The sequence below is a fragment of the Panicum virgatum genome, chromosome 7K (assembly GCF_016808335.1).
Source record: "Panicum virgatum strain AP13 chromosome 7K, P.virgatum_v5, whole genome shotgun sequence".
Classification (NCBI taxonomy): domain Eukaryota; kingdom Viridiplantae; phylum Streptophyta; class Magnoliopsida; order Poales; family Poaceae; genus Panicum; species Panicum virgatum.
This window is the reverse complement of record NC_053142.1, coordinates 20,850,054-20,921,085: the sequence shown is the minus strand read 5'-3', so window position 1 is coordinate 20,921,085 and position 71,032 is coordinate 20,850,054. Positions and strand designations below refer to the sequence as shown.

General features: G+C 46.5%; 3 protein-coding genes and 1 long non-coding RNA gene across 10 annotated transcripts; 3 read left to right on the top strand and 1 right to left on the bottom strand.

Annotated features, from left to right (window-relative positions):
• Nucleotides 1-14,847: 14,847 nt before the first annotated feature.
• LOC120640500 lies at nt 14,848-28,942 on the top strand. 5 transcript variants are annotated; one of them, XR_005661841.1, is made up of 11 exons: nt 14,848-15,114; nt 22,858-22,958; nt 23,049-23,190; nt 23,344-23,505; nt 23,591-23,657; nt 24,712-25,442; nt 25,552-25,660; nt 27,609-27,668; nt 27,809-27,915; nt 27,993-28,080; nt 28,375-28,942. XR_005661841.1 is itself a non-coding variant. In XM_039916363.1 (11 exons), exons 1-11 carry the CDS (start codon nt 14,923-14,925, stop codon nt 28,567-28,569), a joined length of 1,935 nt encoding a protein of 644 aa, XP_039772297.1. In that variant the 5' UTR covers nt 14,849-14,922; the 3' UTR covers nt 28,570-28,942. The 5 variants fall into 5 exon arrangements, 4 of the variants coding, with proteins under 4 accessions (XP_039772297.1, XP_039772294.1, XP_039772296.1 ...); XM_039916363.1 differs by having other exon boundaries at nt 14,849-15,114; nt 24,727-25,442; nt 27,609-27,664; XM_039916360.1 differs by having other exon boundaries at nt 14,849-15,114; nt 27,609-27,664.
• Nucleotides 28,943-29,313: 371 nt separating this feature from the next.
• On the top strand, nt 29,314-34,945 carry LOC120640499. Of its 3 annotated transcripts, XR_005661840.1 has the most exons (4): nt 29,314-30,148; nt 30,243-30,383; nt 30,770-34,065; nt 34,206-34,945. It is a non-coding gene; the product is annotated as an uncharacterized LOC120640499 (long non-coding RNA). The 3 variants fall into 3 exon arrangements; XR_005661839.1 differs by having other exon boundaries at nt 29,314-30,061; nt 30,189-34,065; XR_005661838.1 differs by having other exon boundaries at nt 30,243-34,065.
• Nucleotides 34,946-39,377: 4,432 nt separating this feature from the next.
• LOC120640498 (preprotein translocase subunit SECE1-like) lies at nt 39,378-40,259 on the top strand. Its single transcript, XM_039916359.1, has one exon. The coding sequence runs from the start codon at nt 39,449-39,451 to the stop codon at nt 40,004-40,006; it is 558 nt and encodes a 185-aa protein (XP_039772293.1). The 5' UTR covers nt 39,378-39,448; the 3' UTR covers nt 40,007-40,259.
• A 2,514-nt stretch (nt 40,260-42,773) lies between these two features.
• Nucleotides 42,774-43,883, bottom strand: LOC120640496 (probable ribose-5-phosphate isomerase 2). The gene has a single exon (XM_039916358.1). It carries the CDS (start codon nt 43,800-43,802, stop codon nt 43,020-43,022), a length of 783 nt encoding a protein of 260 aa, XP_039772292.1. The 5' UTR covers nt 43,803-43,883; the 3' UTR covers nt 42,774-43,019.
• Between the last annotated feature and the right edge of the window lie 27,149 nt (nt 43,884-71,032).

The window sequence follows — 71,032 nt, the reverse complement described above, 5'->3', positions numbered from 1 at the left end:
ATATGGACGATTTCTAAATTATGCTCATCATTAATATGATGCTCAACAATGAAATCCGCTATAATTTGGCCTCTCATAGATTTCAAAGGTTCACAAGCCAAATCATACTCTATCAAAACATATGCCAACTTGCCGATTCTACCACTCAAAATCGGTTTTTGTAACATATGTTTTATCGTATCGGTTTGACATACTACTATGCAAGTACTAGATAGTAAATAGTGTCATAATTTAGTACAAGCATGATATAAAGACAAGCACAACTTCTCAATAAAAGTATACCTTGTTTCTGCATCAATAAGTTATCGGCATATGTAGGTAACAACATAATCCTTCCCATCGGTCTCTTGGGTCAAAAGAGCACCAATAACTTTATCTTCGGCCGCTATATAAAGTTTAAAAGGAACACCTCTCCTAGGTGCTTTAAGAACCGGCGACGAAGACAAGTAATATTTAATTTTCTCAAATGCCTCTTGCTGTTTTGGCCCCCAAGTAAATTCGGCTTCATTCTTTAACCGAAGAATAGGAGTAAAAGCAACAATCTTTCCGGACAAGTTAGAAATAAATCTTCTCAAGTAATTTAGCTTGCCTAGAAATTTTTGCAAATTCTTTTTGCAAGTAGGAGCCCCAACTCTCTTTATGGCTTCAATTCTCTTAGGGTCAATCTCTATGCCCTTCTCATGAATAATGAAACCAAGGAACTTTCCAGCTGATACTCCAAAAGCAAGATTTGAGTGAAATCATCTTTAAACCATACCGACGCATCCTTTCAAGAGCAAGCCTCAAATCAGCTAAATGATGATCTAGACCGGCCGATTTAATAACAATATCATCAATATACACTTCCAATATGACACCAAGCAAATCATTGAAGATTAAATTCATAGCCCTTTGATAAGTTGCATCGGCATTCTTCAAACCAAAAGTCATAACCACCCACTCAAACAAACCAACAAATCCGGGACATACAAAAGCCGTTTTAGACGTATCTTCTTCGGCCATGAATATTTGATTGTAACCCGCATTACCATCAAGAAAACTAATAACACGATGTCCCGATGCTTCATTAATTAACATATCGGCTACAGGCTTAGGATATTCATCCTTGGGAGTAGCTTTATTGAGATCTCTAAAAGCAATGCAAACACGAATGTTGCCCGAATCTTTCTTTTCAATGGGCACAATATTAGAGATCCAATCCGCATAACGACACGACTGAATAAAACCAGCATCTAATAATCGATTAATCTCCACTTTAATTCGGTCATAAATGCTAGGATTGAAATGCCTAGCTGGTTGCTTATAAGGTTTGAAACCGGCTTTAATTGGTAAACGATGTTCAACAAGATCACGACTTAACCCTGGCATTTCAGAATACTCCCAAGCAAAACAATCGATATATTCTTTCAACCGATAAATTCTTGTTTACAAAAGTCGGCCTAGGAATAGTATCATCACCTAAATCTACCTTTTCTAAAGGATCAGCCGACGTAAATCCCTGGCCTAGCTTGTCCATGTCTTCTGACTCTTTAATAGTCTCACACATATCGTTCGTACGCGTCCGATAGTGTTCAATGCGCTGCTGGAGCCACTCTGCGTTGGACTGGTCTGACCGGTCAGACCCACTAGTCTGACCGGTCAGCTCTGGTAGCCGATTCGAAGAAGACTGGTTGGACCGGTCGCGGGACCTGGTCTGACCGGTTGCACCTGAGTCGCCTGCTTGACTCATTTTGATCACATCATATGATTTAGCTGATTTTCCATCGGTTTTAGAGTAGCAAGGATGAAGCCTTCTTTGATGCAACTGATAAGCTCATAATCGGACAGATCCAAGCCTGATAAGCACTTGATATTGTCATTGGCACCAATGGAGTTGGAATCGGGTAGCAATGAAGGAAGAAGTGTTGCCATGCACTATCTCAACTTTGTCGCCGATCCACTGAATAAGAAACTGATGCAAAGTAGATGGAACACATTGATTGACATGAATCCAATCATGCCCAAGTATTAAACTAAAGTTACCTTGCACCTCCGAGACGAAGAAGGCTATAGCAAGCGTCTTGCTCCCAACGGTCAACTCCATGGACGCAACCCCCTTTGCACCAATGGGATCACCTCCACCCACACCGCTAACCGTCATGTTGGTCTTGATCAATTCTTCGTCCTTGCAGCCATGCTTCTTGTATAATGAGTAGGGCATAAGATTTATAATGGCCCCACCATCTACGAGCATACGAGAAATCGGTTTTCCATTAACTTGCCCTCTTATGTAGAGAGCCTTCAAATGGTTATCCGATTCTTGGGGCTTCTGGAACACAGCATCATGAGGCCCAAACTGAAGATGAGCCACCTCCTCTTCGGGAATTATGATATAATCCGAAGACATATGCACAACATTAATTTCCAAATTGTTGCGCTCCGGAGACGCCTCATAATCCACCAGTTCTTCATCTTCCTTTGCTGGAGCTGGTTCCACCTCATCAACACAAGAAACCGAAACAGACACTGCTGATTCGGCTGTGCTCTCTGCACTGGGCTCGACTGGTCTGACCAGTGGCTCAGGGCGGTCTGACCGGTCCTTCTGCTGGCTGGTCAACTATCTTGACCTGCCACACTTTGCCTTAAGGGATCATGGGTCTGTACTTGTTGAAGTATTCATCCCTCGCCTTCTCTGCCTCCTGCTCCCTCTTCTCCTTGTTGCGAAGGCGTACCAACGGGGTTGATGGTACTTGTCTGCCACTTTACTGCCACTAGCCTCATGATTGTTGGCAGTAAAAGGCTTCTGGATAGGAGGAACAGAAGACTCAGCCGATTTGTCAATTACCATCGGCTCTTTACCCTTGTCTTGTACAACCACCTTAATCTCGCCGATCTGAACAACAGTATCGGCATTAGTCTTCTCTAACATGGCTTCTGGTTGCATCTCTGACTTCCTCTCCTTCACGCGGTATTCCACCGCAGAGGAGCAAATTGTGCCGGCCTCTGCTGAGACCAGTCTGACCGGTCATAGGGAACCGGTCTGACCGGTTGGGGCTGTGGCGCCGAACCAGATTGGTGTGGCCCCAATCGGTCGTGTACTGGCGTCCTAGGACATTCCTCCCTCTGATACGGCGGTGGATACGGCATCGGAAAGCACTGTAGCCAGATTCCCTCATGTTCCCACACCAGATTAACTGCATTAGACGCCGGAGGAGACCAAGACATAGTAGCATATACCTTGTGTGGAGGAAACTGGGGATAATCACCTGAAAGCGATCTTGGCCCCTAAGTGGGTTTTGGTGAATAATGACAAAATACATGTGTATTTAATCGGGTAATTGAGCATGTGTGCAGGTGATAAGTTTGAACAGGTGAATCAAGTAACAATGTACGACCTCAAAAAGAAAATGAAAAAGCGGAGTTCAAGCGTACTCAAGAAATTTGTTTTTATATTTGAAATTTGAGTATAGGAACGACATACTATCAAGAGGGACTTGGTTCAAGGGTTTTGATTTGAAACTAATGCTCAAGAGAACATAGACAAGCATTTGTGAGCCACAAATACAATAAAAAAGGAGCCATATATGTGTTTCACTCCTGCCATATCCGGATACTCTGGGTATAGGGCCGGATTCTCCAGACCCTGTTGCCCGGAGTGTCCGGGCACTAAATGAGAGCGTCAAACCCCTGCTGGCCCGGAGTCTTCGGGCTTATACCCGGAGTCTCCGGGTAACCCTTGCCCCAACGGCTATATTCTGGGCTGAGGGGTATAAATACACCTCATACCCTTTCAGCCCACTCTCTCTTGCCCATTTGACGAGCTGAACACTCTCATAAGCCAAAAAAGAGCTCTCTCACTCCCCTCTCTCCATTCTTGAGTGATTCCCTTGAGGGATTTGAGTGAGAAACAAGCAAGAGCAAGGATTCATGCTAGTGAGTTTCATTCCAACCTCTTAAGCATTTGGTTTTGGTCAAGCCCGTGGATTCAAGTTTGTTACTCTTGGAGCCTTGTGCTCCTAGACGGCTAGGCGTGCTTGTGATTGCTCGACCACGATTGTGAGCTACACAAGAAGTTTGTAAGCTTCATTCCTCGCTGAGGAATCCATAGTAAGTGACCTTGGGCTTGAGAGGTGATCTCGCCCTTGGGAGAGGAACATAGGGGTTCTTGAGCACCGTCTCTTGAATCCTTCCTCAACAGAGACGTAGCACCTTCGGGTGTGAACTTCGGGAAACAAATCTTTGTCTCTCTTGTGTTGTTTTACTTGAATTCATTGCTATTTGCTTGTGAGACCTTCTTTCTTGGATTTGAGCTCGATCTACTCGTACATAAGTTTCTAGTGCGAACTAACCTATGGAACTTCACCTCTAGGAACCCCTAGTACTTGTATTTTAGCTCGATCTAATTTTAGTGCTCAGATACTTGCAGTTTCATTTTCGTAATTTCATACCCGGAGTCTCTGGAAAAGAGCTCCGGATACTCCGGACCAAAAAACTCGGAGTTTCCGGTCTTATACCCGGAGTCTCCGGGCTGAGTCTGTGACTGACAGGATTTTTAAGTGTTTTTGAGTTGCAGATTGCATATTCAACCCCCCTCTAGGCATCTTAAGGTCCTTTCATCACCTCTGTGCCTAATGAATTCTCTCCTTGGAGGTGAAGCTTTGCCCCGACGCGGTGGTGAGCGAGGTCTCTTTTTTAATGGCCGATCTTGTTGAACGGCCTTTGTGTACTTGTTCAACAACTGTCCAAAGGTAGGTCCCTGACTTGCAGATCTTCCCCGCACCTTTGGCTTGTTAGTTTTCCAAGTACCCACTTTCGGACATTTTGGCTTGAATGTCTGGGGCTGCTCCCTGGGCCGGTCTGATCGGTCGTTGGACCCGGTCTGACCAGTCGGACCGGTCGATGACACCGGTTTGACCGGTCGCGCCTAGACAGCAGGCTGACTAGATGAACTTGCTTGCCCCCCGGGCTTAGGAGCATTCACAAAGATCCTCAAAGTCGGCTTTCCATCAGGAGTCTTCTGTGAAACAACCTCTTTAGCCAGAATCTTGTCATTTGCATTCATCGGTCTTGGATCTCCAATCACAACATTTTTCCCTTGAGCCCCTTCGGCTTGTTCCGGCCGAAGGAGGACCTTTGGATTGTTTAGCTCCAAAATATGGACAGGAAAGGGAGTCTTGTCCATTTGCATCTCAGAAAGTACCAATCGTCTTTCCTCTACAGCCGATTGGATCTGTCGACGGAAAACATTACAATCATTAGTTGCATGCAAGAAAGAATTATGCTACTTACAATATGCATGCCTCTTTAATTCCTCCGGCGATGGTATAGCATGAAATAAACGAATGTTTCTATGTCTAAGTAATTCATCAAAAATTCTATCGCACTTGGAAACAACAAAAGTAAATTTCATCTCATTCTGCCGATTCTTTTGAATCGGCTTAAGCGAAGGACATGTAGAAGGTTTGTCCTTTGATGGCCAAACAAACTCGGCGGCGTAAACACCCTTCTCCTCATCGTCCGAACAATCTGAATCATTTTCAACAACATGTGTGTTGGACCGATGAGGCTTAAAAGAGACTTTAGAATTTTTATATTTAAATTCAACACCAATAGCTCGAATTTGCAAATGATTAACCGTAATGAAATGAAAACCTTCAAGTTTTTCTTTCAAATAAGAATGCAAGCCATTAAATACCAAATCCGCCAAATCCTTTTCAGAAAGAGATGAATTGAAGCATCGGTTTTTCAAAGCTTTAAATCTTTGGAAGTAATCTAAAACCGATTCATCTCAGTTTTGCTTAACCGATGTCAAATCTTGCAATCTAACTTCGGTTTCCCCGCTAAAGAAGTGATCATGAAATTTGCGCTCTAATTGATTCCAATTTAAAATTGAACCCAGCGCAAGCGAGGAAAACCAAGAGAAAGCGGTTCCGGTCAAAGACAAAGAAAATAAGCGAACCCGCAAAGCATCATTAAGACCCGCTTCTCCTAATTGCAAGACATATTGGCTAACATGCTCCCAAGTTGTGTGAGAATCATCACCATTAAATTTAACAAACTCGGGAATACGCCAACCAGCAGGATATGAAACAAAATCAAACTCAGGAGGATACGGCTTTTGATATAAATGTGAACCACCCATATCAATCCCAAGTTTAGATTTAAGCACACCGGCCAAATCTTCTTTGAACCTAGTGAAATCGGCCTGATAAGTACTGCTAGCCGATGCATGCAAAGAAGATGAAACGTGTTGTGTGCTAGGACTGGTGTAAGCCATGTTAGTGTTAGGAATCGGTCCTCTGTGAGGTCCAGATCCCTGCTGTGACGTAGCATGAGGTCCTGTATGCATCACTATCTCACCAGTTCGGCTAGAGGCGGCCGAACTAGGGATAGAAACGTGTGGCGCGGGGGGCGATGAATACTGCCCTGTCAGACCGGTCTGACCGGTTGACTGGACCGGTTGGACCAATGGCGCATGAATTGTGGATGGCGGCGGTGTTTGCCCTGGGAACGAGTTCAGCGGCATCCCATAGAATTGATCTTGGGTAGCAGATGCACCAGCCGAATTCGCTTCTAGAAAATAAGTGCCACCCTCGACACTTTTACCCTTTTTAGCGCCGCAATCTCATCGTTGAGCCCAGCAAAAGTCTCTCCAGCGGCTACTTGTGCAGCAGATATTTTTTATTCTACCATAAGAGATAATTGCTTGACTAATTGAGAAGGATCATTAGGAAGTACCTCGACCTTGTCTTTGTTCAGCTTGAAGGACGGCATCACGAACTCCCCGACCCTCTTGAATAGGCCTCCACGCTCCTTCTTGAATCCTTGAAGGAATTGCTTCTTCAAGTGCTCTACAGCGATGAGGTACGCCTGGAGCTCGTCGTCTGCGAGCTCCTCCATGGTTGCCTTGATGACGTTGGCTTCACTGACTTCAGCTTTCTCGGAGGAGACCATCTTGTTGGAGATTTAGATTAGATCGATTTTAAAACCAGATTAATCTGTTCCCCAGCGGAGTCGCCAAAAAGTATGTTAACACAGAATCGTGCCAACACACTCGAATGCGCTAGCACGCACGAACAATCGTCAAAACGATCAACACCCACGAAACCCTGGGCAGGCCGGTCTGACCGGTGCCGCCGACCGGTCTGACTGGTGCAGGCAGGGGTTCACTGGAAGCCTAAAACAGCGAGCTCGGGAGGGACCCCGTCAGAGCTCGTTAATGTAGGGTTGCTCTGAGGTCGGCAGGCCACTCAGAACGTCTTCGAACATCGTAGAGACGAAGGAAGAAAGCAATCTAGGGTTGGAAGAGACTAGAGTTTGAGAGACAAAAAGTAATGCGATATTTTGATTGATTTGATTGGGAATAACCTCAATCGGTCTTAGCCTTTATATTTATAAGCCAGGAAAGACGTACCCCTTCACGAGTAGGATTACAAAAGGACTCTTTACAAAAACTCTAATTCTACTCGGACTGTACAGACCAGACCGGTCTGACCGGTCGGCCTCGGCAGGTGCCAAATTTGGCTGTCAACAATTTCCACAGAGAAGGTGGCGAATGAAGGTACATAGGCTAGTTAATGAACTGATCTAGATTGGATATTGAAATACATAAATAGGGGTAAGATAAATAATTGGATAAGAGGTAGTGTGACACACACACAAACTACCCTCAATCGTAAATCTAATTCTATAGGCAGGGAGAAAGGAAGAAGTTAGAGCTCGAGTCAAAAGTGCTAGACTAGGTATATCTATGCTACCTTATGGTTAGATCAATAGAAGATTAAACTGGTATAATAGGGAGACCGCTCCTATAGCTGACGGGAGAAGTCCGACCAACTATGCGGCTTTATGCACCAATGCGCGGGGAATCACGACTAGGAAGTACCCGTATCAACGTGGATATATTTGCTAGTATGATAAATATAAAAATAAAATCTATCTATACTATAAAGATTGAAAATAATTGAAAATTTTTCTCACCTAAATTGGACTCACCGTACCCCTCACGCCAGACCCACCTGTCAGGGCCGAGGGAAGTGGGAGAGGGTGGAGACTCGTAAAAACTGCAAGTTGGAGAATGTTTCTGCCCAAAATGAATTTTTTTATCACCACTCGGTTGCTTACCAGCCCGCCATACCCGCTCGCCGTCGCCCTCCACTTATCTGGCTCCCGGGCCGCCTACCTACGCAACGCTTTGTGCTTGCTCGCTGGTACGCAGCAGACCCGATACCCCCTCTTCGACCGCGCCGTTCTGCTTCGTGTGTGCTCGCCGGCTCGGCGATGCAGCGGAGGTCCTCGGCAAGGTTTTAAATCTCCCACTATAGCTTCCGCTATAGCCCGCTATAGCTATATGATGCATGGTACTGCTATCTGAACTCATGTGTAATTTAGCCGCTATAGCCCACTATAACTTCATTTAGCCCGCTATCAGCTGTTTGTTTTAGTCCAGCCGCTAAATCCCTTGCCCGCTATTTAAAACCATGGTGCTTGGCCGCATTGCCGAGGTCGGACCACTGCCTCGCCGCGCTCCGCTGAAACTTGGGCCGCGTCCAAGCGGAGCCGCTCTCTTTCAATTCTCGGCTTGCTCCCGATGGCGCCGCGGCGTAGGGTCCAGCAGACGCCCTTCCGTCCGCAGCTTCCGACGGAGACCGCATCAACCTCTTTTCGGGGAGCTCCAGCGCTGCCGTCGACTTTGTTGTGCTTGCCACAGCCACCGGCGGGAGGTGCGTTGCGCGTGAGCGAACCCTAACCAGAAGAACCAGAGGAAGGAGGAGGAGGTCCGGGAAGTAGGGCCCAACAAAGAAAAGTACAGGCTGGGCTATGGCCTCACTGGCAAGGGCGTCGCGGTGCCTGGTACATGTCGAACAGGGCGGCTGCAGTAGCCATAGAGGGCAGGGCTAGATATGCAAGGGAAGGGAGCGAGGGGAAGAGGAGTGGAGGGAAGAAGAGCATTGAGAATAGGGATGCAAGCGGGCGCGGGCTTTGCCGCAAGCCCGCTGGGCAAGCCCGCGCCGCGAGCCCGTTTAATGCCGCAATTGGGCTCGCATAGTTGAAGCGGCGTTATGTGGCGGCCCAACGGGGCCCAGCGGCGCCGCAAAGCCCACAAGAAACGGAGTCACGGAGAGGAGTAGGGATCAGGGATCCCTGGAAGAGGTGCCGCCGCCGCCATCCAGTCACTGGCTCGCTGCTCGACCCGCCCGTCCTGGCCGCCTCCCCGTGCGCCTCTTCCTCCCGGCGGCGGCGCCATCCGGTCCTGCTCGACCTCGCGAACTTCCGCCATGAGCGCCGCCGAAGCTGCCCCAGCCGCGGTGGACAGCTGCAAGGAGCCCGTCCACCCGCACTCCGACGTCGTGCTCACGCCCGACCAAGGAGACCCTGCCCCTGTCTCCTTGGACAGCGGCAAGGTCAAGATCTTCATTCCATACTTCCATGCTCCTTGTGTCGCCCTTTCCCCCATTTGTTCCTCTTGCTCTTTCGATCCGGCTGATCCAATCTGGGGTGCTCGCGTATGATTCTAGACGGCGGGGCTCTACAGCGCTAACGTGCACGACGGGGCGTTCGTACACCCTGGCTCGGGCCTCGGCGCCGACGACGCCGACCACACCACGCGAAGGTGAGGCGGGTTTTTCTTGTTGTTCTTGTTCTAGCCTTGTTACTACCTTGCTTTGCATCCGATTTGTGGATCCATTATGAAAACAGAGCGCTGATTTGTTGCTGTAATCAATGTATACTGAATTTGGGTTGCAGGGGGCGCAAGATCAAGGAGAACATGCTCCTCCACAAGAAACAAAAGGACAGATCTGAGTTTGGCAAGAGGGTGAAGGTGCTACGACCTGCACACCAAGGCTCCTCCACAGCTGCCACTACTGCCACTGCTGGACATCAGGGAAGCCCCTCCGTGGTAATTTCTAAAACGCTCTTGGCACATCTTCTATTTTTTCACATTGTAAAATATGTATCACTTGTGGGGAACTATAGTTTGCTGCTTAAAACATAATTAAATGTATTAATGCTCTATTTTCTTTGGTTATATGTGCAGGTCAAAATGGACACACAGGAGAAGGTGCCAAGCTCAACATGATTAAGATCACCAATGGTATCAATGACCGTAAAATCAACAGGAGTGAGAATCCTATTGTCACCAAGGACTAATTCCCCTTCCCCATCCGTGTTTTTTCCAAGTAAGTGACTATACAACTGTTAGATTGACTACTTTTACATAGTAGATTCTGTCCTGAACTATCAATCATGACCATGATTAGGAAAATATCGTAAAAGACGTAAGCTTACATCAGAAATATGGAAAGATTTTGATGCTATATATGATGGTGACTCAATTGCTGAAGCTCAGTGCATGCATTGCCAAAAAATAATCAAAGTCGCACATGAAGTTGGCACAAGCACTTGCCTTAGGCATTTGCGTACTTGTGAGGCAAAAGCAAGGGTGGATCAAATGCTCAATCAAATGAACTCTGATGATCTGTCCTCACTCAGTGCATCATTAAAAGACTGGAAATTTGATCAGGAAAAATCTCGGCAAGAATTAGCTTATCTAATTGTTGTCCATTCACTACCTCTTAGCCTTGTTGAGTATCCAAGGTTCAGGAGTTTTGTGAACAGTCTTCATCCATGCTTCGAACATATTTCAAGAACCACAATCAAGTCATATTGCAAGGGTACATATGAGAAAGGGAAGTCTGAATTACTCGAGGTGTTGAAAAGTTCAACTTCTAGAGTATCACTCACTGCAGATTTATGGACGTCCAAGCAAACCTTAGGCTACTTGTGTGTTACCTGTCATTTTATAAGAAATTGGAAACTTCATAAAATGGTTATAAAGTTTGGTACTGTAGAAACACCTCATGATGGCAGAAATTTGTTTAATGCAATGCTGAAGTGCTTGAATGAGTGGAGCATCAAAGATAAGGTCTTTTCAATCACCCTAGATAATGCTTCTGTAAACAACAACTTTGTGAGCACTTTGAGAGAAAACCTAGTAGCCAAGTGTTTGCTGCCAAGTAAAGGCACAATGTTTCATTGCCGATGTACCGCCCACATCTTAAATCTGATAGTTCAAGAAGGTTTGCTAGCCATGAGCAATGCTGTCACAAGTATTAGAGACAGTGTAAAGTATGTGAAGAGCTCACAAGGACGGAAGCAAAGGTTTGAGAAGATGATTAAAGAAGTAGGGATATCTTGTGATAAACGACCGCCACTTGATGTTCCGACACGGTGGAATTCCACTTATCACATGCTCAAGTGTGCTTTGGAGTATGAGAGAGCATTTGAAGCTCTAACCCGTGAGGACAGTCAGTATGTGCATGAGCCTTTAGTTGAGGAATGGAAGATGGCCAAAAAGCTTTGTGACATCTTGAAGACATTTTGTGATGCTACTGAAGTACTCTCGGGTTCCAACTATCCTACTACAAGCTGTATTTTTGATCAGTTTTGGGAGGTCAAGCTGTTGTTGGAAAAGGAGTCCTCAAATACAGATGTTATGATTGCAGCCATGATACATAAGATGAAAGAAAAACTTTAGAAATACTGGGATATATGCTTCTTGCAAATATGTGTTCCAGTCATCTTGGACCCTAGATTTAAGTTGGGATTTCTTAAGTTTCGTCTAAGCAAATGTTTTGGTGAAACATCACAATACTTCCCTATAGTTGAGAGGACATTTCGAGATCTCTTTGATGAATATAACTCACAATCAAGTGATTGTACTCAAGATCATGCAAATTCAGTTGGTAGTGTTGAAACCAATGTTGATAGAAGCAACCCTTGGGCAGATTGGAGCTTACACCAGAACTTGAGACAAATGAGAAGGGTGAGTGAACTCGACAAGTATTTGGAAGCAGAAACAATCCCTACAAATGCTCCTTTTGACATTCTGCAATATTGGAAGACTTCTTGCACTACATATCCCATACTTGCACGTATGGCACGAGATATGCTAGCTGTTCCAGCATCAACGGTAGCATCGGAATCGGCATTTTCTAGTGGAGAGAAAGTTATCAGTGCCTACAGAAGTAGGTTGACCAGCAAGACAGTGGAAGCATTGATTTGTCTCCAGGATTGGATCAGGGGGAAGGGTATGTTTGGTCTACTATATGTATTGTGATGTCTTCCGTGTGTGCTAATATGTTTACTCCTTGCCTAATCCATTTCAATTATTTCAGACTGTAATATCACCCATGATGAAATAACTGGATACTTAATTGGAGATGAAAAGGATGACGAGGATGATTTAGGAGTCGTAGACCCATGAGCATTGATCTGCAATATTTGTACTCTGATCTTACTACAAGGTACTGGTGTTTATAATATATGTCTACATAATCTCTGAATATACTGGTGTTCAGTCTTTTGTGTTCAGTCTGTCTGTATTCTAGTGGTAGCTAGCAAAATATTGAGTTACAAATCATTAGGCTCTCAGCTTAATTAGACCCATATATACTGAACAGCAAACTGAAATTCAAATGAAACAGCTCTCAGCTTTTGTACACTGACCCAATTAGATGTTTCATTAGGCTATTGATTAAGTCAACTTTGCTTATGCATTAAGATTTCAGTTTGTTTTAGAACAATCCTACTACATGAATTAGAGGATAACCAGTTTTGCTAACCACCAAAAGAACTTTATAAGCATAGAAAGACAAAAAAAGTCTTCAGACTTGTGAATCAGTCCAACCATATTGTATAACCATTGGTGTTATATAAGTACAAATCCAGTGTCCATGGTCAAAATTGGCTGACTGGCTTATGTTTATGTAATATGCCAGTTTTGTTTTGATTAAAGATGTAGAGCTACTTTCTGAATGTGTTTGGTTTTTTTTCATACTGCAGCTTATCATCACTTTGGTGGCCGTAAGAGAGAAAGAGTGCTTGATGTCACTTAGGAGAGGCTGAGGAGCTTATCATCACTTTGGTGGCCAGTTGCTTACGAGTTGATTGCAGTGTGAAAATCATCCATAGCTGTCTCCAACCTAGCTTTTAGCTGAAAATGTCAAGAAAATCATCCATAGTTCTCCCACTTTCTATAGAATGCTGCATTAGCACATCCTGTAGTGAGGTGTTGATTCAGAGGTTCATTCGCAGATGCTTTCTGTTTAGTTGTACCTATATATTTTTGCTGTTTTTTTACCACTTTATCTACCTAGAACTTGTTATACAATTCATTTTGATTTGTTGTCACTGATACATGAAAGTTGAAGCGGCATTAATTGGCTTGCCTCCACTTTCGACAATGTTCCTGTTTGCTTCCTTTTTACTAGTTGCTTCCTCTGGTAAAACAATGAACATGCAGCGAGGACTGCCGCCTCGCTGTGCGACATTCACGTGGCGGGGAGGCACGCGGGCTGCCGCAATGCACCGCAAAAATTATGCGGCGGCATGCGGGCTGCCGCGTTGCTCCGCAAAATCAATTGCGGCGGGTGTGGACGCGGGGCGGGCAGCCGCAACCCGCCCCGCATGCATCCCTAATTGAGAAACTGAGGGAGGAGAGAAGGAAGAGGGAGGCCAAGGAGAAGGAGCGCGAACGTGCAGTGCTGGATGCTGCGGGGAGGAAGGCGAGGCAGGCTGATGGGGGTTGGGGGCGCCAATCGAGGTAGCATCATGGTGGAAGATTTGTTCTGGTAATTTTATTTAGAATTTCGGGCTTGTTTGATGTATGCGTATATGATGATTACCTTTTTGTGTTCCTTCAATGCAAATTAGCTCGGTGATGTGAGGATGGCAGAGAATGCTTGTTGAAGGTAAAAGTATTGCAGTGCCTGATAGTTTTGACCTATTGTGCAATGCCAAATGCTGTTAAAATTTGAATAACATAGATGGCCAATTGGTCACGACTGTCAACATGTTCTTGGTTCTACTGATTCAATAATGAGTATATAAGGATAAATTTGCCGGATGTGTACTTTGGATTGCTTATTCCACATCCGGTGATGAGCAAGCCGATCAAGATACAGATATGCTTCTTTGTTGGGAAGCAACATATAGTAATCTGTTTACATGTGCAGCTAGGTAATTTGTTGAGTGATTTTTGTAAATTGTGAGGCCTGATCAATCGTTCGTTCATTCATTCGTTGTTGTAGTTTTGTGTGTGAGTGGCATTAACGTAACCTATTGGATTGTTTGGTAGAGAAAGATTGGCTGATGTGATGTATGAGATACTACTTGATGATTGACAGACAAAATAGGGAGAAACAATGAAGGGCCATGCATGTAATTGGTTTGTTTGTAGCTGAAACAGAAGTTGTATGCTGAAGACTTTGCTTCAGACAATTTTTGAAAGATTCTTTTTTCTTTGCTTTTTCTTCAGACATGGAAATGAATGATCAGAGTTATGCCTGGAAATGAATCTTGATTATTTTGGGTTGGATGATGTTCCTGAAAAATTGTGCTTTCTATTTGATTCCTTGTTTTATATACTCCATCCTTCCAAATTATATAGAGTTGATGAGATCATGAGAATCTTGCCTACAACATTAGTGTAGACGTTTTACTTGTGCATCAATATGAATTTTCTTTCTTTTATAACTCTAGCCATTGCTCTCTTTTCTTTGATTATTATGATATGAGCATGTGGTAGGAATCCTTCTATAATGCTTTGCAAATTGCGATATATGATGATGACGGAGAATGAGAAAGTTACTATTTTCTTTTCTTTTCTCTCGAACATGTCATGAACGGGAATGAGTAGTCTGATAATGAATTTGATGATTAATGATTTTTAAATACATGCGTGCATTTAAATGATTATGTTTTTACTAGTAAAAATAAAAGATTATGTTTTTGGCGTTTGCTAATTTAAATGCACAAGACCTAATTGACAACCTACGCCGCTATACGCGAAAAGCCGAGGGGCCTCTCACCAAAAACACAGGGCGGACGAGCAGTAGCCACTGGAAGATTCTCGCGGCCCCAACGCTCCCCGAACCGGCGATGGGGCGGGAGGCGACGAAGCTCGACGCCGAGCAGCAGCAGCTCCTGCTGCGCCGCTGCCGCCGGCTCTTCACCGCCGAAGAGCGCTCGTTCCACATGGATCGGCGCTCGCAGGCCGCCTCCGCCCTCCGCGCTGCCGTCGCCGACGTGCTCTCCCGCTTCCTCGGCACCTACACGGACGAAACCCTTGCGGTACGCGCACCACCCCAATCCCTCCTCCCTCCTCTCCTCCCGCGCGCGAGACGTAGGGCCTGCTGCCGCTGTGCAGCGCGATGGGGTGAGCGAAGGCCGAAGGCCGAAGGGGTCCGATGTTGATGCGCGAAATTGGTTTCGGTGGGCGCTTCTAGCATAGTAGGGGGATTTGGGTGGGTTTGGGTAGACGATGAGCGCGTGGTTGATTTGTTTGGTGCTCTATTTCTGCCGAGTGAAAGGAGCCAATTCCAAATTGAAGCTGGGGAGTAGATAGTAGACGTGTCAGGTAAAGGTCTCTGCTGAATGAGAAATGGAAAGCGAGAAAGGAATACTTTAGAGCCAACCTGTGCTATGACAAGGGGTTGAGATTTTGTTCTTTAGTCCATTTTTGTGGCCTACCCTGCTCTAATACCAAATAGCACAATATCCACATAGAACTCTGATATGCTAATAACAGTACAATGTCCTGTGTTCCCACTATTCAATATTGTAGTATAGGATTATGAATATATATGGGCACCTGTATTTTTGATGTGCAATGCTTGGAGCTAAATATTGTCCTGACCAGCTTGGACACTAAAATATTTTTTTTGTTAAAATGATACTGTCTTTCAGATTTAGTGTCCTTGTTCTATAGAGACGACAGAACCATGTTACATATCTTGTAAGCAGTTCTAGATATATATAAAGGACTTGAAAACATTATATTTGTTTTCATATGTATGCCCAAAAGAAGTTACAAGCTGATTCTTCATGCATACAGTGGGGTTTTTATAGTAACGTGATAACATTTTTTTTATCTAGTCGTATCTGAATCATACCCAATTGCCACCACTTCCATATCTCAATTTCACCTTGTTCACATACTGGGTTATTATATAATTTTTTTAGTATTTCTGCACATTTTCGCTCACAATTTGAGGATTGCAGTATTAGACATACATGCAATTTACCACTGCCCAACAATGTATGAGCCAATTAGTTATGGAAAAAACATGTATGTGATGTTTGATCCAGATTGCCCGAAGAACCGGCTAGTCGCCCTCCCTCGGGAGACTCTGAATGCTTTTAGGGTTCTTGCTTGTTTAATCCAGATGGTGCGCCAGCCATTAAATAGCTAGATCCTAACATTCAATCCTAACAAACAGCCTAACAACCCCTAACAACCTTATGTCTAATGACTTGCTAATTGCCTGTCCTGCTAACAAACCTGATTAGTAACAAATAACTACTGATAAACACTGCCGAACTAGTAGAAGTCCTAGGCTAGGCCAGCCCACTAGCCACGACAGTATGTATGTGGTTGGATTTGGTGGATTCATCCGAGTCAAATCCTACTTGAATGCAGCTGGGTTTATTTCAGCAGTAAGGTGTTTAGTGCTGCTTCGTTGACATCGGCAATTATATAGAACCGGTAGGTAGGATAATTACTGGTTCACAATGGTTGCAATTGAGTGTCAGTGTTTCCATATTGATTGGAGTTAAGTGAATATCTGTCTACATTAAGTTTATTTTGTTAGAAGCTCAATTCTAACTCTCATTGAGCTGAGGGGATGACAATGAACTTGGGGCAATTTTCTGGGTTTTTCTTCATTCACAAACTCAAAGCCATGCCTTCCAACAGGAGGGGTGGCCACGCTTTTATACAAGGGCTGCAGGGTAGCCAAAACACACACCAAGGACTAGTCTAAGATGCTGTCCTCTAGGTCCTAACTGTTGTCCTCTAGATGCTGTCCTCTAGATGCTGTCCACCACGCAGCAAGGACCATGCAAGGTCTGAGATGCTGGTCAAAAGAAAAACTGAAACCTGTCCTAGGTGGAGACCCACAAAGACCGAGATGACATAGACTTATTCCTTCATTCTCCTCCTAAGTCTTGTCCGTCGTCTTGTGGGAGGGTTGAACCATTCCGGTCCTGGAGCAAAGCTCAAGGAATTTGATCCTCCCAAGGGGCTTGGTGAGCAGGTCCGCAAGTTGATCCTTGGTGTTGATGTAGCTCGCCTTGATGCTTCCTTCCTCCAAGCAGCCTCGGATGAAGTGATACCTTACCCGGATGTGCTTGCTCCGTTCGTGGAAAACGGGGTTCTTCGCCAGGGCCAGAGCGGACTTGCTGTCCACCCTGAGCTCCACCGCTCCAGTGTCTCTGCCGAGGAGATCACCAAGCAGTCGAGCGAGCCAGAGCGCCTGAGTCGACGCGGTGGAGGCCGCTATGTACTCGGCCTCGCAGCTGGACAAGGCCACCACCTGCTGCTTGACCGACTGCTAGCTAACGAGGCACTCGCCGAGGAAGAAGAGGATCCCGTTCGTACTCTTGCTGGTGTCGATGTCGCCAGCGTGGTCGCTATCGCTGTACCCGACGAAGTGTGCCGCCCCAGGGCACCTTGGGTAGTGGAGACCGTGGTCGAGAGTCCCCGCAACATAGCGGATGATCCTCTTCACGGCCTGCTGGTGCTCCGTCGTCGGTCGCTGCATGAACCGACTGACGTAGCCGACGGAGAACGCCAAGTCCGGCCGTGTGTGGGCGAGGTAGCGGAGGCTCCCCACAAGACGCCGGTACTGAGTAGCGTCCACCTCCTCCGCCGTGCTGTCATGGCTCAGCTTCAGCCTCTCCTCTATCGGAGTGAGAGCTGGGTTGCAGTCGGTAAGCCCAGCGAGCTCGACGACGCGCTTGGCGTAGGCGGTCTGTCGAAGTGTGATCCCGGAGTCGTCCTGGTGCACCTCGATCCCCAGGTAGAAGGAGAGAGGCCCCAGGTCGCTCATCTGGAAGGTGGCCTTCATCTCCTCCTTGAACACCGCCACCTCCGCATCCTTGGTGCCGGTGATCACCAAGTCGTTGGCGTAGACACCCACTAGCAGGGCATTGCCTCCTTTGCCCCGCCGGTAGATGGCCGCCTCGTGCGGGCTTTGCTCGAAGCCCATCCCCTTGAGCGTGGACTCCAGCTTGGCGTTCCACGCCCTCGGGGCCTGCCGCAAGCCATAGAGGGCCTTGCGCAGACGTAGCACCTTACCCTCCTTGCCGGGGATCGCAAACCCAGGCGGCTGGTGCACGTAGACCTCCTCCTTCAAGTCGCCGTTGAGAAACGCCGACTTGACGTCCATGTGATGGACACGCTAGCCCTCCTGGGCAGCTAGCGCAAGGAGGAGTCGCACGGACTCCATTCGTGCCACGGGAGCGAAGGCATCGTCGAAGTCAACTCCCTCCTGGTGCACGAAACCTCGTGCCACCAGGTGAGCCTTGTGCTTGACGACGGTGCCGGCCTCATCCCTCTTCATCTTGAACACCCACTTAAGGGTGATCGCGCGGTGACCGCGAGGGAGATCAGCAAGTTCCCAAGTGCGGTTCTTCTCAACCGCGTCCATCTCCGACTGCATCGCGGCACGCCATGCCATGCCGCCTGTCCCTTGGCCTCTGCAAAAGACCGAGGCTCGCCGTCGTCGCATGCGAGGTGCAACTGCGCCTCCAGGTCGTGAGGCACCAGTCCCGGCACCGGCTGATCGCCGAGAAGGTCCTCCATCGTACGGTACCGCAGCGGCTCACCGTCGTGGTACGCGTCGATGCGCTCCTCGTCGTGAGAGAGCGGAGTAGCGAACTCCACCGGGCTGTGAGCAGGTGCTGGAGTAGGCGTGCCCGGAGGAGTGGCTGTCGGTGCTGGAGTGCGCGGCGTCGCCGGCTGTGGTGGTGCAGCCGAGGAACTCGGCGTAGCCAGAGTCGCAGCTGAAGAGCGTGGTGCCGCCGGTGTGTCGGGCGCCAGAGTCGGTGGAGGCTCGGGGACCGGGGTAGGCACGCTTGGCGAAGAAGAGCTGCCTACTCCCTTAGCTCCCTTGAAGTGGATATACTCGACAGTGAAGTCGTCGTACGTCGGAGCCGAGCCGTCGTCCACCGCTTTGTCCCACGTCCATCCTCGCCCTTCTACGAACACAACGTCGCGCGCCGTGCGCACACGCTGTGTCTCCGGGTCGAGAATGCGGTAGGCCTTCGAACCCTCCGCGTAGCCAATGAACACTCCCGAGTGCTCCTGTCGTCGAGCTTGCCGATGTGGCCAAGATCCTTGGCGAACGCGAGGCAGTCGAAGACCCGCAGGTGGGAGACCGCCGGCTTACGCCCATGCCAAGCCTCATACGGCGTCATGCCGTCGAGTGCCTTGGTGGGCGAGCGGTTGAGGATGTAGACGGCCGTCACCACCGCCTCTCCCCAGAAGACAGCCGGCATCCCCCTCTGCTTGAGGAGGGCCCGGGCCATCCCCACAACCGTCTGGTTGCGCCGCTCGACGACGCCGTTCTGCTGCGGGCTGTACGGCGCGGAGTAGTGGCACTGGATGCCCTCATCCGCGCAGTACGCCGCGAACTCGGCTGCCGTGAACTTGCCGCCGTTGTCGGTGCGCAGCACGCGCAACTTGCGGCCGCTCTCCGCCTCCGCAGCGGCCTGAGCACGCCTGATGGCGTCCGCAGCCTCTCCCTTGCTGCCGAGGATCATCACCCACATGAAGCGGGAGAGGTCGTCGACGAGCAGCAGGAAGTAGCGCCGTCCTCCTGGTGTGACCGGTGTCACCGGGCCACACAAGTCCCTGTGCACGAGCTCGAACCGCTCCTTGGCTTGGAAGCTCGCCTGCTGGGGGAAGGAGTGCCGCTTCTGCTTCGTCAGCACGCAGACGTCGCAGAGCTGCTCCACGTGGTCGAGGCATGGGAGGCCTCGCACCATCTCCTTGGCGCCGAGCCGCTTCAGGGCCTCAAAGTGGAGGTGCCCAAAGCGCTCGTGCCACTGCCATGCCTCATCGTCCCTGCGAGCTGCAAGACAAAGAGGCTGAGCCACCCCGACGTCGAGGATGTAGAGGCGGTTCTTCCCTCGAACCACCCTGGCGAGAAGCTGGCGACGGTAGTCCCAGATGCGGAGGACCCCGCTGTCGATAACCACGCGGGAGCCGCTCTCATCGAGCTGCCCAAGGCTGATGATGGAGTTCCGCAGCGCCTGGATGTAGTAGACTCCGGTGAGCATCCGGTGCTCTCCGGACTTGGCGGTGAAGATCACGGAGCCCACGCCCTTGATCTCCACGGCGGAGGAGTCCCCGAACCTGACGGAGCCACCTACGTCGACGTCCAGGTCGGAGAAGAACTCCCGCCGCCCGGTCATGTGGTGCGTGGCGCCGGAGTCGAGGTACCAGCCATCGACCCTGTCGTCGTCGGAGCCGTTGCCGAGGAGGACTCGGGCACGCGGCTCGTCGAGGTGGAGTAGAGCGGTGGCAGGCGGTGCCGCCGGATGCGGCTCCATGTCCTCGTGGAGTAGGAACAGAACCGGCTCGTCATCCGGCTGGGCCTCCGCGATGTGGGCTTGGCCCCCACGCCTCCGCTGCGGGCAGTCCCTAGCCCGGTGGCCGGGCCTGCCACAGTTGTGGCAGGCGTCGTCTCGTGCCGCCTTGGGCCTATCGGCGGCGCCGCCCTGAGCATCTCCGCGGGCGCCACCCTCGGCGCGCCCTCGTGCCCCGGTTTGGGCACCTCCGCGCCCCTTTCGCGGTTTGCCGCGCTTGCGGCCACCAATCGAGGAAGAGGGCTCCCCCCTCCTCCTGTCACTGCGCCGGGCCTCCCACTGCTCCTGAGTAAGGTGGAGCTTCCCACCGATGGAGATGCCTCCCGATGGAGGCTGTGGCTCGTCGCTGTCGACGACCTTGAGGCGACCTATCGCCTCATCGATCGTCATGGTGGAGAGGTCCAGCAGAGACTCGATCGAGCGAGCGGTCTGCCTGTACCTCTCGAGGACGCAGCGGAAGAGCTTCTCGACGGCTCTCTCCTCGTCGTAGGTGTCGTCGCCGAACTGCACCACCTTCTGCAGCGGAGTGTTGAGACGGAGGGCGAAGTCATCAACATCCTTACCTGGCTTGAAGGCCAGGTTCTCCCACTCCTTGCGAAGTGCCTAGAGAGTGGTCTTGCGGGCGCGGTCGCTGCCGATACGTGCCGCAACGATGGAGTCCCAGGCTTCCTTGGCAGTTCGCTTCTTGGAAAGCGTGAACTGCATCTCCGGCGGGGCTGCTGCGATGAGAGCATCCAGCGCCCGTCGATCCTCATCGTAGTCGACGTCGCCGTACCGGACTGCCTCCCACATATGCCGCACCTGAAGCTTCACCTCCATGACCGCGGCCCACTCGACGTAGTTGGTCTTGGTGAGGGTGGGCCACCCACCGCCGGAACTGACGTCCCTGACCATCGCCTGGAGGCCGTGGTAGCCGGGGGCGCCGCCGCGCGCACCCCAGCCAGGAGCGCCGCCACCGCCCTGCGCGCCGCCGCCAGGGGCGCGGCCTCCGTCGCCGGGTGCGCGGCCCCCGGACCGTCGCCGGGCGCGCCGCCGTCCAGGCCGCCGCCGGGCGCGCGGGCCCCTGGACCGTCGCCGGACGCGCCGCCGGACGCGCCGCCGTCCAGGCCGCTGCCGCCGGGGTGGGCTGCTGCCCACCGCGCGGTCCGCTCCCGCGCTCTCTCCCTCTCCAACTCCTCAAGGTCCTCGTCGGCGGTGGCGTCGCCGGCGATGGAGCCGCTGAGGCTGCCGCGCAAGGTCTCAACCTCGACCTTTGCTGCAAGCGCTGCATCCTCCGCCGCCTCTGCTTCCACCTCCGCCCTGGCCGCCGCCAGCTCCGCTGCAGCCAGCCTGGCCGCCCTCGCCGCTGCTGCAGCGGCTTGTGCCGTCGCTCGCCTGCGCTCCTCTGTTGCGGCGAGCTCGGCATCTCGCTGACGCTGTGCGCTCGAAGCGACCGAGCGCTGAGACGGTGTGTCGGACATGGCGCGCCTCCAAGGGGCTGCTGCGTGGAGAAGACGCAGCCTCAGACGAGCTGTTGCTCGTCTGCTCGGCTGAGGAAGGTGGAGCAGAGGGTGCAGCAGGTGCTGCTGCGCTAGCTGCTGCTGCTGGTGGCTGAACTGCTGCTTGGGAGGGAGAAGAGCAGGAGATGTCTAACCTACAGGAAAGTACGGCTCTGATACCAGATGTTAGAAGCTCAATTCTAACTCTCATTGAGCTGAGAGGATGACAATGAACTTGGGGCAATTTTCTGGGTTTTTCTTCATTCACAAACTCAAAGCCATGCCTTCCAACAGGAGGGGTGGCCATGCTTTTATACAAGGGCTGCAAGGCAGCCAAAACACACACCAAGGACTAGTCTAAGATGCTGTCCTCTAGGTCCTAACTGTTGTCCTCTAGATGCTGTCCTCTAGATGCTAAAGCTAGTCTAAAATGCCAATGTGCTGCAGCTGCTGCAACCACCACGCAGCAAGGACCATGCAAGGTCTGAGATATTGGTCAAATGAAAAACTGAAACCTGTCCTAGGTGGAGACCCACAAAGACCGAGATGACATAGACTTATTCCTTCATATTTTCACTCTTGTATCCTTTTTTAGATTGGCAAGTTGACAAATCATAAATTGAAATGAATAGGATAGGAGAGGAGTGTTTGATGAAACTTGCCAGTAGAGAAAGCACTTTTGAAAAATATTCCTCATTGCAGTGAAGCTCTGAATATTCCTTTAATTTATCGAAGCCAAATTCAAATACGAGTGTCTTTTGATGAAGATTTGTCATGACATTGTCCTCTCTGACTTTATTTGTATGGTAACTGTGCATCTTAGTCACATATTTGTATTCAAATAATATGTTTGAATGGTTCATGTTATGGTTGCTCAAATACCTTGTTGCTAGTACAGTCAGTTTCTTAATTATCTTTTGTCCCGAATGATGACTGATTATGTTTATTTATTCCTTGTGTAAAGGAGTACATTGTAATTTTAATCTGTAATGGAAAACATCAATATCAAGCGCGTGACGACTTGGAGGCCTTTCTTGGTGATGACAGTGCAAAATTTGTTGCATGGTATTGTAACTGTATGTTAAACCATTTACTTACATTTTGCAATTTATACACTTACAAAGTCATGATGCTTTTATGTATGTGCCTAAGCAGGCTTTGGAGTTATCTGAGCAAACAGGCTGTGACATCAGCTAATAATTGTAACTTTGAACTTGGGATGGACAATGAGATTGAGAACTTGAATGACAAGAGAAATCTTCTTGTTGTGAAAGCCCACCATGGGGATGCTCATGATGTAAGGGTCTCCATATTCTCTAATGTGATCATTAATTTCCATGCAACTATTTACATTATTCATCTTTTGGTCTATACTAAATTGGCATGAACATTGCAAGACTCTGTTTTTTATGAGAACATTTTTTGCCAAACCTATCCCACTGCTGGTCAGGTAAACTCAAAGATCTCAGTACCAGAAACATACCATGGTCTTCATAAGCTTGATTCAACTACAGGACGAAATGTGCCTCTGCGGTGTATCAGCTCCACTGTTATAATTTCTCCTGAAAAATTGCGCAGCGATCAGTGCATTTGGGAGAATCAGCATCACAAGGTTGATATGCTATACTTTCAGTTTTAATTTTGCTTCTCTGTTTACTATTAATGCAGTCATCTAAATTGATATCTATAAATTAAAGCAGAATGGTCAAAACGCAGCAAGCAGCAGAAGCTTCTCTGAAAGGACTACACAAATATTAATGCAAGGTACACATTTTTCATATTCATTTATGGCATCATCGCAGTTAGTATTTTTCAACATCTTTTTAAAATAATTTACTAATATAAAGCTGTATCTGGAAATTATTTTCAAACCTACCTTTTCACCCATACTATCGATATGCCGAAACCATGCTACCACAAGGGATATTACTCCACTTGCTGCAGTGTGGTAGTTTGGCAGGGCAGCGTAAATTACTCCACAGCGTAAATGACAGCCTAGGATGTCATGGCAGGGTGTCATCCTGTATGGACAAGGGCACTGTGATTTGTTGCACACCACCATGCCACTTGCTGCAGTGTGGTAGTTTGGGTTTTTCACACTGACAGTAGTGTCATGGAAGAGCCAAACCTAGATATTATCATCTGTAGTGTTGAACTCTTGGGAGGGCATTGCAAGTTAGTATTAGACTATTAGTATTCACAATGCTGAACACAATGTCCAATCATATATTCCTTTAGTGGCATGGTAGATCTAGGCCTCGATCATATATTCATGTCATCTGGAACCATGGAGTTGACATTTTAAGCTGATGTTTTGTGTTCACAAAATCACAATGGTAAACAAAAGCCTTGGCTATTGTTGTATTTATTTTGGATCTGTTGATTTGTGACTATATTTATGGTTGGTTTATAGGCTGTCTATTGATGTAGTCATATGCATATGTGATGGGTTGACTTAAGGCTGGTAGATTTGGCTGGGTGAATACATTTATGAACAATACTGTGCCCTTTGTGAATTTTGTTTGGCCTTTGCAAACAGAGACACTAGCTTGCATATCTACTCCAAGTTGTTCCACAGTCAGGTGCTTGTGCTTTTTTAATCTGAATTCTCCTAGTCAGTGTTCATGCTTGGTGTAATCAATGCATATGGCTTATGTTTTGAAATCCCAAACTATTAGCTGAATATCCTCTGTTTTAGTATTCAGAAGAATTCATTTGGAAATAATGTATGTTTTGGGGTTTACTAGATAGCAAACAACTCGAAGGACATAAAACTACTCTATGCAACAATTTACTACGTTGTTGAAACTTAATGCAGAGGAACTTCATGCAGAGCACCTCGGAAGAAATGCTTCTACAAGATGGTTGCCTGAGGCTGTGGGAATCGATGATGGAAGAGTACCAGTGTCCCTGAAACGACGTCGCAATGTCTGGGATAGGCTAGGGAAGCCTGTTGTAGAAGATCGTGTTTTAGTTAGACAAGCTCATGGCATATCTGTTCAAAATGGAGTACATAAGATGCCCAAGTTGATGGTGGCTGAGCATGAACAAAGATACGATGTCATCTCAAATGCACAAAATGAAACAGGTTCCAGAAAATTCACCAATGGCTTTACAGATGTCAACACATTGCAAGGACAACAGCATGCGGGGAAGCCAAATAGAAGCAGGCTTATTGGCCGGCTAAGTTTTGGTAAAGGAAATGTGTTTCATGGTGATATGGGACGCAATAATCATCAAGATAGAGATGTTATCAGCCAGAAGTCTAGTTTGTCATTGCCAATCAAAAGCATTCAATCCCAAAGTTTGGATGAGTTCACATGTGACATGAAGGACTCACCTGCTGCTGTTTCTGAGCCCACATGTAATATATTCAAACCATCAAAAGGTCATGTGTTGGCTTCCAAAAAGTTGCCTCCACTAACTATGCAGAGAAATTCAGAAACTGAAGTATTGCATCGTGAGCAAGTTAGCAGCCCTGCACAGTCAAAGACTCCATCGTCTGTACATGAAGATGGTAACAGTTGCAGGAACAAGCCTGTGAAAGAAGTAAGCTGCAATTTTATTGATCAACTCCTTACTATTTGGGCACTTTTTTTTAAAGCTATTTGGGCACTTCTGATTGTCTGTGCTTCTTTTATCTTAACTGATTATGCAGGAAATTTTGGATGTCAAACTAAAGCTCAAGCAAATGGAACAAGACGTCCTCAAGCTTCGTTCCCAGCAGGCACAGATAAACAATGGAAAGCAAGGAGCCCTATCATTAGGTTTGTCCATGATTCCTTCCTTTTGACCTTTTTCTTACTTGAGGTTTTTGAGGAACCTAATGAAGATTTCCAAATAGGAGGTACTGAAAGGTATTCAATGTGCTCTGTATTCCACTCCAAGGGAAAATGATACACTCTTAATTCCACTGAATTTTCCCTTATCCAGACTAGGTTCTCAATCATTTTTTTTCTTACAAGCTGTTTATTTCTCTCAGTGGTACTAGCACATCTGGTAGACCCACTTCTCCCCAAAGTGAGGCAACTCCCCTGGATTTACCTTTACAGGGTCCCAAAAATGAGCCAGAAAATCCTGTGTCTCTTCAAAAGAGAAATTTATTTATCGGCCAGTGATTGTTCATTGAATCCCTGATCTACCTCGAAACTTCTCTCATCAAAATCTTAACCTTGTTTGCTGGGGCTTCCATCTCTTGTGAGTGCAATACCAAGTAGGTTGGGAATAAAAGTTTTTGCCCTCAAGGCTTATTCCTCTATGTGCTTTAGAAGGTTTTTGATGTGGCTCATCCGTTGCGGAGCCAGCCCCATTTATTTTTCTGTTTCTATTATCTTACACTCCAAGTTTCCTCTGTTAATTATTTCCTTCCACTTAGTGCACCAGTCAGCTAAGAACTCCTGTTGCTATCACCTGTCAGTTGTTTTAGGGGCATAGTCTGAACTGCTGCACGTAGCACCCACTCTGTGTAAGGTGCCTATTGCATGGCCAACACCTAGTGGCTAGTTTCAATACACTTAATATCCACATGAATTGTACTCCACCAACTGCTTGCATAGGCTACTAGTATGCCATGCATGCTTCTTGAGTTGGTTAAACACTTCAAGTTCTGTTGTAGTGTAATGCATGCAACATGCATATATTGATATATTCTGATCAATGGGAGAAATATGATTGTGCATGGCGAATCCAAATGAGTCTTCACCCTCATTGTAAAATCTTACTATTTGTAGCGTTGTTATCCGCTAATCCACTTTGCCTTGTAGTAATTGACTTTGTTCAATCTGAAGCTTCACTATCTCATTGTGCGCTTGTTAGCAGAGTACTGTGACATTACAGTGGTCTAAATTTAATTTGTCCTTAAATCAAATGTATTCAGTATTTCAGTAGTTTTCGTGGAAAAGTTTCCATGTTGGAACTACTCAATTATGGGTTTGACTTTGTGGAACCAACTAATCCTGGAAGGAGTTGGTCCCTGAGATAATTCCATTATTTTGGTGAGATGATTCTGTATTTCTGTTCCTGTGACAGATGAGTTTGTGATAGACTGACCGATTTTAATCCTCAATCCTAGAAATTGCTTTAGGATTGGATGGTCCATTCACATCCTCACTCCTTGTAACAAACCAGCCCACAGGCCACATGGGTCGGCTGAATCCTGGGTTACTGTAGCGACAGCTACTGAGCGCCGAAAAACACTGAAGCACAGGATCGATTGTCCCATATTGGAAACCAAGATAGAGACAGACCAGCTTAAAAGGCCGGTCTCGGGAACGTGTTAACTCCAGATGTAACCTTTTGCGCGAAGAGAGGACGAAAGCGCAAGAGAGTTAATTAGCCCGTTAAGATCTGGTGGCACTTCATAAGAAATTTCAGATTTTCGTTTGGATGGGATCTTATAATGTAACTAATATTTATAGTCTTTAACGACTTACAAATGATAATATATGAGTCGGAATATCTTTTATAACGGAAACTACGTTCACACCGTAACGAATTAGACACTGTTGCTTTCTCTATTGTGTTGTATAATTTGTTGATATATGTTGGTTAACCAGCTCAAGTTAATATGTTCCAATGTTGCGGTATGTGAATTGATAAACATGTACTCTCTATTTACATAATGGTTAACCAGCTCAGTATTTTGCCTTTGCCTATTAATACCCTTGATGTATCATGGATGTGTTAAAGTTCAATCAAAGTATTGATCTACCGTAGGCCCCCATGCTAATTCGGAAGAAGATGCTGACTCCAGAACTATTTTCGTCAGAAATGTATGTAAGCAGCATTCACTTTTCTCTAATGTCCAAATGGATCCCTGCTTTCCCTACATTGAGTTATTATGTAGAATATAAATTTGACTTTTAACTGAATTAAAGAAATCTAAGCTGCACATCTTCTCTGGACGATTATTTTAGGTACATTTTGCGGCAACAAAGGAAGCATTGTCAATGCATTTCATGAAGTGTGGCACTGTGCTTAAGGTTAACATTTTGACAGATGCCATTACTGGCCAACCTAAAGGGTACATTGTTCGAGCTTATTTTACCTCTTGCATGTTTTATCGACCTTTTGTTGTTAATGCTTTTGATTTCTTCGTAGGGCTGCATATATTACATTTGCTGACAGGGAATCTATTGAGAAGGCTGTATCTTTGAATGGGACATCATTTCTCACCAGAGTACTCACTGTACGACTCCTGCATTTATCATTTGCTCACCTGTACTTTTCTTGAAGTCCTTTGTGAAAAGTTGCAATTAATCACCTACCTTCCTTTTCTTTAATTTTCTCTATTTATATACTGGTGTTTTACCTTTATTTTCCTATCTTGAAAGTAGTTATGTATTTTAGGCATCAATGTTCACGAAAATAAAGCTGGCCCACAAAGAGTTACACTGTAATTTTGGACCTCCACATTCTTAGCAATAAAGTGGACTATGCCAATACAGTTTCTGATTATTTTGCTGGTATCATGTGTTCTCAGGTAATGCATAAAGCTGATGCACCTCCAGGATTTTTGGCATCTATTCAACAGGCTGGGGGCTCTATGCCTGTGCAGCCATGGAAGTCGCCACCGCTCAAGAAAGTGTCAACCCCAAAGGCCACTGGTTACCATCTCCAGTGGAAACGCGACCAGTCTGTGTTGGAGAAATCCCCTGCCAGCTGCGCCACCAACTGATTATCAAATTTGGGAATACAAGAAAATCACACTTGCGCTACATCTGCTTGCAATGCCAATGCACACAGCTTCGCACGAGGGTGACCATATGGTTTATAACAGATTAAAGAAAGAATGTTTTTCTTTGGTATCTGTTAATGTTCCTGGCAGGTTTTTTCAGAGGCGGATTCATGAGATGAGATAGGTTTTTCCCGCAGCCAAATATAAAGGCCCCAGTATCGGATATGCTGTAGTTCCATGAAACCTTCGACCTCTGAATGATGGCTGCCGTTCCAGTGACATGAAATGTAATTACATTTCGGGAACTTAACATAAGTCTGAAAATATAGAGAAGCAAAGCTTGGGTTTAGACTTTAGACCCATCATTTCATTCGTTCTGTCTCTTAAACGGGTTGCATTGTGCTAGATTTGTGTTGTTTCAGTGGTGATCAGAGACTTTTTTTTGTCGAATCCCCTTGCGCTTATTGCGGTTGATAGTGTGACCTAAGATTTTGGAAGCAGGGTCAGATTACCGAACGGTGCTTGGTGTTGTTTATCGATACTTGCGTTGTCCAATGTTTCTGAATGTCGCTACTGCGGTTTCATATTTTTTTTAAGATGTGAATACTTTTCTATTACTATTTAAAAAGTACGAAGTTCTGTTTACCCTCCCGTGGGTCTGTCTCCCCGTGGCTCTGCCCACCGCTCGCTCCAAAACACGTGTCCCGTCAGCGGTCTGCCCCCACGCCTCTCGACGGTTACTTCTCGCACGCTCGCCGTTGCTCCGCCGACCTTGGCGCCCCTCCTCCGCCGGTCCGCGCGCCCCTCTACCGCCAGCTCAGCGCCGCCGAGCCGCTCCGCCGGCCGCGCTCCACCGACCCGCGCGCCCCTCCTCCTCCAGCTCGGCGTCACGGCACTCACTCCGCGCGCTCGACGGCGCGACCCGACCCGGCCGCTGCACGCTCGCCTCGCCTCGACCTCCTGCGGATCCACGCGCTCGGCTCGGCCAGCACCTCCCTCGCCGCCCGCGCTCAACGGCGCGCCGCCGCTGCCGGGGCAGGACGCTTCCCTTCCCTTCGACCGGCGCCCGCGCGCTCAACGGCGCGACACCGCCGCTGCTGCCAGGGCAGGACGCCTCACTGCCCTTCGCCCGGCGGCCGGCTCGAGCGCTCTCTCCCGCCGCGCTTCGCGCGCCGCTGCCTCTGCTCGGCTAGATGCCTCCCTCCCCTTCGACCCTGCGCCGCCCTCCCAGCCATAGCCACCTCCCCATCATCGAGGCACAGGTCCGGGGCGTCAGTTGAGGAGGATGGATCCGCGGAGGTGGTGGCCTAATGCTCTGCCATCCCCACATCTCCACCCGCTCGTACTCCCGTCCCCATGGTTCCTATTCCTGTCGTTGGCTCCAATCAGCAGGATCCACGGAGGTGCTGACGGATGCGCCGTTTGTGCAATCCCAGCAGCCTCACGGCCTATCTGCATCATCGCCGATCCAGCCGCAAGCGCCATCAAGGAGGTACCTTCAACTTAATCCTCCTGGGGTCACCTTCTTCTACACCTACGATATCAACGACCCCTCACGAGCGAAATCCTCCTTGTTGAGGTTCGTCCTCCCCTTTGCCGATCTCACGGAGTTGTTGCAGGGCATGTGGGAGAATTGTTAACATGTAGAAGCTATGGCTGGGCTGTCTGTGCAGGCCCCCACGAAGCCATGGCTGCCAGTAAGGATGCAAAACTAGGTGGCAATCAAGTATTCAGGTTGGTCACAGCAGGGACATGGCAAGAGGAAGAAAATACACATGATCTATATTGAGCCAAAACAATATCTGTCATCTAAGGTTGGTTTAGGATGAGAAAATACGGGTAATTTTTTCCAAAGGTATTTCTGCTCATGGGGATGGCCGCAACGCAGTATTTCAAAACCATAGTTCTGATGGGTTTTTGGTCAAACAGTTTTATCGTATTTTGTAGTATGCTAATACTCTAATTTGTTAGAATAGTATGCAAAGTAGTAGAGATTTTGATGTGATCTGGGGCATGAATTGACAATTATTATGCATATACCATAGTTTGTTGTAGAAACATTTTCTATTCAACTTTTGGTTAGTGCAGCTCCTATATTACAAACACCAGTGACTAGGTAATTTATGTAGACATCATGGAAGCAACAAAAGCATTAATTTTAAAAGAGAAGTAATTTGGTCCTCCGATGCCTTGCAATAAGGTCCGGCGGGTTGCTCCCAATTTGTGATGGATTTAGTATCAGCGCTGTGTAATCTACTGCAACCTGAGGACAAGATGTAAGTACCAGTCTAACTGAGCTTGTTTCTGAACGTACACATACTCTGCTTATATTGACTTCTAGGCAGTGCAGAATGTTGCAGCTTGCTTAATAATCATTGTGTACTCTTTCAACTATTCAATTGATCCTTTTTACTATCCTCCTAGACATTGGGTGGACCTGTATCCTTGCATAAATATATTTCATTTGGAGAACAAGAGTTCCACACTACCAGAAAAATGGGCATTCGTCCAACACGTTAGTACCGGGATGCATTTTTGTCCGGTACTAATGTGTGAAATTAGTACCAGGTAGAAATTTTTGGTCCTCGGAGACCATTTAGTACCGGTCAGTAACACCGATCGGTACTAAATGTCACATTTTAGTACCGGTCGGTGTTACCGGCCGGTACTAAAATGGCACGTCAATTTAGTACCGGTCGGTAACACCGACCAGTACTAAAATGCGATATTTAGTACCGGTCGGTGTCTTGGCCCAGTACTAAATGGTCCTCCACGAGTTGGTTCAAAAGGAAAACATCTCTCACCCAGTCACATCTGATGCATAGGTGAGATGGTAAGCAATCAACGCGCGAGGCTGGAGGTCATGGGTTCGAATCCTCGCGCACGCGCATTTACCCGAGGGTTCGTCAATTTTTTCCTTTATTTTTTGGGCTCAAAACCATTTAGTGACGGTCCGTGTTACTAACTGGTACTAAATGGACCATTTAGTACCGGGCATTTTGACCGGTACTGTGACAGCCCAGATTTTTAAAATATTAAGCAGGAGAAATTAAACTAAAGTTCAGTTGAAGTCTAAGTGAGAAAGTAAAATTTTGTACATGAAATGACGAGTTCTTCAAATTACAGTTTCGAAATGTTTAAATTATCTTTCAAATTGTAACAAAGAGGTTTTCAAAATAAATTTTAAACCGTTGCTTAAATGGACTTTTGCCCAAAACCAATGTTGTAGGTTTTGGAATGACGAACAATGTTCGTGTTCAAAGTTTTTCGAGTTGCCACACAAAAATGGGAGAAAAATTTGAATTTCAAAGTGTAGAGGACATTTTCAAATACACTCAAGTTTCAAATTTTATCTTTCAAATGAAGTCTCAAATGAAAAAGTGCCTAAAACAAAAGTTGTAGATCTCGAAATTTTAAGCAAGTTTTATATTCAAAAGTTTTTCATTTGACCTTTGGAAAAGGGATAAAAATTGAGTTTACAAACTGGAGTTTTGAACTTTGTTTTATTTACGAAACTGCCCTCACTCCATCTCCCTTCTCTGTTTCTCGCCGTGACGGCGTTCGCCGCCGGCGTCAGCCATGCGCTGCGTCCTCGCGCGCGCCCCTGGCCAAACCACCTCGTGCGTCCTCAGTTTCGCTCAAAACCGCTCCCCCTGGCGCCCCTCGAGCGCGACACGCGCCCCGCCGTCCCCTGTCTGCCACGCCGCACGAGGATGGCCATCGCCGTGCCTCCGTGTCGAGCCATCTCGCCACCGCTTAAGCCGTCTCCAGTCCACTCACGAGCAAAATCAAAATTGGCCTATCCACTCTCGCTCCTCAAAGCTAGAGCCCGAGCTCCCCTCTCCGTTGCTCAGAGCGCTGCCGGCGCCATAGCCGCTAGCTCGCCGCCGGAATCCCTTCTCTGACCTCCGTGCGCCCGAACCGGGCAACCCACAAGCTCGCACACCCTCCACCGCAGCTCGCCAGCCCGTCCCTCGTCACCTAGGCCCGCTGGAACACCTCCTGCTGCCGCCATGGGCGCCGCCGCCCCTACCTCACCGTGGAGCCTCTAGCTCCGGCCTTCCCCGGGCCAAATCAACCCCGCAGCGAGCTTCCTCTCGCCGTGGCGCAGCTCACCGACCCCTCCGCGCCCCCGTTCCCTCGCCGGAGCAACCCTGCCGCCACGCAGCACCGCCGCCGGCGCCCGCGGCGAGCCCGCCTCCGGCTGTCCCGCGCTCAACCGAAGCCACCCCAAGGTAGCTCCTGACCTCCTCTAGATCCTCCACCCCGGCGTCGTACCGTGGCGTGGATTCTTGTAGTCGAGGGCGGTGGGCCTGTTCCGTAAAGCGGGAATTGAAGGGAAAAGTCGCGTGGGCGAAGCGAGACATCGATCCGTGTGTGTTAGGTCTGCCTGGCTAGGTTAACAAATTCGATTCGAATCGTCCGCTTCTCACGGTTTGGGACTGCTTAACCCTTTTGCCACACAGAGTAAAAAGTGAAAGATGATGGTGATGAATATAGCTGGTTGGATGATGAAAGATAATTGTTTTCACCATGTATGCTATTGGGTAGATGCTCATTTAGAATGGTTAATTGAACTAGAACCTGAAAGCTAAAACCTGAAATTAAGGATCTACTCTTTACTGCTTTTCGGCAAAACAAATCCCTCTAGCCAAAAGCCTTACATGTCTAGATAAAGGGCTAAGTATATACCCTTAGTCGGGTAAGACTTGCTGAGTATTAGTATACTCAGTCTTACTTGTGGCTTTGTTTTTTAGGTGGTACATTGGAGGTTATATTTGACGTCATGTACGGGCTTGATCATGATGTCTGGTTTCGTCGCTAGTCTATCGTGTATTTTCTGCTGCACTTAAACTCTGTTGTACTTTTATAAATTCGAACTCGGTTTGTAATAATAATTCAGTTTCATACTCTGCACAGTAAAATTTGCGGAATGTTGTATTCTCTGAACTGCTTTGTCAATCCTGTTTCAAGTGGTTTAATCGGGATTTTACCCGACAGCACTGCCGGGTTACTCCGTTTTAAGTGCGCGTTAACCCTTGTTGCCGTTTCGAGGATGGTTAGCGCACTTAAGCCGGATTAATTTAGGTGGGACTGCCACAAGTACTAAATGATGTCTCGTCTAGTACCGGCCAACCGGTACCGGTCGGGAGCCGGGTACTAAATAGGGGTTCCCGACTGGTACTAATAGGCGTTTTTCTAGCAATGCCAGCTAATTATAAATTTTTGGTTTTGGCTTCTACTGCATGGTAGATGCTGGCTGGACAACGGTTGGCAGCACATACATGTTTTCCGGGACATGTTATTGAGCTTTATGTGCTCAAGACAGGGAGACAGTCGAACAACTGATCCTGCATTCCTCATCAATCAGCGAAGAAGTCTGGTTCAGACTGCTCTGGATGGCAGGTCAGTATATCCGGACACCTGTGACTAAAACCTCATTCGCTCAGTGGTGGATGAAGGAGAAGTGAAGGAGCTGATTCACATTCTTCAACGGTAAGATGATCTTCTTGAAATGTGAAAGCTAATCTTTATCTTTATCAAGTCATATTTCACATAAATTTATCATCGATCATCGTCTGAGCATTATTGTACTTACCATTCATGTGGCATTTGGCTCTTGCTCTTCCATCCAGTGTCCATACAGTCAGTGGTGGAGCTTCATGTCAAATTCAAAGGCATCCAACACTTAATTTGAGAGCAAATCACTGAAGATTTCCTAAAGAGAAGGTGTCAACAAGATTTGCTCCTGAAGGATCAAAGCATACTCCTCAGTTCTCACCAATCATGGGACTTTAGTGGAAGGGGCAATAGAGTACTGACCCTGGTCGGCTGGTTTTCAGGTCATTGTGATTTGTGGTCATTAACTTCCATGATGCATTTTTTTCTTTCTTTGCATTTGTGGGCTAGAAGGATCTTCCTTGCAGGTGCACATCACATATGCAAAATCTTATAGGATATTTCCCTTTCTCAAATTTGTGTGTTTTAGGAATATGAATTATGTATATGCAAAAGTTAACTTAAAGTATATTTGGATGTGCCAATCAGTTGGACCCTTGATGAAACCAACATTTCCTCTTGCAGGTGGATTACTCACTCTATTAGTCATATTGCTTTATTCAAGCATTTGTCTGAAATATATATGATTGGAATACTACTGTCAGATTTTGAGGATCCTCATCCGTTTGTGCATGTAGGAGCAAGAGCTTTGCTCGAATGTGTTGAAGTGAGAAATATTCATGAGGGGCCACGGCGACTTTGATGATGTTGCCGGTGCGAGGGCAAAATAAAATAGTAATATTTTTCAATAAAAGATAGATTAATATTTATGTAAATAACTAGACAAATTTATGGGTAAACATGTCAAGTTTTGGTAGTCCCACTCTCACCTGGCTTTGTTATGTTTTTCATTTCTTTGGTGACAAGCATGTTTAGTCAAGGTGGCTATCTATTCTTGTCTTTCAAATATTGTATGATCGCTGCGGGCTATGTATGGCTTCATGCCCATTCATATTCAGAGGGAACTCGTTCCTCCCGTAGCAACGCACGAGCACGATCCTATTCTAGTATAATTTTAATGAAAATCAATAATATCATAATAATTCAGTATAATTATCGAAATGAAAATCAGTAAAACTGTTCTCACCTTTTTTTAAAAGAAGATGTGAATACTTTTTCTAGTATAATGAAAGTCAATAATATCATAATAACTTCAAGTATAGTTATCTAAATAAAAATCAGTAAACTTGTTGAGATTACTCTGATATTTTAGCTACTAGCACTCCTCCGACAGTTATTCCTAGGTCTTCTCCAACAATTAAGCTAGGGCACTAGCGCTAAGGCACATGTGTTGTATTGTTGAGATTACTCTGATGTACTAGTATTAGTTTTAATACTAGTAGAGATATTCTGATTTTTACACAATAATCAAAGTTGAAGTGGATTCTAAAATAACGAAAGGTGATGGGAGGAGATTTAAGTGTTGGCCCACTGTACATCAAAAGGTGTGCTGAGACATCTTTGTCTAAGATTTAGTTTTTCTCTCTCCTCTATATAGGAAAATAAGATGATTCTAAAAGCTTATATATGTGACATAGTTGGAAGAGGCCTTACGGTTATAGATTTCTAAAACTGTAGTGATGAGTCAATTCATGGGAAGATCTATACGTGACATATTTATTTCTCAGTTTACCAAACTATTACACATGATCTAAAAAGTGATTCTTCATCTTTCCGCCGCCCACGTTCTCTCAGAAAGGCATTGAGTCAACCTTGCGATTGGTTACATTGCCCAGAGATTGCTTGAGGTGATGGTTCCACTAATCATCACCTCAAGCGCGCAAGCAGATTAGCTAGATGGGCGTGTTAGGTACGGCCGACTATTTATTATTGCAGTATGGAGAGAAAAAGAATATATGCATACATGCATGCAGAAAAGACAAAAAAATAACATCACCTATTATATGCATACATGCATGCAGAAAGGACCAAAAAAATAACATCACCATATGCAAATAAGTTTGAAATAAAAAAAGTCATCTAGCGGATATGCAAATGAAATTCTGATTGCACCATCATATTCCTTGCTACAAGATCTTCAAGACAAGATCACAATTGACTATGTTTGGAGAAATTTGTTGAAGAAATTTTTCATAAAATTTGAACTTATTGACTAGGCGAACAAATGCCTATCCTTTTGTGGACAAATGTTAAACCTAACGAACAAATAATAGTATAGTGCAAACAAACTTTTAAATATCACAAACATTTAATTACCGATATGTACTAAAACTGAGCACACGAACAAAAATTTTATATGCATGAACAAAAAAATTGTATACAATGAATAAATAATTTAACATCATGAACAAATGATTATACGTTGAAAATAAAAAGTCTAAATGATAAGTAAATTACTCTTACATGTTAAAAATTTTATCTGCAAAACTGAATAAATAAGTAAAATAGATTATTATTATTGAAAATTAATAATATAGTCTAGTTATATGAAATAAAATCAATGAGTTTTATATAAGAATGATGAGAAAATAAGTTAAAAAAACTAAAGGAAAGAAAATAGAATAAAGTAGAATAAATGAAAAAAAAGAAAGGAACAAAATCATATTTGGTAGAAACCCGACGGGTATCACTAACCCAAACCCGCACCCGCCAAGGTAAAATCATACTCGTTAAAAAACCCATACCCGTCGCGGATATGATTTCATGCCCATACCCGTACCCGTACCCGTACCTGTGCGGGTTTTTTTTTGTACCCGCGGGTTTCCCGCACCCGATAGAAGAAGCAACAAAATTTAATAGAAAGCATAAACAAATACACAATGCATTATAGGCAAATGAGTCTATGAGTAGGTAATCATCCATGGGAATGGAAGTACATGAGTCTAAGTCTCTCTTAGCATGTGATTGGACCTTATTTTGATACAAGGCCTTGTGACATTGGTATTTTAGGTTATATGTTGTCGGGTTTATTGTACCCACGGGTTTACGGGTTTGGGTACTTGGAGAACAAATCCGCACCCGCAAACCCCACGGGTACGAAGTTTATCCCATTAAGAAACCCGCGGGTATTAAATTTAGTCTATGCCCGCACCCTAATGGAGCAAAAACCCATCGGGTTTCGGGTACCTGTTGCCATCCCGGGGCCACACCGAGCGAAGCGCTATGGGCCAAATAAACTAACTAACCAGCCCACCAGCGGACACATCATTCTTCAGGTGATGATGGATTGGAGCTTCATAGCATAGGTGACATATTGTCACGGTGAGGGGCGTGGATATTTTTTTTCATGTATCCTTAGACGTGTTTGGAATGGTAGTCTTGTACCAAATACTTGTAAAATACGAGGTTATAAAAGTATACATGTTACATTGGAAAATGCTTAGTATACTGAAAGTTTTAGCCTGTTACACCTAGGAAAATAAATTCACCTCATCAGGTGATAAACTTTTTCCGAGGAATATGGGGCTCAACCTCTCCATCCCTCCCGTTGTGTTGGAAACATAGCAACTCAGTCTAGTGCTCAACTTATCCCTTCTTCCCTGCGAGATTTCACTAGTGCTCACAAGAAAATGCAGGTGGATTACAGATTTACAGGTGCAAAGTTTACCATTCTCCCAAACAGGTCTTAATCTGATAATAGTACCTCCAAAATCCAAAAATGAAATAAGATGTTAAGTCTTGTTTCCCTTACTAGCATAGACGCACGTGCGACACGCACGTGATTTCTAGGCATACTAAAAAGACTAATTGGAGGATAGACTTATATTTTGTATTTTTGCAGATAACTGGAGCGTGTTGATTTGTTTTTTTTGTGTCATGATCAGCGTGTTTGGAAGAAAAGATTGTGCCACTGTCATCTTTCAACCCTGATACCTGGTTTACAGCCACTTTGCCAACAGAAAACGAATTTTTTTTCTTTCGAGATCACTCTGACCAGTTCGGTTGAGTTCAGGTGCAGGATTCTGATTTTGGCTTGCCTTGAATGAATCATGTTGCTTGTTCAGATAACGATGAGTAAAATAGACAGTGCCTCTTGATGTGTTAGACGATGCAATAGTCAATTCCCCTCGTCTATCCTTGGCTTGATGGGTCACCAAGAGTTCATCAACCCAACATGTTGCGGCAGCCCCACCGTCCCACGCACTACGCAGGATCCGCAGGCCTGGCCGCTGCAGCTACGAAAATCTGCATTCATATTCCTTATGGCCAAGCCAGCTACAGAGGACCTGCATTAATCTTCCCCATGGCCAAACCAACAAGAACTGGGCTCGTTTGTGCCTCTATTGTTGGGATTTGGGAATCGAACTGACTTAACTCAAATTGCTTGAAGGGATTGGCAGAATTAGTCATGAGGAGGCACATGACTGATCTATTTATGTTGCAGATGGACTGGGAGCTCGAATTTTCGAGAACGAAAGAAGCTCGTAGCGGTCGCACAGGACGGATTTTACCGCCCGCCGCGACGAACCGTGCCCTCACTGCCCCTGGTTCTACTGCCTCACTATGTTGCTGCAGACAGCAGACCACAACCATGGCTGGCTACTCATAGCCACCCGCCCAGCAAGCTTTGCCGCTCGTGAGTTGTGACCTTGAGCCAGTTCGTGCTCCTAGGCTCCGCGTGTGGTGTGACATCAAGGTCAATCCCCGTGAGATGAGATGTGACTGCTCAACCTCGACACCGACCGGCGCAAGCTGCTCCAGCTCGTCGCCCGCGTTGAGGGCCTCCAGGTCCATCAAAGCAGGGATGGTGAAGTTCGCCGGGGAGGATGCGCAGGTCGCGTCGTGCAGGTCGTCGGACGAGTGGAGGAAGAAAAAGGGCTGACAGGTGGGCTCAACTATAGTTTTTCCATTATTTTGGTCTAAGAGGAGGGTTAGGATGGCGTCGGTTGAAAAAAACAATTGAGTTTTGATAGAAACCCTCTCTAACTTGTATGTTTTATGGGTCTTCACTTTTTTTCATTTCACTTGGCTCTGACACAGGGATCCAGCGTGATGGGTGATGGATTTTTAATTATTTTCGATTTTTATAATATAAAAGATAGATATATCTTTATAGTATAGAAGATAGATAGATTCAGGCGTCGATTTTTTATCGGACGGTCGTTCGGGCCCTGTGGCCCCGTCGAGCCATACGAATCATCCCCTTCCTCTCTTATGCTGAACACAGCGGAGGGAGCACGAGCAAATTTGCTCCATCCTCATTTCCCACGTCCTCTCTGTTTACAGTGCCAAATAATATCTACAGTGCCAAATAGTATATTTGCTCTTTTATTTCCTCCTTCCACTGTGTACGGTCTTATCCGCCGACGCCGCGAGGATCTCCGTTGAGCTCAGCCGTTGAACCACAGAGCCGGAGGCCATGGCGGCCACGCCGACCACCCCCTTTCCGCGCCTCCTCGCCCCGGGTCCACCACACCTCGCCGCGCGCCCTTCCTTCTCCTCCACCCTCCGCACTCCTTCCATCTCCCTCTCCTATTCCCTCCCCCGCCCCCGCCACCGCCACCACTACCGCCTCGCCGCCGCGTCCAGGGATACCACCAGCAAGAAGAGGCAAGAGCAAGAGCAAGAGCCTGCACCGTCCGCGGCGGATGGAGCAGCGGAGAAGAGCACGGAGGAGGCGGAAGGGGCGTCGCCCGGGGAGAAGAGCCCGGAGGCGGTGGCGGCGGAGCTGAAGGAGGTGCTGCGGGCGCGGAAAGCGGCGGAGGCCGCCGATGGTGGCGGCGGGTGGTGGGCGGGAGTCGCGCAGGAGATGTCCGAGATCGAGTGGCCGGCGCCCGGGAAGGTGGTGGGCACCACTGGCGTCGTGCTCGGCGTCATCGCGGGCTCCACCGTCGCGCTGCTATCCGTCAACGCGATCCTCGCCGAGCTCTCTGACCGCGTCTTCGCTGGCCGCGGGCTCCAGGACTTCTTCGGCTGACGCCGCGGCGTCGTCAGGTTTTCTTCAGGACGAGGATAGGCGTATGCTGGTTCGTGAACTCTGTAACTACTGTTTTCTTGCATTTGGGTGATACTAGTGGTAGCTAGGGTTATAGATCAAGTGCTGGAGGGGAGGCTCCAATTATGTATTTTTTTACTTATAATGATAATAAACTAAGTGCTCATTTTTTGCTTATACTCAAACAACTGGCTCAGTGACATTTCTTCATTTTAAAAGCATACGATTAATGCTATGCTATTCCAGTACACTAGAACAATAGTAGTTTTGACGAACTGAATTTTGCTCACTGCCTTTGTTCCCCCTAGTAGCTTCATTTCAACTCTGACGAGGTACTGATAAATCGGTTTATCAGTAATTATGTACGATGTGAAGGGACTGGAACTTCCTGCTGTCTAGGTTATGTGGAGTTCCTGTTAACAAAGTGTACAATTGAAGCATAGTAGTTTCAAAGAGGATTTCTATCTCAGCCTTGATTGAACTGACCAGGTATGGATTGGGTTTTCATTTTAATGACATTAGTCGTATCCTCTGTTTTGTGGGTTTGGCAAATGATTGCATGTTTCTGTAGCAATTCTCTTCTCACCGTTAAGTAGAATGTAGTTCTTTTTCCTCTGAGATGATTGTATAATCATGAAGAAACAAGAGCAAAACTGTTCTCATCTATACTAGGGATCTTTCTTAGTCATTTTGTATATGAAGGCATGGGTTAAATTATTTCCTTTCCATTTGAGTCTTATACAATGGTAGATACAATTTAATCTGGAAGGAAGCTGGTGTTGCGGTACAGCTGGATGCAGCAGCATACAATGTTGCAATTTGGAGTCTCCTGTTCTATGAAAATAGCCCTAACAATTTCAGTTAAATATCAATTGAAAATTTACTTTTCTATTTAAATTCAAAAGACTGCACCCAACAACCAATTTTGATGTACCAAAATCACTAGGAAGAAACTCAAAGATGGTGAGGTGCACCATTTGTTTGAAGTTGCACAGTTGTTTGAAGGGCTTCGAGTCCAAAGGAGCAAATGGTGTGCTCTTTCTGTCAAAGTGAGGGTCAATGGCTTACTGGCCTTAGGCCAATTTCAGTGGGGTGTTAAAAGGAGTGTCATGGACATTAAATTTGCTAACATATATCAATAGTATGAGGAGAGAGGAGATATGATTGTCATGAAATATAAGAGGAGTGTCATCACCATGACACTCTACTGGCACAGTTCTCAAGTTTTCAGTCTTGGTAACTGCTTCGATGACACTCCCGCTGAGACTGGCCTTAGTTATCGATCTGTTTTACTTGTTATGTGTAGCCCAGTTGGGTTTTGTAGATAAAGGGCATACAACAATACTAATATCTGTACAGTTTCGTGCATGTGGTTTTGTCATCTGTTCAACTTTTCATCCATGTTTGGGATCACCATCTATGGTTTCAGATCAGTTCAGACTATGCGAATTATTCAGAATACCCTGTACAACCAGTCCTTTTGATTTTTGTGCTGATTATCAGAGAAATTGTTGACCTATATTTGATTTTGTTATTTCTTAATCTCGCAAACATGCATGAAAAACTCATTCAGATTCAGAGGCAGTTTCAAGTTTGAAAAGAAAAAAAAATCAGTGCAGTTGCATTTTCATGCTAGATAGCCTCTAGGACTAGTTTTCAAAAAAAAAAAGATAGCCTCTAGGAGGAGCAGAGCCTCAACGCACACTGCTAGCAGCACTATGTTTCGTTATTTTAGTGGATGCCCCTTGGATAATAGTATCAGATGGTTGATGACTTGATGGGACTCAGTCTCAGGATGGACCTGTGTCTGTGTGTGACGATTCCGTGCTCGCATGGAAGCCCTTTTCCAAAGTATTATATATTTTCGTAACCATTAACACGGCAGATTATAATTTTTTTTAAGACTGATAAGGTAGTATGGGCACTGGTGCTCGTGCCCAGCCGCCGGAGTCAAAGACAAGCCGCGTCTTCCTCCGCAGCCGTTGCTTTCACGCGGCTGGGGAAAAGCATCCCGCGGGGACCACCGGTGACACTGCGCTTTCCCTTGCTTTCGTTTACTAGTCGGCCCGGTGCACGCACGGCTCATTCGCCGCGCAAAGGCCAAAGGGTCAATGCGTGCGCGCAGGCATGAATCAGAGCTGGCACCTGCGTTTTATCATTTGTTTCTTTTCCCATCTGTCCTTTTAGATTACCTTGATTAGATCTTCCACCAAGTGAATAACAAATTTCATTGCTCGTTTTGCTTTCTACTCGAGCTCTCGAAGTGTAAAATGTCCATGCGAATCAAGCAACCTTTTTTGTGTGTCGTCATCTAAAAAGGTAAGTTCTGTATACACAAGCATTTCAAAACTAAAAACTAAAGGTCATTCCACGAAACCGCAAGGCTGCTTGATTGCTTCCTTGTTGCTTAGGCGAGAACGCTTAAACAAAGCGAGATCAACGCTTAACACAAAACGGGATGCGAATGTGTCGATGGGATCTCCTCTGCGGCTCCACAAATTTCCTATTCTTAGTATAACATTAATACCATTTCTCCTGTTTTCAGGGAAAATGGCAAAAGGTCTAGAGGAATGTAAGCATATCCATCCGCTCATTGGATATCTGATCTCTCTCATATCAAATCATACAGTGTTTGCTAATTTCGCATATTTCAAAGGGACAGCAAGTTAACTTTGTTTTTGCCACGCATTTTCTTTCCTGTTTATTGGGCCATGTTCAAACGATGGTTATTCTTTGTCCTCTGCGCACGGCTCAAATTGCCCAATGGATTATGGATGGATGAACACAAAGCACTGGTCCATGTTCCCCGCATCACCAGATACACAGACAGGGACAGCTGATAAGATAATCGCGCAACGTAAAGGTCAAAAGCGCGGCGACGGCGAGCCAAGAAATTTGACTGCTTTTTTTTTTCCTTTCCTTGTTCTTGGCTGCTGGAATGAGAGATCATGGCTGGCCGCACGATGATCGTCTCCGGTGCCGGCCGGGAGACTGGTTAAATAAGCTTACTCTTCCTGTGGAGGGCGGTGACGGTGCCGTCCTTGTTGGCGACGATGACGGTGGTGGCCATGCCGAGGAACATGCCGTGCTCGACGACGCCGGTGATCCGGAGGAGGCGGTCGCTGATGTCTTGCAGGTCGCCGCGTATGCCATCCTCGAAGAACATCTCGACGATGTAGTTGCCGTTGTCGGTGACGAACGGCGCCGAACCCAGGTCGGCGTCCACGACCGTCCTGAGCCTGGCGTGGAAGCCCGGCAATCCGTCGAACACCTTGCAGATGAGGCCCAGCGTGTGGGGCGCGCCGAAGGGGATGACCTCGACGGGGACGGCGCCCGTGCACCCGAGCCTGGGCACGAGCTTGGACTCGTCGACGATGACGACGAACCGCTCCCCGGCGCCCTCGATCATCTTCTCCCGCAGCAGCGACCCGCCGCGGCCCTTGACGAGGTTGAGGTCCGGGTCGACCTCGTCGGCGCCGTCGATGGAGAGGCGGATCCGGGCGCCCGAGGCCGCGTCGAGCGGGAGTAGCGGGATCCCGACGCGGGCCGCGTGGAGCTCCGTCTTGAGGGAGGTGGGCACGCCGGCGACCCCCGGCAGCGCGCCCGCGCGGAGGAGGTCACCCAGGTGGTCCAGCGCGTGCGCCGCGGTGGAACCCGTGCCGAGGCCCAGCGTCATGCCGGGCTCCACGAACTCCACCGCGCGGTGCGCTGCCACGCGCTTGAGCTCGTCCTGCGACAGCTTCCCGGACGGCGGCGGCGAGGCGGCGGCGCTGCCCATGGCGAGGGAGTCGGGGAGATATTTGGGAATGGGAGGCGGGAATGGGATGGGATAGGGCCGGGGGATGGGGAATCAATCAATCGGCGAATCCGGATGGTGCTCTGGGGCATTTAAAGGCATCGGAATGCGTGAAAGCAGCCATGACACGGCTCTGCTACAAGATGCTCGGATTTGCAAATCGGTCGGCGTGTTTAGTTCCTTTTTTGAAATTTCGAAAAAGAATATTTTTACATTTAAAATATTAAATATAGTCTAATTAAAAAATTAATTACAGAACTCGTCTGTAAACTACAAGACGAATCTAATGAGTTTAATTAATTCATCATTAGCATATGTCTACTGTAAATTTACTGTAGCAATTTAGTGTCTAATTACGACCTAATTATACTCATTAGACTCGTCTCGTGATTTACAGTCTATTTGTGTAATGCGATTGTTATTCAATTACATTTAGTACACCATGCAGGCGATTTACAAATCTTTTGAAATTTGGATCTAAACGTTCAAATTTCTTAAACCCATGTGTAGTTTAATAATTGAGATTGCTTAATTCAGTTATTTTAGAGCATTAGTTTTGGCGCAAAAAAGGGAGGGATGAAAATAATTAGTCTTTTTCATGTGCTAGTTTTATCCTCCATGGAGAATGAGACCATTATTGATGATCAGTTTTTATCTTACTGTTTTCTAGATACCATCTCATGTAAAATGGGATGAAATCATGAGCGAAACAAACTAAAAAAATGTAGAGGGGCTTATCATAGCATTTAAATGTTGCCTTAGGTTGCGGAATAAAACACTCGGTAGACATTCAGTTGGTTTCCAACGCATGAGGATGGAATGAAATGATCTCAATGAAGTTTCACTCTATTTCCATGTATGTTGGAAACATTATGCACTGGTTTTCTTCGTGATGAAACTCATCTCCTCTCTTTTTTATAACTTCTTCGCTGTCATCAATTTTGCTGATGTGTAATCACAATGCAATTATTAGAAAAATGCACAATATTGATTTTCATGTTGCTGTGCTCCGAAGATGTCTCATAGTCCACTAACTCCTCATCATCCAGCACGGGAGGAATTAGGGGCATCTGTTTCGGAAGGAGCTGAAACAGGCATCATCGATTCGGCTGTCCCCTCAACAACAGGCTCAACGGACTGGTCGTCAACACTGGTTAGAGCGGTCGGGTGGAGTGGTCCGATTAGTCCTGCTAGCTGGTCAACTGACTTGACCCGCCACTTTTTGTTCCGAGGGATCATGGGCATGTACTTGTTGAATTGTTCATCCCTCAGCTTCTCGGCCTCCTGCTCCTTTTGTTCTTAATGGCGCAGGCACTGCGACCTCCTCTTTTGTGTATGATTCAACCCCGGTGGGCACCACCTATGTTGAGAGTACTTATCTGTGGAGCTACTGCTGACTTCTTGATCATTGGCCATGATAGGCTTCTGGATAGAAGAATTAACCGACTTGCCAAAAACCATCGTTTGCTTACCAACATCCTTGACAACCATGTTGACATTGCCGATTTGCACAACATCATCAGCTGCGGGTTTTCTAGAATCCATCTACATGGGCTGCACCTCGTCCTTCTTTTCCTATGGTAACTGAGGAGGCCTTGCTAATTTTACCTACGTAGATGTATAGATTTCATACATGGCACATGAGTGACGAACGAGGCTAGGACCATGGTGGGGGTCAACTATAGCGACTAGGATTTCTTACGTAGGGAAGGTACCTTCTAAGTAAACTTTGAAGATGTGCATCATGTATACTATTGAGAGGCCCTCAACTTCTCTCTGATCGGCTGCTAAGTCTCTTATCTTGAGAACATTATCTTATATTAATCATTGCTCTTTTTATTTTGTTGGATTTACTTTTTATTGTATCATGCAGAATGGAGATTCGAAGATGCTAGAGAGAGTGGTGGACTCATAATATGGGCTTCATGGATCCCAACCTTATTAAGCAGGCAAATTTACGACACAAAAATAGGAGACATTTGCAGAGCATTCTGGTCCTTGGATCATCAGCAATAGAAAGCCTATGTATTTTTACCACATACAACTTTGAGTGAGTGTTTATGACTCATAAGTCTTTTCTATTCTTAACTAAATGTTAAGTATAATACATGCATGCTTGTATATCTATATGTGCATCTTTCACTTGATATTACTCTTGATCAACATTGAATCTAGCAAACTTCTTGTGTTTGACTCATTAAGGAAACCACAAAGCAAAATCCAACACATAATGGACACGTTGAGAAGGTATATTTGTACAAAACACAACACATTTCTATATCTACAAATTTTATTTTAGTTTTTAAAACAATGAAGCATCAAATATATAACTTTGATTTTTATGCACAGGCTATGGAAAGCTTTTCGGAAAAAGCAACGCGGTATTTTCGCCAAAAAGAATTTAATGTCAGAATGGACTTACCTATATGTGTGTTTGCTACAGATCGTATATCTCATTTTGAGTTTTATATATCTATATGTAAATATTTTATAACTTCATTTCTTCTTAGAGTTGGAGAAAGGAAAGTGGAAATAAATGTGGATACCATATATGTGAGTATATGCACGCTTTAGTAGGTAGAAAGGTGATGAGCAAGGAATTAAGAGTACTACACACCCTTCATAATTTCGTTTATCATTATGTAGATGTGACAATTTAATATATTCACCTTTATTTTTCCAAATGATAGGTGATGAGTGTGAAGAATGAAGTTCTCATGGCGGATAGGATGATGAGTACCAGAGAAACTCATCGGATTCTTTAATAATGAGGTCGGGAATACCACAGGAGAGTTCGTACTATGGAAAGATGCTCTATGAAGAGCTAACACCGTCAACGTCGCGACATTTTAAATTATGTACTTGCAATTAATCGTGACAAAACACTTATAGTCATTGATTTCTGACACTGAAATTTATGTACTGGTATATTTGTAAATATTAGGAAAAAATCTAAATTATCAAGTATAGCCAAAGTTCGAATAAGCCTCTAAACTATCGTTTAGTTTATTTTACTCCAAACTATATCTTTTGGTTCATAGTAACCCTAATAAAACTATATCTTCCCCAGACCCCGCACGGAAGCCTATGGCACTGGGTACGCCTTTTATTTCTCCATGCATAAGTGGAGTTTTAAGTTGAAAATTTTACAAAATGACAGTGCACATCATAACACATGTGAGTCCATATGATCTATGATCCAACTTACGAGAAATATGGGTCTGCGAAAGGCATGTAGCCTAGTGGCTACAAGAGCCTCAGTACCACCTAAGGTTCTGAGGGATTTAACGGCGTTTGTGCTTTCAGTGGTAGGCGACGTTCTCGTCGACAGCGGAGCGCCTATGGTGACTTCGTCAATCTCGAAGATTTGCCGGCTCAGTCTCGCGGAGGTGCTCCTAGGGGTAGGGTTGCGTGCGTGTATTCATAGGGATGAGTGTGCGTGCGTGTTTGTGAGCATCTGCGTTTGTACTGTGTTTCTAAAAAAAAAAAGGGTCTGCCTGACTGGCTACTAAAATATAGACATTTCAAAATGTTGGTATGCCAATCTTTTTTTTACCAAAATCTTAGCTATTTTAGAATGTGGGCTACGTTTTGGATTCCAACCAAACAAGTGCCAATTACCATAAAAATAAGTGCCAAAATTTATAGTCTTGCCTTTATTTTAGCATGGCAAATTTGAGGAGCCAACCAAGCAGAGTCATAAAATTTTCTTATTCGAAGTCTTAAGCGTTCGGTGCAGTTGTAATTGGGGGAGAGAGCAGCAGAGGGGACTGGGAGATGGAAGGCCAAAGAAAATCTGCTTTCTTCCACGGAAGCCAACGAACGGCTTCGCACCCCCCCCCCCCCCCCCCCCCCGCGTCACACACAACCGCCACCGACCAGCGATCACTCCAATTAGCGATAGATAATGCAAAATTTTACCCAAAAGGGAGCTTATGATAGTATTAACACATCCACGGAGCTGCAAGAACTTCAGGTCAGGTGGCCACGCACATTTTCTCTGCCACATCAGCGTCAGCAGCTTCCCAAACTGCATCTACGTCATGCATTTGATTTGCTACTGCTGCTGCATGGTCAAAAGTTGGTTGCCAAGTAGCGTCACCGTCTTAGGTTATTTCGTGGGTGACGCGGCACAACAATGTAGGTAGGCAGGAGCTTAAGTTACTTATTGGTTATATTGCGACTCCTTTCCATTTCGAGCAGACGGTTGCAGCAGCACCACAACAGATGGAAAAGACACTTTTCCGATTGAGCTGCCTGAGTTTGCACTAACAGATTATGGTTAATGCTGATGTGTTTTTTAGACCTACGCTGCCACGGTACACGATACTTATATTTAAATAATAGTATTGTCGTAGCTTGCATTTGAATTTTTTAATATGATGAGTTTCTACTATCTCAGCCCAGGGGTGGAGCCAGCGTGGGGGGGGGGGGGGCAGGGGGCTCAAGCCCCCCACCCAGGAACTCCATTGGAGGCAAAGGGGAAGAGGAGGAGGAGAGGGGAAAGGAGGAAGAAGAGGGAGGAAAATGAAGGAGCCCCCCTTGGTGATGGGGTTGGCTCCGCCACTGCTCACCCCATACAGTTCTGAAGTCGGTGGAATCTAATTGCGAGAAATTGTGAGAAGTACTATTAACATTTATTTGCCATCGGCTAGTCGCTGCTAAGAGCCGAGTATAATCAGCAACATAGATTCTCTTGGAATTTACTTTTCTCGACCAATAAAACCGTTCAAGTTGCCGAAGCTCATACAAAATTAAGAAGGAACCCAAAAAATAAATGACATTGAATTATCTAGCTTATTCTCCTGAATAATAACTAGAGATTATTGGCATGTTTCATGTTTGGATGGACTAGAACTAAAGTTTAGTCATTCCTAATAATTAGGTTTAGACGTCCCAACTTTATTTGGCTAAAATTAGTCATACCCTGTCATAACGAACCCTCCTGTTCAGGGGTGAAGCCCAGTAGCGATTAGGGGGTGCGTATGCACCCACGAATTTTTGCAAAAACTGTGGTTAGATCCAATTTTTCACTATATATGCACCCACAGCTCAATCCGATTCACCCACAAGGTTAGTGCACTCCTTCCATTTGCTCTAGCTTTGTCACTGCTCTTGTTTTTTATGCTCAGCGCGCATCTATCTGACCTGGTTGGACGATTAAGCACAACTCTGGTGCTGCATCTGCCTGATCAAAAAAGTTGCCGCCGCCTGGCCTCCTCTGCCTCGATACTTCGACACTGTATGTCCTCTGCAGTCTTCTCCCTCTCGACTGCATGTAACTTCAAAGGCGTTTGTCAAGCTCACCGCTTGCTTCACAGATGCACCTACACCAAGTAGTCTGCGATGGAGATCTCACCCGCATCTCCTAGGCAAGGAAGCAGGCGTTCAGCAGGTCCAGGTTCGATTTAATTTCTCTCAAACATCCAGTGAATGTTGTGGCGTTTCACCGTAGCCCACATCACAGGTGATGCGTGCTAGCTGCGGGCCGTGAGCCATCCTGCAGCTCTCTTAATTCCATACCCAGCCTGCTGTGAGCGCTCGGCATTCGTGTGCATGAAACGTTCGTCAGTAGTCTCCGTGGTTGTTTCGCAAGTAGTGCTTGATCGAACACATGAAAGTCTGTGAACCTGAGTCCCCCACGTGCTTTACCCTCTCCTTTTATGTCAACCTTATGTGTCATCGGCTCCAATGATTAGCCATCGCCCAAGGACAGGACATGAATTCTCTGCTCGAGGGTCCCTTAGGAAATCGAATGTAGGGGGAATCTCCACGTTTTTTCTCAACATTCTAAGCTAGCGCATTGTTCCCATCCATTAGCAAATTTTCTGGTGATTTTTCCATGGGGCTTTCGTGTTCATGCCCTGTTGGATAATGGTGTTTTTGCCCTCATTTTTTTAAATTTATGAATTTGCCCTTATTTTTTCAAAATGAAGAAACATTTTACCCATATTCTGTGAAGAGCACTTAATGGTGTCAAAATTGCAATGAAAAGATGAGATTGCCCATACAATTTTGCCCCTACTATTCGAAGTACTTTTGTGACTTTGCCCCTATTTCAGCAAAAAAAAACTGGGCAGTGGCCGGAGGGCTTCTCACGCCGAAGATGGCTGGACCAGGGGTGTTTCGCGCGCACTGCTCTCTGGCCACGTAGGGGCCCGCCGCCTGACTGCGCAGGACGCAAGGGGCGCCTCGCGCCCTCGCCTGTGCCCGCGCGAAGCCCGCGCCTAGGTTGCCTGCTGCACCCGCCGCCGGCGCTTGGGTCGCATGCTCGCCCTGCCGCCGCCTGGGGGACCGATCTAGGGTTTGGGGATGAGGTGCGGCTGTTCTCGTGTGTGCAGCAGGCAGGATCCAGGAAGGAGGAGGAAAGAAGAAGCAAGGGTAGTTCGGTCCTTTTCCAATGAGTTAAGGAGGTCTCTTATTTCTTTAAATTTATTTAATGCATCTCCAACTAATAGAGTTGGAAGCAGGGGCAAATGGACAGTTCATTCCCAAAAAAGAGCGGTAAAATCACAAAGTTTATAATACGAGGCCAAAATCACCATTAGCATCTACAGCGAGGGCAAGATCACTAATCTCCCTTTTTCCATACATCCCTTGCTCCTTCTCGCCCCCTCATTAGCACTCGCAAACAGTGTTTCAGTTATCCCCATGCATGTTTGGTTCCTTTTCCTTAGTAGTTCTACAATTTGCACTGAAAGCCGCAAACACCTTCTCTAGGAACCCGCAAAATTCAAGATCTTTTACTGCTTCTGTCCTGGCCCATTCCCTTCTTCGGCAGATAATCGCTCAAGCCTTTGCTAAAGCTCTGTCCATTTATTCCCTGGTCATCATCTGGGCACTCACTCTTGGCGTGACAAATGCCTCCGCAACAGATACCTTAACGTACCTTCCACCGTTGGTTTCAAAGCCTCTTCTAAGGCCCCGTTCGGTTAGCTCCGTTCCAGGCCGTTCCAGGCGTGGAACGGCCAAGAATCATTTGGGCGCTATGTAAATTAACCAATGGACGTTCCGGCTGGGAATCATTCCCACGTAACCGAACGGGGCCTAAAGGAAAACAAACCTTCACGTGCATGTTGTCCTTGATAACACCTGATATTTCAACCAAGTTCCACCAATTTTCTCTCAAGGACTTGCGCAAGGGCCGACGGCACCAAGTAAAAAGGAATATGATAAAATCTCAACCATTGTGCCACTGATTCAATGATGATATCTGACGGCATCCTTATCACAAGGCACAGTGATAGGTGCAGTGCACTTATGCTTCCATGCCCCATCATTGACCACAAAATTGCATAGCTTCTCAGATTCAGACTTGGCCAACATTCATTTTCCTCGCACCCTGTTTTTTTAGATAAAGGAGTGTCCCGGCCTTGAACACTCTGAAGAGAATGTGTACAACCAATTGAGAGATCCAGCTCTCGAGTTACATGAATTCTTAGACTCTACACCTCAAACGAGGAACAAAAACAAGACAAATTAAAGAACAATGAAAGAAAAGCTAGAGGACTAAGCTTCAATCTTCTTCTTCTTGGTTCCTGCTTCAACCTTTCAGCGCCTTCATACAATACTAATCCATCACATCTCTGTCTACTTAGAAACTTGATACTCAAATCATCAGTGCTTGTTGAAACAGACCAGGTTCCCGAAAGGTGAACCCGACTCTCTGTGTCGTTGTGATAGTCCCTGGATCAGTAGCTATCACATACAGAACTCATTTCAATCGAATATCACAGACATATCTCACGTTTACAACATCACATGGGTTTATTTATTACATAATCCGAAGGATTATAATACGAATCTCAGAGTACAAGCCCCTTGGGCTAAAAGTAAACAAACAGAAAGCGGAAACGATGTCTAGTCTTCTGGGCAAAATTCATCTTCACGAATCCTCTCCACAGGCAGCTCGGAGTGTAGCTCAGGCCATCCTTCACATCTTCATCCATTGTCGTCCTGTCGACTCCTTCACGCGGATCCTGCATCTATCAGGCTATCCCCAAGGACGGGATAGGTTCACGTCACCATCCGTATGCAAGCTTTATGTGGATGCAAATGGTAGAGAATAATGCCAAGGATAGGCTATGCTTTCCTATGCAAGCAATATATGTATAAGTCACCCAAATCACCTTTCAACACGGGCAGCTCCGGCATCCCGGACTCCCGGTCTCCTATCTTCCTCTACCAAGCATCTCAACCCTGTTTCGGTGCGAGAACTCCCTCTCCCGCACCTCAGCTGCTATCCGAGCAGGAAAAGTGGTACTAGAGGGAGGTAGAAAAGTATATGTGGTTCTAACTACATTTGTGGGGTCAGATCCAGAGTTGTAAATAACCGAGTACGCGGCTATACGTATAGTTTTCACCCTGCAGGGGTTGTACACCTGTACCCGCTCGCCCCGAATCTAGCCAGGAGCGACCCGACCTTCTCCGAGGCACCAGTCAACGAAACTAACGGCTACGGCACCATCCTGCTCCCGGTTGCTCCCGGTCTGGGGCGCGTGCTCCTGTAAAAGGTCGCCTGGGGCTGTGAAGCAATCTAAAATGGAATCTCCATGGATCCTGTGATCGGGGGCAATAGGGTCCTGCCCTCTCCCCCTGACACTGATACACTATCCTCCTACAGGTATGATGCCGCGCATAGCTAGCTTGGGCTGGGTCCCCCCTCATAAAGGATAAGTGGTGTGCACATTTGACATAGTTCCGTCACTAGGGCCACAAAGTCAAGTCCTTCATCCAGCCGAGGCAAGCGTCTTCGTCCAAAGTAGCATTCCGTCAACACGGTCTGCAGTCGATGCCCATCACAAGTATCGCCTCCTTAACTACTCCTCTACTAAAGTTCCCACTGGAACAGTCTGGCACCCTCCACAGGTGCTCGTCACCAATCACAGGTGCTCACAGGATTGTGCCCAACACACAATCCCCAGCTCTCGATCTGAAGATCAGAGAAAAGGGTCCGCTCGTCCCCACTGCAATCTAATCACCAACTCCCATATATGTGGAGGCAACTTCCAGCAAGTAAGGACTATCACATCATGTATTCCCATACCCCAAATCTCACACATAGTAGCCATAGCATCTAACAAATCAAAGATAAGTATGAGAAACAAGGAATACGGTAAATAAATGGCCATGCAAGCTCATCTCATCAAACTCAATTTGGGAGCATATCGTATCTAGCAAGCAATGCCTAATAGGTATTCAATCGCGGAAGGGCGTGAACCTGATAGGTCTTCGAGGTCTTCCTTGGTCTTTGATGTCTTTTGGTCGTCCGATACGTCCTTCTGGATCCTCCGGGTGTCGGGGTAGTCCTTCTGGATCTTTTGGTCATCCGGGACGCCGGTTGTAACACCCCGGGTGTTTGCACAGTAATTAAATAAGTGTCCGCACAGTAATGGTGTAGGTTTGCTTTGCATCATGTGCTTGAAATGCTTAAAAAGGATCTTTTTGTAATTATGAAAGGGTATATGTGTAATTATGATTTTATGCAAGGTCCTTTCTGCAGTTGTGTTGAATAGGTTGTGTAATTATAGTTTTAGTGGAGGGTGTTTGTGCAAAATTTCAGTGCATTTAATGCATGGTAGTCAATTTTGCTTAAAGGTCTACATTTGAAGTGAAATTGTTTTGAAAAAGACAAAATTCCTGGAATTCAAAAATCCTTCAACGATTTTAATTTTAACTCTTGAATCTTTGGTCAAATAAATTTTTGCACAACATAAAAGTTGTAGATCTTGAAAAGTTGAACAACTTTCATGTTGGGCACTTTTCCATTTGAGCTTTGGTTTAAAAGTTATTGCTTGTTTACAGAAAGGTCCCTGGAACTTTTGGAAATTGCAAAATCGCCCTTATGACCATCTCCCCCTCTCTGCTCTGCTTCTCGCCGCCGGCCACCGACAGCGCCGCCCGCCGACGCCTTCCCGGCTTTCCCGGCCATCAATTCGCCGTGCGCTGGCTCCCACGCGTCGCCGGCGAGCTCCTCCCCCTCCTGTTGCCTCGCGCTGGAGCCCCCACCCCTCGCCACGCGCCCCCGCCGAGCCCAGAACCTCCCCGGCGGCCGCCACCGCGACGCCGCCGTGGAGAGCCCAAACCCGAGGCCCAGCTCTCGATCTTTCGCGCGCCTGAGCACTACAAGAAGCCCCGCGCTCTATTCCCCTCCTCTTTTAGCCAGTTCCCTAACCCCACGCCCCAGAACGCCGCCGCCGCTCACCCCGAACGCCGGCGAGCTTCACCCCGCCGCGGAGCCGCCACCCCAGACCCGCTCTACCCCTACAGCCCCCACCTTTAGCACCGCCTCGACCTCGCGCAGCTCCCAGGCCACTTCCCCTCGCCTGAACCTCACCGGAGCACCCTCGCCGTCGCTTGCCTCCGCCGCCGACCCGCCCTGCTCCGCCGAGCCGCCGCTTCCGAGCCCCTCCGCGCAACCCTAGGCCACCCAGAGGTGCGCCTTGCACCCGTGAAGCTCACGCACCCCTCCCCTCTCGCCGCCGGTGAGCCCCTCGCCGGGAAACGGCCGGTCAACCGCCGCCTCCCCTCTCTGACCCGGCCCAGGGACCTCGGGTTGAAAGGAAAGAAAACCCAGGGGGTTATTTGCATAGGCCTAGACTCAGATGAATAGTGCCAGTAGGGGCTGCTTTGTAATATTTTCAGTGAACTTTGAAATTCTAGATCAATTCATAGAAAATTCGTAAAATAGCAAATCTTGATGTTTTGGAATCCTTTTGAAGAGCTCTATGCAGTAGAACCATAATATGTTAGGCTTTAGTTGCAAGTTTTTGCTGTATAAATGGTTTTGTGTCACTAGATAAAGAAATACTAGATGTTTAATCTTTTTCTTATCTGGTGCTTGAAAGCTGATATTGCTATGAAATTTTGGTGGTAGTTTACTTATGTAACACTAGCTTTTCTATAAAAATTTCATGGTCAGTTCTCTTGTGTAGCTATTTATTTGTTTTAATCTTTGTTTAGTACACTTTATTTATGGTAAATAGTTTCTGTTTGTAATAAATCATGATTTTATTTTGACATGTTGTTTTTGAGTAGTTTAGTTTGTCCAGGAAGTTTAAGCTTCAGTTCATGGCTAGATCAGTATTTAAAATTGATTTTTGTTAAACTGATGTCTGTTTTGTTTATTTTCTCAGAATAAATTCTATGTAGATAAAATCATGAAAAATTCACAGTAGCTAGATCATCCCTGTGTAGATCTCATGTTAAATTTTGAGCTTCTGATATTCTTTAGTTTGACCTGTGTAATTCTTGCTTGTTCTAGATGTTATCGTAGTAAATGATTTTTTGTGTTTAAATGGTTAAATGTCTTGGCATGATTTTTACAGGGTAGATTACTTTGTTCACGTTCTGTTTAGGGTAATTTTGGTAGATTTTAGTACTATTTGTACTCTGATTTGTTAATTTATTTACAAACCATGACTTACTTGTATAGGAAAATCACCACCACTCATTTTGTGAAGTTAGTTAACTTCTTTTGTGCTGTTGATCATAATGCCTTGTGTAGTTAAATTTGTTATTTAACTACTCTATAAACGATTACCCATGTTTGTTTTTAATGTTGTTCTTGCATTGCATATAGACACGACTGCCTTATCGGACGGGACGTACGAGCTGATCCCGGAATCTGACGGAGGTGATCTCGAAACTCAAGTGAACACTGCGGAACTAACTGAAGCCCCGAACCAAAGTTCGGAAGAGCCTAGCGCTGAAATAGTTAGCAATTACCGAGAAGGCAAGCCCCGGACATAACCTATATTTCAAATTATTATCATTTACTGTTGTTACTTACTTGTGCATTTACAGTTCTTAGGATTTGAATTGAAAACCCTAGATGCATGATCCTAGGAACCTATGTACTGAACACTAGACCTGAGTTCGACTATCTGCTAAGCTTATAGGAACGGTAAAAGTCGAGTGATTGCCTGTCACTCGCGAGCTTTATAGGAATTGCTTGTTTACTTTCTGTTATCAATATAAGGACGACGGACGGGGTTGTGTTCGATATTATGTCCTATGTGAGACCCCGTCTGTGTTGATGAACTTGCTAAGGTCGCGGTGTGTGGTAGTGCTGGTTAAGTTTTTGAAAGTACTAGTCACATGCCGTAAATATGGTACGCGGCAAGCCTAGTAGCCGATTGGACCGGGGAGTGGATATACCTCCCACTCTCTCAGTAGGGATAGGTTTTATTATATGTTGCGCAACACTACGACTTCTAGGGACAAGGTTCGGCCTTGGAGCCCTGTAGTCGGGGAGAGTGGCACTATCCACAAGCCGGAAAGAAAGGTTAACGGTTGTTTGGGAATGACCCGACGGTATTCCAGACGTGTGTGCTAGGTTACCCTTGCAAGGTTGAATTTCGATTCAGAATCGTCCGCCTCTCACGATGAAATGAGACTGCTTGATCTCTTTGCCACACAGAGTAATAAGAGCAACAATATTCTTATTAATCTTGATGCTTGCTTAGAAGTTCCACCATGTTTGGTTAGTAGATGCTTACATAGAATGGTTAATCAACTAGAATCTTGAAGCTAAAACTTGAAAGTAAGGACCTACTCTTTATTGCTTTTCAGCAAAGGAAAACCAGAGCCTTACAAATGCCTTGCATAGTCTAGCTAAGGTGGGCTACTTATACCCGTTGTCGGTTAAGTCTTGCTGAGTATTAGAATACTCAGCCTTGCTGTTGAAATCCTTTTTCAGGTATGAGTTTTGAGGATCAGATCGCTAGCTTGACCTATCCTTGCGCTTTGCCTCCTGGCTGGTCCGTAGAATGGGATACGTCTTCGGCCGGCAATGACTATGACGAGTGATACCCGGCTTGGGCTAGCTTGGTATACTTTTGGCGACGTGTTGTAGAAATCGTGTTTCATCTTCCGCTGTTTAGACTCTGAACTTATAATTATGTTTTGTAGAACTGTTTTACTTAAGTTGGTTTTGTAATAATGGTTTGAACTAATTTGTAATCACTACTGAACTTGCCTGTGTTGTAAAATTTGTGGTTGTAATATCTCTGGACTCGCCTTCGTGCGAGGTATGCTTGTTCGATCCGAGAATCGGTGGTTGTATCGGGACGTTACCCGACAGACCAAAAATTGTTCCGTTTGAAGTGCGTTTAAGCTAATGTTGCCTTTATGGTGATGGTTTACGCACTTGAGCCGGGATAATTTAGGCGGTTCTGCCACAGCTGGCATCAGAGCTACAAGCATATACCAGAGGTGTTGGAACCTTAAAAATCGTTTTCCATATAAAATTGGAACCATAAAGAATTTCGGAAAACTACGTTGGATTCGTTAAGAGTTGTGTTTAGAACGTAAAGTCCTAGGGAATTTATGGGAATTACTAGGTGGTTATTTTTTTGTATGGTTTATGTTATCTGACTTCCAGCACTTTACATTTTGTCAAACCATACTCACAAGCAACTCTTAATTCTTGTAACGACGCACCTACGTGAGGTAAGATGGTAAGGATCCTCAGTCAGCTGAGGGAGTCTGACCTTCCCGTCGGTGATGCGAGCCGAACGCTGCCCTCAAGCAGTGGCTTACTTGAGGTGCTTCCAATATACCGACTATTAGTTGACTATATTGGGAGTAAAGTGTACTCAGTCAGCTGAGGGAGTCTGACCTTCCCGTCGGTGATGCGAACCGAACGCTGCGCTCAAGCAGTGACTTACTTGAGCTGCTGCCAATATACCGATCTCGGTCGACTATATTGGGAGTAAAGGAACAAGTGAATACGCCACTAAGTAGCGTATGTTAACGTTGGCCATACGGCGGAAATTGTATGGCTGCCGCTTCTATAGTGAGCGGTAATGTCTGGGAACGCTTTCATGAGTGCTGGCATGAAAGGTTCATTGGGGATATATATTTATGTTCTGTCAATCTTCTGCAGGAACACTAACCGCGATTTGTTAAGATAAGAACGGTTAGAATGTATCGACTAGCTATATAGGGAGAGCCGTATTTATGTATACCACCGTGCTAACCCCGTAAGCCCAACCATAGTGGGCAATTGTCTATCTTGTGAGGACGGTTAGGAAGTGCATACATATTTGGTTGATGTTTAATTGGTTCATAATATTTGCAGTTGCTACATGAGCTTGTTAAGGAATTTCTAGTATGAATCCTTATAAGATAAGTGTTAGTGTGCTTAAACCATGAGTGAGTGAAACTCTGATTTTAGAAGCATACTTGTAAAATGCATAGGTTTCCTTGGATGAAAAATATGGTTTCGAGTCATGCCTTCCTCCTAAGCCCCATCTTGTTGTTATAAGGATCTTTTCATTCCTTAGAATCTCAAATGATGAACCAGTACCAATTGTGGTTTATTATTCTTTGAGTTGGAATCATATCATCTTGTGAATTAGAATCACATTTGTTTTACCGCAGTCTTCTTAAAGCTTTATTTGAGAAGTCTTGAGATAATTGCATTACTCACATTTGAATCCTTTTTGATTCAGATGGCGACTTGTTCCCAGATCTTTTGGGATGAGGAGGGAAATGCTCATACCGATTGTCTGTACTGGGAGGGTTTTCCGAGGATTCTTTGGGATTCACTTCGTATCTTCCACTACCCAGATCCACCCCAGTACACGGGACGCCAGTTTTCGGAGGATGGAATTAAGAAGAACAGAGTTAAGATGACCATTCCTCAGCACCCCACCTTGGAGTGGCCACCGATTGAGATTGAGGTGATTGGGTATCGTCTTGTGGATGCGTTTGAGAAAGCAGCTCTCAACGCTATCACCACTTTTTGTGAGCACCACCCCGAGGAGGTAGCAGCATATCCTATTGGTTTGTTTCCAGCAGTCCGTACTGGCGATGCAGAGTGGCTGTTCAGGGTCACACACTTTGGGCACTTGATTGGAGATGTAGCGGATGAGACTATCGAGGCAGTAGTCAGATATATGAATGCCCAGTCTCACTACCAGATACTTCAGCAGCGACACATGGACCAGGTGATAGACTTGGCCCAGAGTTTTCAGCGAGGTCTTCGTCTGAAGGATATTCAGATTGGGGGACTTCAGGATGCCGTTGCTGGGAGGGACACTGCTATTGCACAGTTTGAGCATCAGGCTATGGAGTATGGTGCTGAGATAGAGCAGCGCAACACAGTTATCGGATTTCTTCAGGCACAGGTGAATGAGCTGCAAGCAGATTGGGCTGATGCTTTAGCACATGTTGGTATGCTCCAGGAGCAACTAGATGCCCCAGCTGAGCCTGCAGCAGCAGAGGAGGACCTAGAGGAGATTGAGGGAGTATCTGACTTAGATTCAGAGCACGAACTTGCTGAGCCTAACCCTCAGCCGGACGACTCTTCTTCCGGCAGTGCCTCTTCTGTGGGCAACCTCGACGACTTCTAGGCGTCTTAGACTTGTCCTAGATAGTTGTGTTCTCTTGTTGTAGCATATGTATATAGGGAAGATGTTATTGTAAAATAGCCTTAGGGAGGAGTACCACTTGTTGTATTATATGTGGTAAGGTTAAGCGATGTTAGGTTGTAAGAACAAGGCTGCTTTGGATGTAATATAAGTAGCGACTACCAGTTTGGAAATAATAATCTTCTACTTAGCAAATCTCTTTATTTGTGCATTTTTCACGCCCTTTGATGAATACAAGAGGTTGCAAATTTTTGTGGCATATGTGTTCATCAAATGTTAGCATGTTGAATCTGTGAGACTAAATTTTAGTCCAACCCCTTCTATGATCTCTGTTGTTTAGCAACATAGCACATAGCAAGGAAGAGCGAATTGATAGATTATTTCCTTTACCCTTTGCTCTCAGCATTGAGTCTTTATACGATGGAGCATGAAGCTATCTAGCAGCTGACCAGTTTTAATTTTTGTGGGTTGCACATTTATGTGTTGTGCACATTGTGCTACACCGCATCTAGTTACATTTTTGCTGATGTTGTTTTATCCAAATGTATGATCATTGCATGTACCATTGATTTTGGAAGCGAGAAATATGTATCTAATGGATGTCTTCCATGATTACAGATGGTTGGTCATACACGCGGAACGCCTGATGGCTTTGGTTGTGAAACTGGCAGTGGATCTCAGCAACCACCGCCACCCCCGTCGAATCTGGCCGAGTTAATGGCCATGCAAACAGAGCTGCTTCGCCAGCTAGTCCAAGGGCAACAAAATCAGCCATGCCAACAGTATGGAGGAAGGGAGGCACAACCAGTGGGTTACCAGGAATTCTTTGGTACCCAACCTCCACTTTTCAGCAAAGCTGATGACCCATTGGATGCCGATGCATGGCTTCGTACAATCAATTCCAAGTTTGCTTTGTTAGCGGTACCATGTATTGATGCGAACAAGGCCCCCTTTGCCGCCCAACAGCTTCGCGGTCCTGCACGTATATGGTGGGATAATTATTGTGAAATGCAGCCTGCTGAACATATCATATCTTGGGAGGAATTCAGAACTGCATTCAGATCACATCATATTCCGGATGGACTAATGGAAAGAAGGTTGAATGAATTCTTGGCTCTAGATCAGGGAACCCGCACTGTTCTTCAATATGCACAGACCTTCAATCATCTGTGCCAATATGCGGGTCATCATGCTGATACTGATGCCAAGAAACGTGATCGTTTCCGTCGTGGCCTCAATACTAAGCTCAAAGAACGTTTAAACTTGGTTCAGCCCAATACCTATAATGAGCTGGTTAATATGGCCATTACACAGGAAGATTGTATTGCTGCACATCGTGCTGAGAAAAAGCGGAAGGCACCAACGGGACCCTCGAGTGCCCAGCCACCGAGGTATCGCCTGGTGCAAAATACTCCACCTAGGCCTCCACAAAGAAATGCCCCAGTGGGTAGGTTTGTCTTTAGGCCGCCTCAGCAACAAGGAGGATTCAGACCTCCAGTGCCTCAGCAACAGCAACAGCAGCAGTTTAGCCCAAGGCCGAATGCCCCACAATTCAATAGTGGGAATAGTAATAATCGATGTTTCAACTGCGGCAGTGCTTCTCATTTTGCCAAGAATTGTCCACAACCCAGAAGGAATAATCCAGGGCAAAACCCTAATCAGAACAACAACAACAACAACAACAAGGGCAAGGGCAAGAGGCAAATGGTGCAAGTCCGGCAAGGGCGAGTTAATTTCACTACTCTTGCAGACCTTCCAGCAGGAGCACCAGTAATGACGGGTACTTTCTCTATCCACAATAAACCCGCAGTCATATTATTTGATTCTGGTGCAACGCATAGTTTTATAAGTGCCAAATTTGGAGCAAGATTAGGATTGGATTTTTGTCATACTAAGGGATCTTTTATGATAACAACCCCTGGTGGGAAGATAGCTTCCAATCAAATCACTAGATGTGTGCCAATTAAGCTGGGTAGCAAATTGATAAAGACAGACTTGATCTTGCTAAATTTAGAAGGCATGGATGTTATTCTAGGCGTGAATTGGATGACTACACATAAAGTGCTATTAGATATCTCTTCCCGGGCTGTCGAGATAGATTCACCACATCAAGGAGCCACCATACTCTATCTACCCCAACGAGAGTATATTAACTCTTGTGCTTATGCCGCAAAAGGAATTAAACTTGAAGATATCCCTATTGTGTGGGAGTATGCGGATGTATTTCCAGATGATTTACCTGGAATGCCTCCTGATAGAGACATCGAGTTTGTTATCGAACTTCAACCCGGTACCGCCCCTATTTCTAAGAGGTCGTACCGAATGCCTCCAAATGAATTAGCAGAATTGAAAGTCCAACTCCAAGACCTTCTTGACAAAGGTTTTATACGTCCCAGTTCTTCACCCTGGGGATGTCCAGCCCTGTTTGTGAAGAAGAAAGACAATAGTTTGAGGCTATGTGTTGATTATCGACCACTCAATGCGGTCACTATTAAAAACAAGTATCCTCTTCCCCGCATTGATATTCTGTTTGATCAGTTAGCTGGAGCTAAGGTTTTCTCTAAGATTGATCTTCGTTCTGGCTACCATTAAATAAAGATCAAGCCTTGTGATATTCCAAAGACTGCTTTCTCTACCAGATATGGACTATATGAATATTTGGTTATGTCTTTTGGTCTTACCAACGCCCCAGCATATTTTATGTACTTGATGAATTCAGTCTTCATGCCGGAGCTGGATAAATTCGTCGTGGTTTTCATTGACGATATCTTGATCTACTCCAAGAATGAAGAAGATCATGCTGAACATTTGCGTATCGTTCTCCAACGATTACGAGATCATCATCTTTATGCCAAATTCTCCAAGTGTGAATTTTGGTTGGACAGTGTGAAATTCTTAGGTCACACTATCTCCAGTGATGGTATATCTGTTGATCCAACTAAAGTACAAGAAGTGATGGATTGGGAATCTCCTATTTCAGTTCATCAAATTCGCAGTTTTCTTGGTTTAGCTGGATATTATCGTCGGTTTATTACTGATTTCTCCAGAATAGCCAAGCCTATGACGGAGTTATTAAAGAAGGGAGTGAAGTTCGTTTGGAATGATAAGTGTGAAGAAGCTTTCCAAACTCTTAAAGCAAGATTAACTACCGCTCCAGTATTGTCTACACCGGACAGTACTAAACCTTTTGATGTCTATTGTGATGCGTCGGGTACGGGACTTGGTTGTGTGCTTATGCAGGACAACCGGGTTATTTCTTATGCATCAAGAGCTCTCCGGGATCATGAGAAGAATTATCCGACCCATGATCTGGAATTAGCAGCTGTTATTCACGCTCTTAAGATGTGGAGACATCATCTTATGGGAACTCACTGTAATATTTACACTGACCATAAGAGCCTCAAATATATCTTTACTCAAGCTGATCTCAACATGAGGCAGAGACGCTGGCTAGAGTTGATAAAGGATTATGATCTAGAAGTGCACTATCATCCAGGAAAGGCTAATGTGGTTGCGGATGCACTCAGCCGCAAGTCACAATGCCACTGTCTATCTGTAGAACCATTCAATGAAACTCTATGCCAGGAAATGATGAAGTTAAACCTAGAAATGGTATCTCAAGGAAGTTTGAACCATATATCCCTTGAGCCTACACTTCATGATAGCATCATCATGGGGCAATTACATGATGAGGGTATCAAGGTCATCAAGGAAAAGTTATCACAAGGAGAAGCAAAGTATAAATGTTTCAGAGTGGATCATAGGGGAGTTCTATGGTTTGAATCCCGACTGGTGGTACCTAAGGATCATCAGCTTAGAAAGCAAATCCTTGATGAAGCACATCTTTCGAAATTCTCGATTCATCCCGGTGGTACCAAGATGTACCATGATCTCAAACAAAATTTCTGGTGGACTCGAATGAAAAGAGAGATCGCTAAATATGTTTCTGAGTGTGATGTCTGTCAAAGAGTTAAAGCTAGTCACTTGAAAATAGCTGGTACTCTCCAACCTTTATCTATTCCATCCTGGAAATGGGAGGACATCAGTATGGATTTTATCGTTGGTTTACCCATTACTCCTCATAGGCATGATTCTGTTTGGGTAATCGTTGATAGACTCACCAAGACCGCTCATTTTATTCCAGTACACACCACTTATTCTGCCAAGAAGTACGCAGAGATTTATCTCGATCAGATTGTTCATTTACATGGCATTCCAAAGACGATTATTTCTGATCGTGGGCCTCAGTTTATAGCACGTTTCTGGGAGCAAATGCAGGAATCCCTTGGAACAAAATTGATTCGTAGTTCGGCTTATCATCCACAAACAGATGGGCAAACTGAACGAATCAATCAAATCCTTGAAGACATGTTGAGAGCATGTGTTATTCAATACGGCAAGAATTGGGTTAAGTGCCTAGCACTGGCAGAGTTTTCATACAATAACAGCTATCAATCCAGCTTGCAAATGGCACCATTTGAAGCATTATACGGTCGAAGGTGTCGAACTCCTTTGAATTGGTCACAAGCTGGAGAACGCAAAATTTTTGGGCCAGATTTAGTTTCGGAGGCAGAGGAGCAAGTCAGAATTATCCAGGTTAATCTTAAAGCAGCTCAATCAAGACAGAAAAGTTATGCAGACAAAAGGAGAGATCCTTTACAATTCGAGGTAGGAGACTTTGTATATTTGCGAGTATCTCCTACTAAAGGTGTTCAACGCTTTGGCTTAAAAGGAAAATTAGCACCCCGATACATTGGACCATTTGAAATTATCGAAACTTGTGGACCCGTTGCCTACCGACTTCGTCTTTCATCTCAGTTGGCCGCCGTTCATGATGTCTTCCATGTCTCACAACTTCGGAAGTGCACCAGGGTACCTACTGAAATCCTTGAACCACAAGATATCGAAATTGAATCCGATCTATCTTATACGGAGTATCCAATCAAGATTCTTGACACAAAAGAAAGAAGTACTAGAAGGGAGAAAGTTAAAATGTACAAAATCCAGTGGAATCAGCATACGGTAGAAGAAGCTACTTGGGAAACTGAAAATTTTCTTCAAAGAAACTTTCCCGACTTTCTTAGAACCAATCCAGGTACCAATTCTTTGCACCCTTTTCTTCCTGTAAATCTCGGGACGAGATTCCTTTTTAGGGGGGAAGGCTGTAACACCCCGGGTGTTTGCACAGTAATTAAATAAGTGTCCGCACAGTAATGGTGTAGGTTTGCTTTGCATCATGTGCTTGAAATGCTTAAAAAGGATCTTTTTGTAATTATGAAAGGGTATATGTGTAATTATGATTTTATGCAAGGTCCTTTCTGCAGTTGTGTTGAATAGGTTGTGTAATTATAGTTTTAGTGGAGGGTGTTTGTGCAAAATTTCAGTGCATTTAATGCATGGTAGTCAATTTTGCTTAAAGCTCTACATTTGAAGTGAAATTGCTTTGAAAAAGACAAAATTCCTGGAATTCAAAAATCCTTCAACGATTTTAATTTTAACTCTTGAATCTTTGGTCAAATAAATTTTTGCACAACATAAAAGTTGTAGATCTTGAAAAGTTGAACAACTTTCATGTTGGGCACTTTTCCATTTGAGCTTTGGTTTAAAAGTTATTGCTTGTTTACAGAAAGGTCCCTGGAACTTTTGGAAATTGCAAAATCGCCCTTATGACCATCTCCCCCTCTCTGCTCTGCTTCTCGCCGCCGGCCACCGACAGCGCCGCCCGCCGACGCCTTCCCGGCTTTCCCGGCCATCAATTCGCCGTGCGCTGGCTCCCACGCGTCGCCGGCGAGCTCCTCCCCCTCCTGTTGCCTCGCGCTGGAGCCCCCACCCCTCGCCACGCGCCCCCGCCGAGCCCAGAACCTCCCCGGCGGCCGCCACCGCGACGCCGCCGTGGAGAGCCCAAACCCGAGGCCCAGCTCTCGATCTTTCGCGCGCCTGAGCACTACAAGAAGCCCCGCGCTCTATTCCCCTCCTCTTTTAGCCAGTTCCCTAACCCCACGCCCCAGAACGCCGCCGCCGCTCACCCCGAACGCCGGCGAGCTTCACCCCGCCGCGGAGCCGCCACCCCAGACCCGCTCTACCCCTACAGCCCCCACCTTTAGCACCGCCTCGACCTCGCGCAGCTCCCAGGCCACTTCCCCTCGCCTGAACCTCACCGGAGCACCCTCGCCGTCGCTTGCCTCCGCCGCCGACCCGCCCTGCTCCGCCGAGCCGCCGCTTCCGAGCCCCTCCGCGCAACCCTAGGCCACCCAGAGGTGCGCCTTGCACCCGTGAAGCTCACGCACCCCTCCCCTCTCGCCGCCGGTGAGCCCCTCGCCGGGAAACGGCCGGTCAACCGCCGCCTCCCCTCTCTGACCCGGCCCAGGGACCTCGGGTTGAAAGGAAAGAAAACCCAGGGGGTTATTTGCATAGGCCTAGACTCAGATGAATAGTGCCAGTAGGGGCTGCTTTGTAATATTTTCAGTGAACTTTGAAATTCTAGATCAATTCATAGAAAATTCGTAAAATAGCAAATCTTGATGTTTTGGAATCCTTTTGAAGAGCTCTATGCAGTAGAACCATAATATGTTAGGCTTTAGTTGCAAGTTTTTGCTGTATAAATGGTTTTGTGTCACTAGATAAAGAAATACTAGATGTTTAATCTTTTTCTTATCTGGTGCTTGAAAGCTGATATTGCTATGAAATTTTGGTGGTAGTTTACTTATGTAACACTAGCTTTTCTATAAAAATTTCATGGTCAGTTCTCTTGTGTAGCTATTTATTTGTTTTAATCTTTGTTTAGTACACTTTATTTATGGTAAATAGTTTCTGTTTGTAATAAATCATGATTTTATTTTGACATGTTGTTTTTGAGTAGTTTAGTTTGTCCAGGAAGTTTAAGCTTCAGTTCATGGCTAGATCAGTATTTAAAATTGATTTTTGTTAAACTGATGTCTGTTTTGTTTATTTTCTCAGAATAAATTCTATGTAGATAAAATCATGAAAAATTCACAGTAGCTAGATCATCCCTGTGTAGATCTCATGTTAAATTTTGAGCTTCTGATATTCTTTAGTTTGACCTGTGTAATTCTTGCTTGTTCTAGATGTTATCGTAGTAAATGATTTTTTGTGTTTAAATGGTTAAATGTCTTGGCATGATTTTTACAGGGTAGATTACTTTGTTCACGTTCTGTTTAGGGTAATTTTGGTAGATTTTAGTACTATTTGTACTCTGATTTGTTAATTTATTTACAAACCATGACTTACTTGTATAGGAAAATCACCACCACTCATTTTGTGAAGTTAGTTAACTTCTTTTGTGCTGTTGATCATAATGCCTTGTGTAGTTAAATTTGTTATTTAACTACTCTATAAATGATTACCCATGTTTGTTTTTAATGTTGTTCTTGCATTGCATATAGACACGACTGCCTTATCGGACGGGACGTACGAGCTGATCCCGGAATCTGACGGAGGTGATCTCGAAACTCAAGTGAACACTGCGGAACTAACTGAAGCCCCGAACCAAAGTTCGGAAGAGCCTAGCGCTGAAATAGTTAGCAATTACCGAGAAGGCAAGCCCCGGACATAACCTATATTTCAAATTATTATCATTTACTGTTGTTACTTACTTGTGCATTTACAGTTCTTAGGATTTGAATTGAAAACCCTAGATGCATGATCCTAGGAACCTATGTACTGAACACTAGACCTGAGTTCGACTATCTGCTAAGCTTATAGGAACGGTAAAAGTCGAGTGATTGCCTGTCACTCGCGAGCTTTATAGGAATTGCTTGTTTACTTTCTGTTATCAATATAAGGACGACGGACGGGGTTGTGTTCGATATTATGTCCTATGTGAGACCCCGTCTGTGTTGATGAACTTGCTAAGGTCGCGGTGTGTGGTAGTGCTGGTTAAGTTTTTGAAAGTACTAGTCACATGCCGTAAATATGGTACGCGGCAAGCCTAGTAGCCGATTGGACCGGGGAGTGGATATACCTCCCACTCTCTCAGTAGGGATAGGTTTTATTATATGTTGCGCAACACTACGACTTCTAGGGACAAGGTTCGGCCTTGGAGCCCTGTAGTCGGGGAGAGTGGCACTATCCACAAGCCGGAAAGAAAGGTTAACGGTTGTTTGGGAATGACCCGACGGTATTCCAGACGTGTGTGCTAGGTTACCCTTGCAAGGTTGAATTTCGATTCAGAATCGTCCGCCTCTCACGATGAAATGAGACTGCTTGATCTCTTTGCCACACAGAGTAATAAGAGCAACAATATTCTTATTAATCTTGATGCTTGCTTAGAAGTTCCACCATGTTTGGTTAGTAGATGCTTACATAGAATGGTTAATCAACTAGAATCTTGAAGCTAAAACTTGAAAGTAAGGACCTACTCTTTATTGCTTTTCAGCAAAGGAAAACCAGAGCCTTACAAATGCCTTGCATAGTCTAGCTAAGGTGGGCTACTTATACCCGTTGTCGGTTAAGTCTTGCTGAGTATTAGAATACTCAGCCTTGCTGTTGAAATCCTTTTTCAGGTATGAGTTTTGAGGATCAGATCGCTAGCTTGACCTATCCTTGCGCTTTGCCTCCTGGCTGGTCCGTAGAATGGGATACGTCTTCGGCCGGCAATGACTATGACGAGTGATACCCGGCTTGGGCTAGCTTGGTATACTTTTGGCGACGTGTTGTAGAAATCGTGTTTCATCTTCCGCTGTTTAGACTCTGAACTTATAATTATGTTTTGTAGAACTGTTTTACTTAAGTTGGTTTTGTAATAATGGTTTGAACTAATTTGTAATCACTACTGAACTTGCCTGTGTTGTAAAATTTGTGGTTGTAATATCTCTGGACTCGCCTTCGTGCGAGGTATGCTTGTTCGATCCGAGAATCGGTGGTTGTATCGGGACGTTACCCGACAGACCAAAAATTGTTCCGTTTGAAGTGCGTTTAAGCTAATGTTGCCTTTATGGTGATGGTTTACGCACTTGAGCCGGGATAATTTAGGCGGTTCTGCCACACCGGTCAACTCCTCCACGTCTGGACCTAATCGTAATTACACATAAATACAGGGGCCAAAGTGCAATAATGCACAAAACAGGCTCGAAAGAGATCCAACTCACAACAAATCATATTCTAACACGTAGATCATGATTTTAGAAGAATTATGAAACTGGTTTCATATTTGTCGGAGCATTTTATGGAATTAATAAATGATTATCGAAAAAGAAAAAACACAGAGGTGACACGTGGCAGCACCAGAGCGTGCCACGTCAAGCCTGATGATGTCAGCATGACGTCATCATGACGACACCAGGCGGGTCAGCTCTGCTGACGTCAGCAGTGGGTCGTACAGATGTCAGCGTTGACCAAGTCAACATTGACCATTGACTGGTCAACCGGGTCAGTGGGTCCGCAAGTCAGTGGGTCCGCAAGTTAGTGGGTCCCGCTGGTCAATCTCACATTAGACACTTACAGGTGGGACCCGCGTGTAAGGGTTAAAAATGAGAAAAAGAAAAAGGGTAAGGGCGGCTGTGCTCTTGGGCTCAAAGAAGAGCTGGGTCCGCTCGGAGGCCCAACTTGGCTCGGCTCAAGGTCAGGAGCTGGCTCAGGCGACGGCTCGTAGGCTGGCTCAGCCTACGGCTCCAATGAAAGGCCGGCTCGGGTTCTTGGCTTATTGGGCCCAAAAGTGGCCAAAGCATCACGAGCTTTCTCCTCCCTCTCACACCGCCCTACTCTCTCTGGTTCGTGGGGCCGGGGCGTCGGTGCGCTGGCTGTCTCTGACAGGCGGGTCCCGCATGTTGGTGGCTCCTGGGATCCGGTGTGGCCGGCCGGATCCCATGCAGTTTTGGCTATGTGGGCGGCTGTGCGTGTCTCGGCGTAGGTCGAGGCGGCGGCGAGGCTTGGCGGCGGAGCAGGGGTTCGACGGCGCATCTAGGGCTCCTAGGTGGAGCTCGGCTTTCCCCTCCTTGGCGGCTCCGGTGGCAGCAACTTGGTTGGCTCGACGGGGCTCCTCCCCTCTGGTTGGCGACGGGCGGCGGCGGCGGCGTTGTCAGGCCTCCAGCGTCGAGGTTGTGGTTCGGCGGAGCTTCAACGGCGGCAATGTAGCAGCGACGCGGGGATGAAACGGCCAAGGCGGTTCGGGGTTCAGGCTCGGCTCAACTCGTGCCCGCGCGTGAGGATTCAGGTAGCTTAATCCACATCGGCACACAGCAGGGCTGGCGGTGGCGAGGCAGGTGCTCGGCGGCCGGGTTGCTCTTGCGTTCCATGGTGAGGACAAGAGCATCGGGCTCGCGTGTGTGCATGGCGAGCAGGTCAGGCAAGATGAGGCCGAGGTGGTGCGCGGCCGACGCGACGTCGTGGCGATGGCAACGCGCGGCGCGACGTGTGCGCGGGGTTTCCAGGGCGTGTGTGCGGCGAGGCAAGGACCCAGCGGCGGTGGTCGTTGGGCGACGGCTGCAGCGTGATATTGCTGTGGTTGTGGCTCCAGGTGTCCACGGAAAGGGCCAGAGAGGCCGGCATGGTGGTCAAGGGCTACGGAGGCGGTGGCGAGGTGGCTTGAGCGCACGGGGTCCAAGCATCCCCGGCTCGCGACGGTGGCAGAGGGCTCAGGAAAGGCAATGCCTTGGGTCGCATTCGTGCGCGCGCTCTACATGGCCGGGCGGTGTTCCGGGGTGCACGTGCAGCGTGCCCGCGACGTCGTGGCATGGACGCGGCCACAGCGCGACGGCGGCGGCGGCAGGGCAAGGCTAAGGAAAAGGTGTGGCCTTTCGGCCAGTGCGGGTGCGCGCGCTGGCTCGCGCATGGCATGGCCATGGCGAGGCAGCGGCGGCAGGCACGAGCAGAGGCTCGGCCGACAAGGTCGTGCAGCGGCGAGGCCGCGAAGGTGCGGTTTTGGGTGTCGTGGCGTGGCAAAGGCCTGGCTTGGCGCCCAGTGTGGCTCACACGCGCGTGGCCGCCGTGGCTCGGGCGGTGCGTGCACGTGTGCGGCGTGCATGTCCTCATGGCGAGACCACGGCGAGGAGGGTTCCTGCACAAGGACGGGGGACGGGTTCCTACGGCCGATCTACAGGCGGGTTCGTCGACGGCGATCGCAAACATCAGCAGTAGCACAAGGGTGGTCGAAGGCTAAGAGCTGGTGGCCTACCGGCAGGGTCGTAGACGATGGAGGCGGGGCCGTGTCGAGGTGAAGCAGAGGCGAGTCAATGCAGGGCAGAGCAGAGCGGGGGCGCCGATGTCATCGATCGGGGCGCCGGCTTGACTACGGCGTTCCCAGCGGCGGTGCTCCGGCTTCTCCTTCCTTTCTCCTCCTCCCCCTCCTTCTCTTCTCCCTCTTCTCCTTCTTCCTCTAACCTTGCGGCTGTGGCGGCGGATTGGGAAAAGAACCCGTGGCTAGGGTTTAAGGGAAGGATGCGGCGGGTTTTATAGGTGCTCGCTAGGGCTCCGAGTCACGGACACCGCATGGACATCGAGAGATGGCGGAGGGCGCTCGGCGCGGGCTCGCGGACGCGTGGCACACATCGTGTGCTGGTGCGGTGTGGGGCTAGGGTTTGAGAGCGCGCGCGGGCAGTCAAAAGCGAGCGGGAAAAAGCAGCGCGGCGGCCTCCATGGCTTGTCGCGGAGCGGCTTTGGCAGGATGACGCGAGCGCGGGGTGGGCGGTGCCGAGCAGAGGAGAGGGCAAAAGGGGGAAGAAAGGGGAATAGGACGGGAACACCTCAATTTAATTTCCACCCAATTTCACACAATAAAATAAATTCAAATCGAATTAGAATTAAACAAGGAATAGCCAAACAAATCTAATAACTCCAAATATTCTCACACTAGCAATACATTATCTTTAATTTAGAACA

What these genes read in the sequence shown, in the direction of transcription:
- LOC120640500 (XM_039916360.1), top strand. Translation starts at nt 14,923, where the DNA reads ATGGGGCGGGAGGCGACGAAGCTCGACGCCGAGCAGCAGCAGCTCCTG. An exon ending in GCAAGGAGCCCTATCATTAG is followed by an intron (nt 25,661 to 27,608) that starts GTTTGTCCATGA and finishes GATCTACCGTAG; the next exon opens with GCCCCCATGCTAATTCGGAA. An exon ending in TTCTCACCAGAGTACTCACT is followed by an intron (nt 28,081 to 28,374) that starts GTACGACTCCTG and finishes ATGTGTTCTCAG; the next exon opens with GTAATGCATAAAGCTGATGC.
- LOC120640498 (XM_039916359.1), top strand. Translation starts at nt 39,449, where the DNA reads ATGGCGGCCACGCCGACCACCCCCTTTCCGCGCCTCCTCGCCCCGGGT.
- LOC120640496 (XM_039916358.1), bottom strand. Translation starts at nt 43,802, where the DNA reads ATGGGCAGCGCCGCCGCCTCGCCGCCGCCGTCCGGGAAGCTGTCGCAG.